The 72,089-nt window shown below is 44.6% G+C and overlaps 1 long non-coding RNA gene and 1 pseudogene across 1 annotated transcript; one reads left to right on the top strand and one right to left on the bottom strand.

Moving 5' to 3' along the window:
* Positions 1-39,206: 39,206 nt before the first annotated feature.
* LOC126528166 (uncharacterized) lies at positions 39,207-43,637 on the bottom strand. The gene is made up of 3 exons (XR_011891294.1): positions 43,558-43,637; positions 40,713-40,823; positions 39,207-39,429 (listed from the first exon to the last, which is right to left on the bottom strand). It is a non-coding gene; the product is annotated as an uncharacterized lncRNA (long non-coding RNA).
* Positions 43,638-46,561: 2,924 nt separating this feature from the next.
* LOC126528160 (uncharacterized) lies at positions 46,562-62,697 on the top strand (annotated as a pseudogene).
* Positions 62,698-72,089: the final 9,392 nt, after the last annotated feature.

Here is a 72,089-nt window from a genome sequence, read left to right as displayed (position 1 = left end):
CTTCGTGAAAATCTCACACTAAGCCAGCGTATAGCAACAACGACGCGTCATTGCCAGCAGCCCCTGCTTCTCTTAATACTATTAATACAATATATAAAATGGCAGAACGACAAGCGAATAGGCTTCAGAGTTTTGGACGAGTCTGTGTGCAAGCTTTTATTCGGGTTAACTGCCTAGTAGCCTCCCTTCTGACCATTCTTCTTAAATATATGTCCTCGAGGCTTTAGACACTATAGCTCACGCACTTTTGCTAGCCTACTGCGTGCAAAAATTAACACTAAGCCAGCGTATAGCAACAACGACGCGTCACCGCCAGGAGCCCTTGCTTCTCTTAATACCATTAATACAAAATATAATATGGCAGAACGAGCAGCGAATTGGTTTGAGAGTGTAGGACGAGTCTTCTGTGTGCAACCTTTTATTCGCGTTACCAGCCTAGAAGCCTCCCTTCTGGCCATTCTTCATAACTATATGTCCTCGAGGCATTAGGCACCATAGGTCACGAGCCCCTGCTAGTCTAATGCGTGCTAAAACTCAAACTAAGCCAGCGTATAGCAACAATGACGCGTAAACGCCAGGAGCACCTGCTTCTCCTAACACTAATAATACGATATGTTAAAGGGCAGAACGAGCAGCGACCTAGGCTTGAAAGTGTTGGACGTGTCTGTGTGGAACCTTTTATTCGCGTTAACCAGTCAAACTGACACATGCGCCCCGTGTCTTTGGCACTCGGTAAACAGGGACAGTTTATTACAATATCGCCGCGACGCTTTGTCAGCCTTGTTCTCGCTTCAGAACTGGTGTTATCGGCATTTTGTTTATTCACTCAGGCCCTCGCATGCGTTTTTACTGCGCCTCAGTGAGGTAAACCCAAACGCGCCAAGCGTCTCCACACGTTCGCTTGCGCGCGAGAAGTTTGCGTCATACGCACTGACCTACGAATTGGCTATCCACATGCCACCTACAGCTTCGCCGTGTGATCACCGCCCAAGCACTCAAAACAGATTGTTAACCGGTCAAGCTGACACGTGCGCCCATGTGTGTTTGCCACTCGGCAAACCAGGACAGTTTATTACAGTATCGCCGCGACGCTTTGTCAGCCTTGCTCTAGCTCCCAGAACTGGTGTTATCGGCGTTTTGTTATTTCACTCAAGCCCTCGCAAGCGTTTTAAGTGCGCCTCAGTGAGGTAAACCCAAACGCGCCAAGCGTCTCCACACGTTCGCTTGCGCGCGAGAAGTTTGCGTCATACGCACTGACCTACGAATTGGCTATCCACATGCCACCTACAGCTTCGCCGTGTGATCACCGCCCAAGCACTCAAAACAGATTGTTAACCGGTCAAGCTGACACGTGCGCCCATGTGTGTTTGCCACTCGGCAAACCAGGACAGTTTATTACAGTATCGCCGCGACGCTTTGTCAGCCTTGTTCTAGCTCCCAGAACTGGTGTTATCGGCGTTTTGTTATTTCACTCAAGCCCTCGCAAGCGTTTTAAGTGCGCCTCAGTGAGGCAAAATCAAACGCGCCAAGCGTCTCCACACGTTCGCTTGCGCGCGAGAAGTTTGCGTCATACGCACTGACCTACGAATTGGCTATCCACATGCCACATACAGCGTCGCTGTGCGATCACCGCCCAAGCACTCAAAACAGATTGTTAACCAGTCAAGCTGACACGTGCGCCGCATGTGTTTGCCACTAGGTAAACCAGGACAGTTTATTACAGTATCGTCGCGACGCTTTCTCAGCCTTGTTCTCGATCCCAGAACTGGTGTTATCGGCATTTTGTTTATTCACTCAGACCATCGCATGCGTTCTTACTGCGCCTCAGTGAGGTAAAATCAAACGCGCCAAACGTCTCCACACGCTCGCGTGCGCGCGAGACGTTTGCGTCAGACGGACTGACTGACGAATTGGCTATCCACATGCCACATACAGCGTCGCCGTGCGATCACCGCCCAAGCACTCAAAACAGATTGTTAACCAGTCAAGCTGACACGTGCGCCGCATGTGTTTGCCACTAGGTAAACCAGGACAGTTTATTACAGTATCGCCGCGACGCTTTCTCAGCCTTGTTCTCGATCCCAGAACTGGTGTTATCGGCATTTTGTTTATTCACTCAGACCCTCGCATGCGTTTTTACTGCGCCTCAGTGAGGTAAAATCAAACGCGCCCAACGTCTCCACACGCTCGCGTGCGCGCGAGACGTCTGCGTCAGACGGACTGACTGACGAATTGGCTATCCACATGCCACATACAGCGTCGCCGTGCGATCACCGCCCAAGCACTCAAAACAGATTGTTAACCAGTCAAGCTGACACGTGCGCCCCGTGTGTTTGCCACTCGGTAAACTAGGACAGTTTATTACAGTATCGCCGCGACGCTTTGTCAGCCTTGTTCTCGCACCCAGAACTGGTGTTATCGGCGCTTTCTTTATTCACTCAAGCCCTCGCAAGCGTTTTCAATGTGCCTCAGTGAGGCAAAATCAAACGTGCCAAGCGTCTCCACATGCTCGCTTGCGCGCGAGAAGTTTGCGTCAGATGGACTGACTGACGAATTGGCTATCCACATGCCACATACAGCTTCGCCGTGCGATCACCGCCCAAGCACTCCAAACAGATTGTTAACCCATTAGGGACCGGTTTCTTTTTTTTCTTGCTATCTTGAAATAAATCTCATATATTAACTTACCTTTATACTAATGATTCACATGCAAAAAATTATTACTCTTGCCTAATTAGTTTTTGAAGTATAGCCCGTGACCATATGGTCACGCTGGGCCCTTACGCCACAGTAAAATACGCGAAGTGAAAAACATTTATTTCAAGCCATGAAACGCCTCAAAAAACATACATAGCGAATAGTCGAGCACTTATTTAGTGTGATATGGTTTAAATCATGGAATACACATGCCGACGTCATATTTTGTGCGTTTTGGGTGCACCGCGTTGTTGCAATCATCTCATGCACACCTCCCCACCTCTTGCCATTAGGTATTGGCGCAACAAAGTGGGCTACTTGGTCATACCCTGTACCAGTCAGGACATCACCAGTCTTTGGGATTCTGCATTGACCAGGCCCTCTAGGCTTATTGTCCCATCGCATCAGGTGGCTTTGTGCAATTTGCCTGCGGAATTCCACGTGCGTGACGTTGAACCCTAGCTGTGCTACGAATTAGCGTCCAAGAGTTGCTGATAGATACATCACAAAGTCAAGTGAAAATCGGCCACCACCACTTTTTGCCACGGATTGCAAACCTGTAGGCACCTACATTTGCATCCATCTGGTCCGTACCTCCCATAAATCTTGTACTGAGCAACAGTGTTTGGACGGGCCTCCTTGATTCGATTCTTTTTAACACGAGAGTACCTGTCTGCAGATGACATTGACTCTACGCCTTTAATGGTGCTTGCGATCGTTACTGCAGAATTGTCCATCCTGCGGACAACAATTATCCCATTGTCGCTCAGCACGGGCTCTTCGTGCTTGCGAGGTTGGCGCTTGACGAGTTCTGGTCCAGCGATAGGGTATTCTTTCTGAACACGGTTCTGCTTCACTGTGCCCGTGCCTTCGTAGCCCTGTGCCTTGAGATGCCTGAGTAGCTGCATGCTTGTGAATAAATTATCAAAATAGAAAAAAAAGAAGGATGTGCGTCTCTGCTGCGAGTTCACCCCACATTTGAAGAAGTGGCGCCGCTGCTTTTCCGAAGTTCTTTTCATATCTTTAGATGTTCCGGGATCCCCTGCTCGCCTTGATACCCTTTGAGGTTTACAAGGTATCCGTTCTTGGCATTTAGCCGCCATACTATATGCCCGAAGCGGATAGGCTTTCCGCGTATGAGCTGTTTCCAGTCATGACGACCATGATACTCAATCATACTTTCGTCATAGCTCAGGTGACGCACAGGTTGAAAGTGCTCCAGAAATCTTGTTTTCAATAGTGCCATCAATAGGCGCAACTTTGCCGAATTGTCACTTAGTGTTAGGCTTGCATTTCGCTCCGTGCAGCAATCACATTATCTGTATGAAGCGATTTCTTCGCATAGCATTCTAAGTCATCGTGTTGCACATATTCTTGCCGCTGTCCCGATAGCACTTTTTCTCTGGCAAGCGGTTATAGCCGGAAAGAACAAGTACTCCAAGAAAACTTATCTTAATTTTTCTTTGGTAACCTTTGGATCAGGCATATTCAAAATAAAGTTTCTTGTTTGTTCGACTTACAGCTCCACGGCGGCTTCGTCCAAAAAGAGTTCGAACAACTCAACAGCTGAAAAGTCCCTTTAAGCAGCAAAGTTTGGGTCGGGAAATATGCCAAGGCTTTTCTAGAGATCACCCTTCGTGCACTCAGAAGCAGTGGATAATTTCGCAGGAATGGCCGCATGAACTGCAGCAGAGACACCTCTGAGGTTTCGTCACTTTGCCCGCCGGGGTCGTTGTGGTCAGACTCGCATCCACCAATGCTGCGTCCGTCGGAGAAAACAGCTTCAGCGCCGGCTCATAGCTGCCGCCGGCTTAGATTGTCAATGAGCCTGTCTTAGTCGTCATCGGCCGAGTGTTCATCCGAAGAGGTGCTAGCCTATATCGAGCTGCCAGATCTGGCAGCTCGATATAAATCACTGACACATCGTCATCTTCCTCTTCAAATATCTTCGCTATTTCTTCCAACATCTACCTATTCAGACAATAAAATAACAAATAAACACTGTGGGAACGCGCCAGCAGCCGTGCAAGATATGAGAATGCAGTTTGAAACAAAAACAAAAAGTTCGGTATCCTAAAGACCCAGCGTGACCATATGGCAACGCACAAGATAACGTACTCGTTCATGGATAAATCAAACATAATTCTTTCCCAAATGCTCATCGGAGGTCACATATTCAAAGAGCAATATGGAGGTAACGATATCCAACAAATGCTTAACACTTAACCTTTGGAGCGATGCATCGCGACGCTACTCGCATATCAACACTTATTCCCGCCTCTGCGAGGGGTTCCCACAAAAGGACTGACAGCTGCTGACACTTGGTATCCATAAAGGGGACTCTAATCTGTCAATCGGCATGCCAAAGGCGATTTTGGTGCCGTTTTGTTATTCTTAATTAATTGAAATCCGCAGTGCAGACTAACGTGACCATATGGTCACGCTGGTCCTTAATGGGTTAATGGCCTAGAAGCCTCTCTTCTGACCATTCTTCTTAAATGCATATCTCGAGGCATTAGACACCATAGCTCACGGGCCCCTGCTTGCCTACTGTGTGCAAAAATTAACACTAAGCCATCGTATATCAATAACGACGCGACACCACCAGGAGCCGCTGCTTCTCTTAATACTATCAATACAATATATAAAAGGGCAGAATGGAGCAGCGAATAGGCTTGAAAGTGTTGGACGAATCTGCGTGCAAGCTTTTATTCGCGTTAACTGCCTAGAAGCCTCCGTTCTGACCATTCTTCATAAATATATGTACTCGAGGCATTAGACACCATAGAGCAAGCGCTTTTGCTAGCCTACTGCGTGCACAAATTAACACTAAGCAAGCGTATAGCAACAACGACGTGTCAACGCCAGGGGCCCCTGCATCTCTTAATACTAATAATACAATATATAAAAGGGGAGAACGAGCAGCGACGTAGGCTTGAAAGTGTTGGACGAGTCTGTGTGCAACCTTTTATTCGCGTTAATTGCCTAGAAACCTCCCTTCTGACCATTCTTCTTAAATATATGTCCTCGAGGCATTAGACACTATATAGCAAGCGCTTTTGCTAGCCTACTGCGTGCAAAAATTAACACTAAGCAAGCTTATAGCAGCAAGGAAGCCTCAGTGCCAGGAGCCTCTGCATCTCTTAAAGGGAAGCTGAAGAGTCTATCGAATTCAATAAGACGCTCATATACGGATGCGGGAACCTTATAAACCATGTAGGTAAAATTTGGTTTTTTTTTCAATTAGGAGCGACGGAATCGTCGGTTGAAATTGCGCTGTAGCTCCGCCCCCCTTTGAGTGAGCGAGCGGAGCGGAGACCGGAAACCGCGGTGTTGTGACGTCAACTCTGCTTCGTTCCTTCGCAGCGTCCGCGACCGTGCCTGACCGCGCTTGTTTCTGCGTGCGTGCCATCGTAATCTGCTTCGATCGACCCTGCATTCCCTTGCTGGTGCGTCTTCGTGTATGTAGAGTGGTAGTCAACGTGCGTGGTAGTCAACGTGAGTGGTAACCATCGTGAGTGGTAGTCAACGTGAGTGGTAGTCAACAGATGAAGGTCACTACACGTACTGCATGAACCGGGAAGCTTTTCACGCGTTTAAACCGTCTTTGTAGTTTGCCGACAGCTTTGGACAGCGCACAAATGCCGACGATCGCATCCCCGCTTACGTTCCACGAGGAGGCATGCAGGAACACAATACTACAGTTGTTTGACCGGAAACTAGCTCACTAGATCGGCGAAAGATCGGCGAGATCACTAGATCGCTTTGCAAAAAACATACTCAACAAAGAGCATTTCCAACACGAGGAGATCCCAAGACTTTGTTTTCGTTCGCGTCGAAAGCACTGCTCGCACCAGCATCGTTTGCTTCTTCAAGAGGCGGGCTCTTCGCAATCGGCTAGTACATGTAGGGAATAACGCCGAACTCCTCAGAAAAACGCAGTCTCTCTAAATTTTCCATTACCGTCTCAGAAAAACAGCACCAAACTACCTGGCACCACGCTTCATGTGTAGCGGCAGCGGTCGGCAGCGGCAGAGTTGACGTCATGAGGCGCACCGACCAATCACAGGCGGAAACGAGACGCGCGAGCTGGGCGTGTCCGCTGCTGCACTTTTCGACCAAATAAAATATATTTGCGCTTTCTTTCGCTCAATTTCGATACGATATTCGAATTCGGAGGGTTGAAAACCATTATGTACAGATGTTCACTCATTTTTTCTGAAAAACCTTCCAGCTTCCCTTTAATACTAATAATACAATATGTTAAAGGGCAGAACGAGCAGCGAATAGGATTGAAAGTGTGGGACGAGTCTGTGTGGAACTTTTCATTCGCGTTCACTCCCTAGAAGCCTCCCTTCTGACCATTCTTCATAAATATATGTGCTCGTGGCATTAGACACAATAGCTCACGAGCCCCTGCTAGCCTACTGCGTCCTAAAACTTACACTAAGCTAGCGTATAGTAACAACGACGCGTCACCGCCAGGAGCCCCTGCTTCTCTTAATACTATTAATACAATATGTAATGGGTGCACTGAACAGTTCCGGTGGTAACGTCTCTTCGTAACCGAGGAGGCAGGTGACGCAGAGCAGGAACAGCTGGTAGCTCGAACGGCTCACACTCGTGCCAAGCACTGGCGATCCGGCTGGCCCACTGGTTGCACAGCAGGCATGGAAGAGACGATCTGGCTGGCCTTGTTCTTGTGCTCTTCTTCTTCATTAGAAATATACAAAATGGCAGAACGAGCAGCGAATAGGCTTCAGAGTGTTGGACGACTCTGTGTGCCACCTTTTATTCGCGGTACTTGCCTAGAAGCCTCCATTCTGACCATTCTTCTGAAATATATGTCCTCGAGGCATTAGACACCATAGCTCACGCGCTTTTGCTAGCCCACTGCGTGCAAAAATTAACACTAAGCCAGCGTATAGCAACAACGACGCGTCACCGCAAAGAGCCTCTGCTTCTCTTAATACTAATAATACAATATCTAAAATGGAAGGACGAGCAGCGAATAGGCTTGTGTGTGTTAGACGGGTCTGTGTGCAACCTTTTTGTCGCGTTAACTGCCTTGAAGCCTGCCTTCTGACCATTCTTCATAAATATATGTGCTCGAGGCATTAGACACCATACCTCACGCACTTTTGCTAGCCTACTGCGTGCAAAAACGAACACTAGGCCAGCGTATAGCAACAACGACGCGTCACCGCCAGGAGCCCCTGCTTGTCTTAATACTATTAATACAATATATAAAATGCCAGAATGGAGCAGCGAATAGGCTTGAAAGTGTTGGACGAGTCCGTGTGCAACCTTTTATTAGCGTTGACTGCATAGAAGCCTCCCTTCTGACCATTCTTCATAAATATATGTGCTCGAGGCATTAGACACCATACCTCACGCACTTTTGCTAGCCTACTGCGTGCAAAAACGAACACTAGGCCAGCGTATAGCAACGACGCGTCACCGCCAGGAGCACCTGCATCTCTTAATACTAATATTACATATATAAAACAGAAGAACGGAGCAGCGAGTAGGCTTGAAAGTGTTCGGTGAGTCTGTGTGCAACCTTTTATTCGCGTTAGCTGCGTAGAAGCGTCCCTTCTGACCATTCTTCATAAATATATGTCCTCGAGGCATTAGACACAATCGCTCACGCGCTTTTGCTAGCCTGCTGCATGTAATAAGTCACACTAAGCCAGCGTATAGCAACAGAGACGCGTCGCCACCAGCAACCCCTGCTTCTTGTAATACTATTATTACAATACATAAAAGGGCACAACGGAGCAGCGAAGAGGCTTGAAAGTGTTGGACGAGTCTGTGTGGAACATTTTATTCGCGTTAACTGCCTAGAAGCCTCCCTTCTGACTATTCTTCATAAATATACGTCGTCGAGGCATTAGACACCATAGCTCACGAGCCCCTGCTAGCCTACTGCGTGCACAAATTAACACTAAGCAAGCGTATAGCAACAACGACGTGTCAACGCCAGGGGCCTCTGCATCTCTTAATACTAATAATACAATATGTTAAAGGGCAGAATGGAGCAGCGAATAGGCTTGAAAGTGTTGGACGAGTCTGTGTGCAAGCTTTTATTCGCGTTAACTGCTTACAAGCCTTCCCTGTGACCATTCTTCATAAATATATATACTCGAGGCATTGGACACCATAGCTCACGAGCCCCTGCTTGCCTACTGCGTGCAAAAATTAACACTAAGCCATCGTATATCAACAACGACGTGACACCGCCAGGAGGCCCTGCATTTCTTAATACTAATAATATATTATAAAAGGGCAGAACGAGCAGCGAGTAGGCTTGAAAGTGTTGGATGAGTCTGTGTGCTCGCTTTCATTCGCGTTAACTGCCTAGAAACCTCCCTTCTGACCATTCTTCATAAATATGCGTCCTCGAGGCATTAGACACCATTGCTCACGCACCCCTGCTAGCCTACAGCGTGCAAAAACTCACACTAAGCCAGCGTATAGCAACATCGACGTGTCACCGCCAGGAGTACCTGCTTCTCTTAATACTAATAATACAATATATTAAAGGGCAGAATGGAGCAGCGAATAGGCTTTAAAGTGTTGGACGAGTCTATGTGCAAGCTTTTATTCGCGTTAACTGCCTAGAAGCCCGCCTTCTGACCATTCTTCATAAATATATGTCGTCGAGGCATTAGACACCATAGCTCACGAGCCCCTGCTAGCCTACTGCGGGCAAAAGTCACACTAAACCAGCGTATAGCAACAACGACGCGTCACCGCTAGGAGCCCCTGCATCCCTTATTACTAAATATACAAAAACCATTCTTCTTAAATAAATCTCCTCGAGGAATTAGACACCATAGCTCAGGCCCTTTTGCTAGCCTACTGAGTGCAAAAATTGACACTAAGCCAGCGTATAGCAACAACGACGCGTCACCGCCAGGAGCCCCTGCTTTTCTTAATACTATTAATACAATATATAATATGGCAGAACGAGCAGCGCATAGGCTTGAGAGTGAGGGACGAGTCTGTCTGCAACCCTTTATTCGCGTCAACTGCCTAGAAGCCTCCCTTCAGACCATTCTTCATAAATATATGTCCTCGAGGCCTTAGACACCATAGTTCACAAGCCCCTCTAGTCTAATGCGTGCAAAAACTCAAACCAGAGTCCTTCCATGTTTTTCTGGTCACGAAACTCCGCCGTCACGCTATGGGAGAGGTTCATATGCTGCCCAAAGTTGCCGCGACGCTCCGCCACTGTGCCACAGAGGGCATCTTTCGCGTAGCGAAATGCGTATGCAGTGCGAGGCGAGCTGACTGATCGGGAAGGTTCTGTGCATGTGCTGTGCTATTTTTCGAGTGTTGGGCTGTTTGGTTGAAGTGGTGGGGTGGGACAACGATGCCGAACACGTGTTGCGTGCCTGGGTGCCGTTCCGGCTACAAGGGCACGACCGAAAAGGTGTCGTTGTTCTGTTTACCTAATAACAAGGAGCAGCGCGAGAAATGGAAGCGGGCCATACCGCGGCAGGAAAGTGGCGGTTTTAATTTCGAATCGAAGTATACACGTGTGTGCGCGAAACACTTTGACGCCTCGGACATCGTCACAGCAAAGGGGCGAGCTTCATGTCCAGCAGGGGGTGGTAGGAAACCAACCAGTTGAAGCGGTACCAGTTAAAGGGACGCAGTAGGTATCACCATTGTCGTGTAAAGGTGACCACTTACAAAAAATTGCAATGCTGATGATGAAGGAGAATAAGGGTGTTGTGAGATCTGATAAGGGCATTGATGACAAAATACATTTGCTTTATGCTTTGTTGCAACCTCATCATCATCATCAGCCTGGTTACGCCCACTGCAGGGCAAACGCCTCTCCCATACTTCTCCAACAACCCTGGTCATGTACTAATTGTGGCCATGCCGTGCCTGCAAACTTCTTAATCTCATCCACCCACCTAACTTTCTGCCGCCCTCTGCTACACTTCGCTTCCCTTGGAATCGATTCTGTAACCCTTAATGACCATCGGTTATCTTCCCTCCTCAGTACATGTCCTGCCCATGCCCTCAATTGCAACCTCAATTGTGTTATACCAGGATAGAGTAGTTCACAGCAATAGCGCCCTTACCCCGACCATCTATGAAAGTTATAGCATTAGAATTCCATTAAATGCAAGTGTTAAAACAGCATAAAATGCATTGTTTTATTTTCCATTGTCCTTTAGTCTTGGCTATTGATGGGCTACAATTCTTCAATTGCACGTACTTTTAAGTCTATAAGCTGCTATGAGTAAGAAGGTTATTAGCACACTGTTAGCTACATTTGTATTGTGATTTGCTGAGCAAGTTTTGTGTGCATGTTTAAGTAACAGCTGAAGAAGTAGAAAGGTGGTATCTCTAACAAGCCATTTAAAATAAAATTGCTATATTTGTGATGTGGCTACTTGTGTTCGTGTGAGAGTTCTTTAGCCGTGTGTTATGAAATGCTTATGCTTTACACTTTCTTGTTTATAGAAACAATCGGCTATGCATTCTGCACTTATTGCCATTCCTTTGCTGGTGTTTGTTTCCTGCCTCCCAATGCATACCTCTCACGTTTGATCTTATTTCTTTATGCGTATTATGTCATGCTTTTAACAAACTTCTTGCATTGTGAATGGTGGACCATTTATGACCGGACGCCTCTGTGCTATCTGTATTTCGCTCCACTTATTTTACATGATAAATAAATGATCGTGCTTGTATTTTGTTTTTGCACCAACACGTTTTATTTCGTTTCTTAATCGAATTATAAAGTTATTTTTTTCATTTTTCGACCATGATAAGAATATCAGGACCGGTGCTTGCAACATTTTAACATATTGTAAATAGTTGCGAATTAAGAACCAAAACACCTAGTCTCGTCGTTTCTGCGTCGAAACCACGAGCAGCGTAAATAAGTGCTGGGCTTACTGACGCTTCTAAACGACTGCTTGCTAAGGCGATTGCCTAATTACAGCTAGTTTCAACTGTGCAGGTCCTAACACTTCAGGTTCGCCTTAATCCGTTGTTAAAAGCCGCACCGAAGACATTTAGTAGCGAAGTTCGTCTTGCATTAATTCTACTTAAATCTTATTCAGAAATGGCATTGCTTCGCAAGAAATCTTAAGCGCATGGAGCAGCTCAGTTCCCTTTTCTTTGTCATTAAGTATTCTACGGTAGCAGCTCTTTGCAATAGCAATTTCATTCTTTTGATCTCGTTATAAGATACTGCCCAAAGAGTCCTTCTCTGCCACAGTTTAACAGAAACTGAACAGCTGTGCTCGGCGAACAATCTGACGCTATGGGCAACGGAGAATTGGCGCTTACACTTCTGGTGATAAGTTGGACCACTGGCGTTTTGTTGCGAATGCGCGGTGTTTTTTTTAAGGCAAATATTAAAAAGCGGAGCCCACCGAACCGTTGAGGCGAACGGTGATGACGAAGAAATCCGGACCGAGACCGCCCGGCCGTGTACAGCGGACGCAATTCGACGGGGGCGAAATGCAAAACACCCGTTTATTTAAATTGAGGTACATTTTAAAGGATCCCAGGTGGTCAAAACAAATCTCGAGCCCCCCACTACGGCGTGCCTCATAAACGTATCGCGGTTCTGGCTCTTAAAATTCCAGATCTTTCTTTTTTTTCGGTCCGAGACCGCCGCAAGCTCCATGTTATGAGCGGCTTTTTTTTCGTCCCGTGCGCTCATATCATCGCAGAAGACACGCTCAGGCAGTAATTTAACTATATTCAATGTTAAAAATAGTTACGTGAGAGTAAAGCGATCGTTGAGGAAGTTGAGAAAGCTAGAATACCGAGGCAGCCCCACACACAACCACAGCGGTAGCGGCGTTCGCATGCCCTCTCATGCACGGTTGCGCCTCTAGCGGCGGGCGCTGGCACTATATGAAACTGAGGCGGCAGTTTCGTGACCAGAAAAAACATGGAAGGACTCTGCTCAAACTAAGGCAGCGTATAGCAACAACGACGTGTCAACGCCAGGGGCCCCTGCTTCTCCTAATACTAAAAATACAATATGTTAAAGGAAAGAACGAGCAGCGAATAGGCTTGAAAGTGTTGGACGAGTCTGTGTGGACCCTTTTATTCGCGTTAACTGCCTAGAAGCCTCCCTTCTGACAATTCTTCATAAATATATGTACTCCAGGCATTAGACACCACAGCCAACGAGCACCTGCTAGCCTACTGCTTGCAAAAACTCACACTAAGCCAGCGTATAGCAACAACGACGCATCACCGCCAGCAACCCCTGCTTCTCCTAATACTATTATTACAATATATAAAATGGCAGCAAGAGCAGCGACTAGGCTTGAGAGTGTTGGACGAGTCTGTGTGCAACCTTTTATTCGCGTTAACTGCGTAGAAGCCTCCCTTCTGACCATTCTTCATAAATATATGTCCTCGAGGCATTAGACACCATAGCTCACGCGCTTTTGCTAGCCCACTGCTTGCAATACCCCCCACTAAGCCAGCGTATAGCAACAGCGACGCGTCACAACCAGGAACCTCTGCTTCTCTTAATCCAATATTACAATGTATAAACTGGCAAAATTGAGCAGCGAATAGGCTTGAAAGTGTTGGACGAGTCTGTGTGCAAGCGTTTATTCGCGTTAAGTGCCTGGAAGCCTCCCTTCTGACCATTCTTTATAAATATATGTCCTCGAGGCATTAGACACCATAGTTCACGAGCCCCTGCTAGTCTAATGCGTGCAAAAACTCAAACTAAGCCAGCGTATAGCAACAATGACGCGTCAATGCCAGGAGCACCTGCTTCTCCTAACACTAATAATACGATGTGTTAAAGGGCAGAACGAGCAGCGACCTAGGCTTGAAAGTGTTGGACGTGTCTGTGTGCAACCTTTTATTCGCGTTAATCCATTAGGGACCGGTTTCTTTTTTTTTCTTGCTATCTTGAAATAAATCTCATATATTAACTTACTTTTATACTAATAATTCACATGCAAAAAATAATTACTCTTGCCTAATTAGTTTTTGAAATATAGCCCCTGACCATATGGTCACGCTGGGCCCTTACGCTACAGCAAAATACGCGAAGTGAAAAACATTTATTTCAAGCGATGAAACGCCTCAAAAAACATACATAGCGAATAGTCGAGCACTCATTTAGTGTGATATGGTTTAAAAAATGGAATACACATGCCGACGTCATACTTTGTGCGTTTTGGGTGCACCGCGTTGTTGCCATTATCTCATGCACACCTCCACCTCTTGCCATTAGGTATTGGCGCAACAAAGTGGGCCACTTGGTCATACCCTGTACCAGTCAGGACATCACCAGTCTTTGGGATTCTGCATTGACCAGGCCCTCTAGGCTTATTGTCCCATCGCATCAGGTAGCTTTGTGCAATTTGGCTGCGGAATTCCACGTGCGTGACGTTGAACCCTGTGCTACGAATTAGCGTCCAAGTGTTGCTGATCGATACATCACAAAGTCAAGCGATAATCGGCCACCACCACTTTTTGCCACGGATTGCAAACCTGTAGGCACCTACATTTGCATCCATCTGGTCCGTAGCTCCCATAAATCTTGTACTGAGCAACAGTGTTTGGACGGGCCTCCTTGATTCGATTCTTTTGAACACGAGAGTACCTGTCTGCAGATGACATTGACTTTAATGGTGCTTGCGATCGTTACTACAGAATTGTCCATCCAGCGGACAACAATTATCCCATTGTCGCTCAGCCCGGGCTCTTCGTGCTTGCGAGGTTGGCGCTTGACGAGTTCTGGTCCAGCGATAGGGTATTCTTTCTGAACACGGTTCTGCTTCACTGTGCCCGTGCCTTCGTAGCCCTGTGCCTTGAGATGCCTGAGTAGCTGCATGCTTGTGAATAAATTATCAAAATAGAAAAAAAAGGAAGGTTGTGCGTCTCTGCTGCGAGTTCACCCCGCATTTAAAGAAGTGGCGCCGGTGCTTTTCCGAAGTTCTTTTCATATCTTTAGATGTTCCGAGATCCCCTGCTTGCCTTGATACCCTTTGAGGTTTACAAGGTATCCATTCTTGGCATTTAGCCGCCATACTATATGCCCGAAGCGGATAGGCCTTCCGCGTATGAACTGTTTCCAGTCATGACGACCATAATACTCAATCATACTTTCGTCATAGCTCAGGTGACGCACAGGTTGAAAGTGCTCCAGAAATCTTGTTTTCAATAGTGCCATCAATGGGCGCAACTTTGCCAAATTGTCACTTAGTGTTAGGCTTGCATTTCGCTCCGTGAAGGAATCACATTATCTGTATGACGCGATTTCTTCGCATGGCATTCTAGGTCATCGTGTTGCACATATTCGTGCCGCTTTCCCGATAGCACTTTTTCTCTGGCAAGCGGTTGTAGCCGGAAAAAACAAGTACTCCAAGAAAACTTATCTTAATTTTCCTTTGGCAACCTTTGGATCAGGCATATTCAAAATAACGTTTCTTGTTTGTTCGACTAACAGCTCCACGACGGCTTCGTCAAAAAAGAGTTCGAACAACTCAACAGCTGAAAAGTCCCTTTAAGCAGCAAAGTTTGGGTCGGGAAATATGCCAAGGCTTTTCTGGAGATCACCCTTCGTCCACTTAGAAGCAGTGGATAATTTCGCAGGAATGGCCGCATGAACTGCAGCAGAGACACCTCTGATGTTTCGTCACTTTGCCCACCGGGGTCGTTGTGGTCAGACTCGCATCCACCAATGCTGCGTCCGTCGGAGAAAACAGCTTCAGCGCCGGCTCATAGCTGCCGCCGGCTTAGATTGTCAATGAGCCTGTCTGAGTCTTCATCGGCCGAGTGTTCATCCGAAGAGGTGCTAGCCTATATCGAGCTGCCAGATCTGGCAGCTCGATATAAATCACTGACCCATCGTCATCTTCCTCTTCGAGTATCTTCGCTATTTCTTCCAACATCTACCTATTCAGACAATAAAATAACAAATAAACACTGTGGGAACGCGCCAGCAGCCGTGCAAGAGATGAGAATGCAGTTTGAAACAAAAACAAAAAGTTCGGTATCCTAAAGGCCCAGCGTGACCATATGGCAACGCACAAGATAACGTACTCGTTCATGGATAAATCAAACATAATTCTTTCCGAAATGCTCATCGGAGGTCACATATTCAAAGAGCAATATGGAGGTAACGATATCCAACAATTGCTTAAGCAAATAGTGAAGAAAAAAAACACTTAACCTTTGGAGCGATGCATCGCGACGCTACTCGCATATCAACACTTATTCCCGCCTCTGCGAGGGGCTCCCGCAAAACGACTGACAGCTACTGACACTTGGTATCCATAAAGGGGATAAAGGGGATCTGTCAATCGGCATGCCAAAGGTGATTTTGGTGGAGTTTTGTTATTCCTAATTAACTGAAATCCACTGTGCAGACTAACGTGACCATATGGTCACGCTGGTCCTTAATGGGTTAACCAGTCAAGCTGACACATGCGCCCCGTGTCTTTGGCACTCGGTAAACAGGGACAGTTTATTACAATATCGCCGCGACGCTTTGTAAGCCTTGTTCTCGCTTCAGAACTGGTGTTATCGGCATTTTGTTTATTCACTCAGGCCCTCGCATGCGTTTTACGTGCGCCTCAGTGAGGCAAAATCAAACGTGCCAAGCGTCTCCACGCGCTCCCGTGCGCGTGAGACGTTTGCGTCAGACGGACTGACTGACGAATTGGCTATCCACATGAAACAAACAGCTTCGCCGTGCGATCACCGCCCAAGCTCTCCAACCAGATTGTTAACCAGTCAAGCTGACACGTGTGCCCCATGTGTTTGCCACTCGGTAAACCAGGACAGTTTATTAAGGTATCGCCGCGATGCTTTGTCAGCCTTGTTCGCGCTCCCAGAACTGGTGTTATCGGCGCTTTCTTTTGTCACTAAAGCCCTCGCAATCGTTTTAAGTGCGCCTCAGTGACGCAAAATCAAACGCGCCAAGCGTCTCCACACACTCGCTTGCGCGCGAGAAGTTTACATCAGACGGACTGACTGACGAATTGGCTACCCACATGCCACATACAGCTTCGCCGTGCGATCACCGCCCAAGCACTCAAAACAGATTGTTATAAAGTCAAGCTGACACGTGCGCCCCGCGTGGTTGCCAATCGGTAAACCAGGACAGTTTAATAAAATATCGCCGCGACGCTTTGTCAGCCTTGAACTCGCGCCTAGAACTGGTGTTATCGGCATTTTGTTTATTCACTCAGGCCCTCGCATTCGTTTTTACTGCGCCTCAGTGAGGTAAAATCAAACGCGCCAAACGTCTCCACACGCTCGCTTGCGCGCGAGAAGTTTGCCTCAGACGGACTGACTGGACTGACGAATTGGCTATCCACATGCAACATACAGCTTCGCCGGCCGATCACCGACAAGCACTCCAAATGGATTGTTAACCAGTCAAGCTGAAACGTGTGCCCTGTGTGGTTACCACTCGGTAAACCAGGACAGATTATTAAAATATCGCCGCGACACTTTGTCAGCCTTGTTCTAGCTCCCAGAGCTGGTGTTATCAGCGTTTTGTTCATTCACTCAGGCCCTCGCATGCGTTTAAAGTGCGCCTCGTTGAGGTAATATCAAACGCGCCCAGCGTCTCCACACGCTCGCTTGCGCGCGAGAAGTTTACGTCAGACGGACTGACTGACGAATTGGCTATCCACATGCCACATAGAGCTTCGCCGTGCGATCACCGCCCAAGCACCCCAAACAGGTTGTTAATGGCCTAGAAGCCTCCCTTCTGACCATTCTTCTTAAATACATATCTCGAGGCATTAGACACCATAGCTCATGAGCCCCTGCTTGCCTACTGCGTGCAAAAATAAACACTAAGCCATCGTATATCAACAACGCCCCGACACCGCCAGTAGCCCCTGCATTTCTTAATACTAATAATACAATATAAATGGGCTGAACGAGCAGCGACGTAGGCTTGAAACTCTTGGATGAGTCTGTGTGCAACCTTTTACTCGCGTTAATGGCCTAGAAGCCTCCCTTCTGACCATTCTTCATAAATATTTGTACTCGAGGCATTAAACACCATAGCTCACGCGCTTTTTCAAGCCTACTGCGTGCAAACATTAACACTAAGCAAGCGTACAGCAGCAAGGAAGCCTCAGTGCCAGGAGCCTCTGCATCTCCTAATACTAATAATACAATATGTTAAAGGACAGAACTAGCAGCGAATAAGCTTGAAAGTGTTGGACGAGTCTGTGTGGAACCTTTCATTCGCGTTAACTGCCTAGAAGCCTCCATTCTGACCATTCTTCTGAAATATATGTCCTCGAGGCATTAGACACCATAGCTCACGCGCTTTTGCTAGCCTACTGCGTGCAAAAATTAACACTAAGCCAGCGTATAGCAACAACGACGCGCCACCGCCAAGAGCCTCTGCTTATCTTAATACCATTAATACAATGTATAAAATGGCAGTACGAGCAGCGAATAGGCTTGAGAGTTTTGGACCAGTCTGTGTGCAACCTTTTATTCGCCTTAACTGCCTAGAAGCCTCCTTTCTGAAAATTCTTCATGAATATATGTACTCGAGGCATTAAACACCATATCTCACGCGCTTTTTCAAGCCTACTGCGTGCAAAAATTAACACTAAGCCAGCGTAATGCAAGAACGACGCGCCACCGCCAGGAGCCCCAGCTTCTCTTAATACTAATAATACAATATATAATATGGCAGAACGAGCAGCGAATAGGCTTGAGAGTGTTGGACGAGTCTGTCTGCAACCTTTTATTCGCGTTAACTGCTTAGAAGCCTTCCCGCTGACCATTCTTCATAAATATATATACTCGAGGCATTGGACACCATAGCTCACGAGCCCCTGCTTGCCTACTGCGTCCAAAAATTAACACTAAGCCATCGTATATCAATAACGACGTGACACCGCCAGGAGGCCCTGCATTTCTTAATACTAATAATATATTATAAAAGGGCAGAACGAGCAGCGAATAGGCTTGAGAGTGTTGGACGAGTCTGTGTGCCACCTTTTATTCGCGGTACTTGCCTAGAAGCCTCCATTCTGACCATTCTTCTGAAATATATGTCCTCGAGGCATTAAACACCATAGCTCACGCGCTTTTTCAAGCCTACTGCGTGCAAAAATTAACACTAAGCCAGCGTATAGCAACAACGACGCGTCACCGCCAGGAGCCCCTGCATCTGTTATTACTAATGATACAATATATAAAAGGGCAGAACGAGCACCGACGTAGGCTTGAAAGTGTTGGAAGAGTCTGTGTGCAACATTTATTCGCGTTAACAACCTAGATGCCTCCCTTCTGACCATTCTCCGTAAATATATGTCCTCGAGGCATTAGCCACCATAGCGCACGCGCTTTTGCTAGCCTACTGCGTGCAAAAATTAACACTAAGCCAGCGTATATTAACAACGACGCGTCACCGCCAGGAGCCCCTGCTTCTCTTAATAGTATTAATAGAACATATAATATGGAAGAACGAGCAGCGAATAGGCTTGAGAGTGTTGGACGAGTCTGTGTGCAACCTTTTTCTCGCGTTAACTGCCTAGAACCCTCCCTTCTGACCATTCTTCATAAATATACGTCCTCGAGGCATTAGACACCATAGCCCACGTTCTTTTGCTAGATTAGTGCGTGCAAAAACTAACACTAGGCCAGCGTGTAGCAACAACGACGCGTCACCGCCAGGAGCACCTGCATCTCCTAATACTAATATTACAATATATAAAAGGGCAGAACGAGCAGCGAATAGCCTTGAGAGTGTTGGACGACTCTGTGTGCAAACTTTTGTTCGCGTTAACTGCCTAGAAGCCTCCCTTCTGACCATTCATCATAAATATATGACATAGGGGCATTAGACAGCATTGCTCACGCGCTTTTGCTAGACTACTGCGTGCGAAAACTAACACTAAGCCAGCGTATAGAAACAACGACGCGTCACCGCCAGGAGCACCTTCATCTCTTAATACTAATAATACAATATAGAACAGGGCGGAACTAGCAGCGACGTAGGTTTGAAAGTGTTGGACAAGTCCGTGTGCAACCTTTTATTCGCGTTAACTACCTAGAAGCCTCCCTTCTGATCATTCTTCATAAACATACGTCCTCGAGGCATTAGACACCATAGCCCACCCGCTTTTGCTAGACTACTGTGTGCGAAAACTAACACTAAGCCAGCGTATACAAACAAGGATGCGTCCCCTCCAGGAGACACTGCTTCTCCTAATAATGTTAATATAATATATCAAATGGCAGAACGAGCAGCGAATAGGCATGAGAGAGTTGGACGAGTCTGTGTGCAACCTTTTATTCGCGTTAACCGCCTAGAAGCCTCCCTTCTGACCCTTCGTCATAAATATACGTCCTCGAGGCATTAAACACCATAGCTCACGCGCTTTTTCAAGCCTACTGCGTGCAAAAGTTAACACTAAGCCAGCGTATAGCAACAACGACGCGTTACAACCAGGAACCCCTACTTCTCCTATTACTAATAATACAATATGGTAAAGGACAGAACGAGCAGCGAATTGGCTTGAAAGTGTTGGACGAGTCTGTGTGGAACCTTGTATTCGCGTTAACTGTCTAGAAGCCTCCCTTCTGACCATTCTTCTTTAATATATGTCCTCCAGCAATTATACACCACAGCTCACGCGCTTTTGCTAGCCTAGTGCGGGCAAAAATAACGCTAAGCCAGCGTAATGCAACAACGACGCGCCACCGCCAGGAGCCCCTGCTTCTCTTAATACTAAGAATACAATATATAAGTTTGCAGAACGAGCAGCGAATAGGCTTGGGTGTGTTGGACGAGTCTGTCTGCAACCTCTTATTCGCGTTAACTGCTTAGAAGCCTTCCCTCTGACCATTCTTCATAAATATATATACTCGAGGGATTGGACACCATAGCTCACGAGCCCCTGCTTGCCTACTGCGTGCAAAAATTAACACTAAGCCATCGTATATCAACAACGACGTGACACCGCCAGGAGGCCCTGCATTTCTTAATACTAATAATATATTATAAAAGGGCAGAACGAGCAGCGAGTAGGTTTGAAAGTGTTGGAGGAGTCTTTGTGCAAGCTTTTATTCGCGGTACTTGCCTAGAAGCCTCCATTCTGACCATTCTTCATATATATGCGTCCTCGAGGCATTAGACACCATAGCTCCCGAGCCCCTGCTGGCCTACTGCGTGCAATAACTAACACTAAGCCAGCGTATAGCAACCACGACGCGTTACAACCAGGAACCCCTACTTTTCTTAATACTATTAATACAATATATAAACTGGCAGAATGGAGCAACGAATAGGCTTGAAAGTGTTGGACGAGTCTGTGTGCAAGCTTTTATTCGCGTTAACTGCCTAGAATGCTCCCTTCTGACAATTTTTCATAAATATATATACTCGAGGCATTGGACACCATAGCTCACGAGCCCCTGCTGGCCTACTGCGTGCAAAAACTCACACTAAGCCAGCGTATAGCAACCACGACGCGTCACCGCCAGGAGCCCCTGCTTCTCTTAATAGTATTAATACAATATATAATATGGAAGAACGAGCAGCGAATAGGCTTGAGAGTGTTGGACGAGTCTGTGTGCAACCTTTTATTCGCGTTAACTGCCTAGAAGCCTCCCTTCTGATCATTCTTCATAAATATACGTCCTCGAGGCATTAGACACCATAGCCCACCCGCTTTTGCTAAACTACTGCGTGCGAAAACTAACACTAAGCCAGCGTATACAAACAAGGATGCGTCACCTCCAGGAGACCCTGCTTCTCCGAATACTATTATTACAATATATCAAATGGCAGAACGAGCAGCGAATAGGCATGAGAGCGTTGGTCGAGTCTGTGTGCAACCTTTTATTCGCGTTAACTGCCTAGAAGGCTCCCTTCAGACCATTCTTCATAAATATATGTCCACGAGGCATTAACCACCATAGCTCACGAGCCCCTGCTAGCCTACTGCGTGCAAAAACTCACACTAAGCCAGCGTATAGCAACCACGACGCGTTACAACCAGGAACCCCTACTTTTCTTAATACTATTAATACAATATATAAAAGGGCAGAACGAGTAGCGAATAGCTTGAGTGTGTTGGACGGGTCTGTGTGGAACCTTTTATTCGCGTTAACTGCCTAGAAGCCTCCCTTATGATCATTCTTCATAAATATACGTCCTCGAGGACTTAGACACTATAGCCCACCTGCTTTTGCAAGACTACTGCGTGCGAAAACTAACACTAAGCCAGCGTATAGAAACAACGACGCGTCACCGCCAGGAGCACTTTCATCTCTTAATACTAATAATACAATATAGAACAGGGCAGAACTTGCAGCGACGTAAGTTTGAAAGTGTTGGACAAGTCCGTGTGCAAACTTTTATTCGCGTTAACTGCCTAGAAGCCTCCCTTCTGATCATTCTTCATAAATATACGTCCTCGAGGCATTAGACACCATAGCCCACCCGCTTTTGCTAGACTACTGCGTGCGAAAACTAACACTAAGCCAGCGTATACAAACAAGGACGCGTCACCTCCAGGAGACACTGCTTCTCCTAATACTAATAATACAATATATCAAATGGCAGAATGAGCAGCGAATAGGCATGAGAGAGTTGGACGAGTCTGTGTGCAACCTTTTATTCGCGTTAACTGCCTAGAAGCCTCCCTTCTGACCCTTCGTCATAAATATATGATCTCGAGGCATTAGACACCATTCAGGGGCGTAGCCAGGGGGGGGGGGGGGGGGGGGCTTATGGGGCTTCAGCCCCCCCCGAAATATTTTCGTGCTGTCCATACACCGCCGACCAAAGCAACCCCCGGCGCCGAAAATCGTTCTGGATTTTGTCTAGAATGTCTTTTTCACGCTCGAAAAGACATTTCACCGCTAACTTTGCGAACTCAGGTTGGATTTCGTGCCAAGGTCCATGTACCGGAAGTCACATAATTAATGGATATCGCGGTTATAGGCTTTTGTGTGCGCAACGGATGCCCAAGATTTTGAACCACCACCAGAAGGCGGAGCAGTTCGGCGCTGCCTTGACTCATCTGATACCGTAACACAATGAGGGTGACGACTTCTTGTCTGCAATTGTGATTGGGGACAAATCATGGTGCCACTACTACGAGCCTGAAACACAACGGCAAAATTTACAGTGGGAACATTCGAATTCACCACGCCCAAAGAAAGCAAAGGCCGTCATTTCCGCCGGAAAGGTGTTGTTGACTTATTTTTTTCGATCGTCAGGGACCATTACTGATAGAATTTGCTAAATCTTGAGAGGCTATCAAATGTTTCCGACATTGTGAAAGGCCGGAACGGCTGCGTGTCGCAATCAAGAACAAACGACGTGAAAAATTGACGAAGGAGGTCATCTTGCTCCTCGACAATGGCCGTCCCCACGTCGCTGACATGGTTAATACAAAACTGGCAAAGTTCAAGTGGGAAACGCTGTAGCATCCGCCATACAGCTCAGACCTGTCGCCTTGCGACTTCCACATAATGGCCCAACCGAAAAAAACAGCTAAAGGGAACCAAATTCGTGTCGGACGATGACGTGAAAGAGTCGCAAGCAGCAACCCAAGACGTTTTGTGAGACGGGAATCACGCGACTCGTTAGTCAATGGGACAATTGTCTAAATGCTCATGGAGACTACTTTTAAATGAAGTACCCCGCTTGTCATATATTCGAATTGGCTCACTTTCATTTGACTCGCCCTCGTTTATTTTGCAGAACTCCTGCTTTTTATACGTGCTCTCTGTTGCGACTATAATTTCGGTGCAATTACTCACGATACTCGACCGGTGACAGCTAATCCTGCGTAATACATTGGAAAAATGATAACGTCATTGAGATTTTTCACTGGTCGTTGCATATGTACAAGAACGTAAATACGCGGTTCTTGAACGACAGTTTCATTAACATATTTGTCCTCAACTTGTTCATTTCATGGCCTTTACATTTTTCATATCAGCTACATGCACTGCTTTGCTGGTTTCGAACTGATATAGTTCTAAAGTTCGTGTGATATTTTCTTTACTTAATAAATAGACAAAAAACATGGAAGCATTGACATCAGTTATCTTGGGCACAATTTTTGGCATATACGAGTATATTCTTTTATGAAAAAATACATATTTTACTTTTTTTTTTACATTGCGTAGCGTTCAAGAATTCGTTTGCAGCATCTTTGGCAATGGTAGTGCAGTTATTCATGTATTTGATCCCTTGACAAATTGTTTAAGAGGAAGCTTTAGCTCGGGCCCAACTCCGACGCGGCCTATTCAAATAAATGAAAAACGCAGAAACGCTTTTCTGAGATAATCCTTGGATCGCTTTTAATTAAATTTGTTGCATTTGAGAAGGTAAATTCTAGTGTCTCTTGGAAGCGGAATTTCGATTTAGCGCCTGAATATTGTTTAAAGTATGTTGAAAAAATCGAAAATTAAAAGAAATATAGAAGCACGACGTTTACAAACTAATAGCTCTGCATCAAGAACAGATATCGCGGCTCTGTAAACGGCGTATATTATAACAGTCAAAGCGGACAAACTTGGCGTGTAAATTTGTATCTTACATGAATTTGTTACGTTGTGTACAAGTGTTCTGCAAAAGCCGCATTTCCATATTACTTATCTTTTTTGAGATTCAAGTGTAACAAACCAATTTTGTCCGCTGTAGATGTACTATTAGGTGCTATTCACAAAATTGTGATATCATTTTTCATTGTTGAGTTAGAGTTTTAAACTTGGTAGTTTCGTTTGCGAAAAATGTGCGATTTTGGTCAATTTTCAATAAAGAATTGACAACCTAAATGAAAAATTCGAAACCAGCCGTCACTAGAACTAAAGTTTTCTTTTAAATGCAACAAACCTTGTCAAATTTGGTGCAGTGGTTGCCGAGAAAAAGGAATTCCCCTTTTATATGTATTTAGATATGAGCACCCGAGCTAAAGCTTTCTCTTAAGAGGAAGCTTTAGCTCGAGCCCAACTTTGACGCGGCGTATTCAAATACATAAATAACGCAAAAACGTTTTTCTGAAATAACCCCTGGACAGATTTTAATCAAATTTGTTGGATTTGAGAGAGAAAATTAAGTTGTAGCGACTGTTGTGAGCGGAATTTCGAGTTAGGGCCTGAATTTTGTTAAAAAGATATTTAAATATACGACCGTTTAAAAAAAACATAGAAGTACGAAGTTTACAAATTCCTAGCTTTGCATCAACAACAGATATCGCGGTTCTGTAAACGGCATCCATGAGATCATTCAAAGCGGACAAATTCGATATGTCATTTTGCATCTTACGTGAATTTCTTACGTTGGGTACAAGGGTTCTGCAAAAGCTGTATTGCCATATTATTGAATTTTTTTATATTCATGTGTAACATATCTATTTTGTATGCTTTAGATGTACTATAGATGAAATTTAGAGAATTGAATTAACCTTTTTCGTTGTTGAGTTAGAGAGTTGTAAACTTGATAGTTTCGTTTCTTGAAAATTTTCAATTTTGCAAATTTTTAATAAAAAATTGACGACCTAACTCGAAAATTCGAAACCAACAGTCACTAGATTTTAAGTTTTTCTTTTAAATTCAACAAATCTCGTCAAATTTGGTGCTGTGGTTGCCGAGAAAAACGAACTTTCCTTTTACATGTATTTAGGTTGGAGCACTCGAGCTAATGCTTCCTCATGAGGAGGAGGCCGAGCCGCAACTTGAGCCCCCCCCCCCCCCCCCCCCCCGAACGAAATTTCTGGCTACGCAACTGACACCATTGCACACGCGCTTTCGCTAGCCTACTGCGTGCAAAAACTAACACTAGGCCAGCGTATAGCAACAACGACGCGTCACCGCCAGGAGCACCTGCATCTCCTAATACTAATAATACAATATATATAAAAGGGCAGAACGAGCAGCGAATAGCCTTGAGAGTGTTGGACGACTCTGTGTGCAAACTTTTATTCGCGTTAACTGCCTAGAAGCCTCCCTTCTGACCATTTTTCATAAACATATGACCTAGAGGCATTAGACACCATTGCTCACCTGCTTTTGCTAGACTACTGCGTGCGAAAACTAACACTAAGCCAGCGTATAGAAACAACGACGCGTCACTGCCAGGAGCACCTGCATCTTAATGCTAATAATACAATATAGAAAAGGCCAGAACAAGCAGCGACCTAGGTTTGAAAGTGTTGGACGAGTCCGTGTGCAACCTTTTATTCGCGTTAAATGCCTGGAAGCCTCCCTTCTGACCATTCTTCTTAAATATACGTCCTCAAGGCATTAGACACCATAGCCCACGTGCGTTTGCTAGTCTACTGCGTGCGAAAACTAACACTAAGCCAGCGTATAGAAACAACGACGCGTCACCTCCAGGAGCACCTGTATCTCCTATTACTATAATACAATATATCAAATGGCAGAACGAGCAGCGACGTAGGTTTGAAAGTGTTGGACAACTCCGTGTGCAACCTTTTATTCGCGTTAACTGCCTAGAAGCCTCCATTCTGCTCATTCTTCATAAATATACGTCGTCGAGGCATTAAATACAATACCTCACGTGCATTTGCTAGCCTACTGCGTGCAAAAACTCACAATAAACTAGCGTATAGCAACAACTACGCGTCACCGCCAGGAGCCCCTGGATCTCCTAATAGTAATAATACAATATAAAAAAGGCCAGAACGAGCCGTGACGCAGGCTTGAAAGTGTTGGACGAGTCGGTGTGCAACCTTCTTTTGTTTATTTATTTATAATTTGTTTATTTCATAATACCCCTAAAGGCCCCCGAATGGGTATTACATACGGGGTACAGATACATGAAAAAAATGTGAGCTTTGCGCATTACGGAAAAAAACAACTGAAGTACACAAAAGTTATACAAATTTTTTACAAAAGAAAGCACAAAAGTTATACAAAAGTACGATATTTAGCAAAATACAAAAGTAAAATACAATACGAAATACATTAGGCAAGTGAAACTCAGAAAATACGAAACTGTCTGAGAAAATAATTAAGGGAATTAAATAGGTACAATGTAAAAGAAGTAAAACGGGGTGTTGCTCGAAACTGCGTCAGTAGTCATGTTAACAAATTAATGAGACATGAATTGACTTGTACAATGTGCACGCAGAATGGTAAGACAACTGATCAAAACAATATATACACTGAACAAAGTGTGAAGAAACGGTACATGATGGATATCTACACGTAACTTTTGCGTAAAAGTTCCTGAAAGGTTGCGAAATCGGTTTGAGTAGCAATGTGTGATAGTAGGTTATTCCATGCAACAATTGTTCGGGGAACAAAGGAGTTAGCATAGTTAGCTGAGCGACAACTGATGCGTTTTAACTTGAAGAAATGGTCCGTGCGTGGAAAGAAGGCTGTCGCTGGTTCGAAGATACGGTGAAGGTGCGGATGATGATAAAGTTTGTGCAGCAGTGAGAGGCGGGCAATTCTGCGGCGATGCGATAAGTCGTCAAATTGAGCGCGAGCTTTTAGTGCTGAAATGCTAGTATAGGTTGAATAATCAGAAAAAATGAAACGGACCGCGCGGTTTTGCAGTGATTCGATTTCTTGGGTGAAATATTTTAAGGCAGTTTTCCTAGTATCTAAAGCCGCTCGCGTTCACGCTGCTCCTCTGGCGCCCATTATTCCAAGAAATTATGCCTTCCAATCACTCAGAATCAGCAAAAATCGACTGTCGCGGACAACATCAGTCCCTTTCCGCATAAGTATGAGGCTCGGAACAGGAGCTATGGCACTTGAAAGTAACCGGTGGCTTGACGAACCAACCGGATGAGCTGCCTTTCCGGGCAACATTGAAGTTATAATTATATTCGAGTGCTGATTGCCGTGTTGTAGTTTAATAACGAAGCTTCCCCTCAAGTCTAAATATTTTAAGGCAGTATGTCGTGTGCGAGTCATGGACACGCATGCTTATATCGCCTTCCGTTTCCCTACCACGCTTGCGCTTTAAAACCACGGCGCTGCAATATTGCTTTCCTCTCCTTCCTCCTTCTCCGCCCATAAACTGGCTCTCTTAACTACGACACGCAGAGACAAAGCAACAGCGCGCGCATGCGATCCCATAGATGAGATGAATGCATATATATAGATATGCATCAGTCATCCCTATTGCAAAACCCAGTGCACTGGGACCCAGTGCGCCTGATTATGGGCCCAGTAAATGCTGGCACACTGGGACGCCGGCACACTGGGACGTTGGTGTGCTCAGCCATGGCATTTTAGCAAAGGCACATGGCTTGCACCCGCATCATGACAATGTGTGAGAAATGACATCAATATCTGAGGAAGTTACTTATATGAAAAAAAAAGATTAAAATAGGCCGCTTGAAGCCACAGTTTTTGCGCGCTGGCCTAGCCGAGCGCTCTCTGCAAACAGATCTCGGATGGCTTTCCGAGCTTGCGCCCGCCTCTTGCCTCCGGGGATGTCGCTGGGAGTTTCTACGATCAGCTTTTCCACTACATCTGAAAAATGTATGCACCAGATTACATTTAAAACACACATGACAATCAAGTAACTATATTGAAGTCTACATGCAAATAGCCTTTGTAAAAGGAATTATGCAATAGACCGTGTAACAAATTAAATGTCCCTATATAAGGCTACTTTCACCAAACCTTCACATTATGGATGCAAAGATGTTCGAACCCGTATTGTCGCTTATGCAATACCAGCAGTGAGCTCAACCATTAGACATAATTCACAAAATTTAGAGTCACGTAGCAGTTTGCAAATTCTGCAAGCTTCTGCAAAAAACACACTTTTGTAATACACTGTGCAAGCACACTCTTTGGCTGCGAAAGCATGGTTGCATTTGCTAATAAAACCATCATATAACCAGTATGCAAACCGTATATAACTGTTCCAGCTATTGTAAAGCACACGTTCATGGATACTGCAGACACTAAAAGGGGGCATGAATTTGTGCAGTGTTACTTACTCATTATGGCAGTCGCCTTATTAGGCGTCGCCTGCTGCTTTCCGGTGTCAGAATTTTTCCAGCTAGAATGGCCGGTCAACGAGCGAATCTTCAGCTCGCTGACCATCCAAAAAAAAAAAACGTGCCATTTCCCTGGCCACTTTTATCTCGTGGCCAGCCTTCATAATGAATGACAACTTGTTTTCAGGCATAGTTAAGCCTGGCCCAAAGTGTACCTACAAGCATGAAAAAGTATGAAAACAAAGCACATTGTAAAATTTTTCAGTCAGGCAATAACAAGGGAAAACACAGCAGGGTGATAATCTCTCATTGACAGACTTAATTATTTTTCCTTAATAGCAAAAGTTTAAGTTGTGGGCTTTTATTGTTCCAAAGCAACACTATCAGTGATGAGGGATGCTGCAGTGAGGGCCAAATGAATTCTTATCACCGGCGGTTCTCTTATATTAGCAAACGCTCATCTATTTGCATTTAGATATCTTCCTCAGAATGCAGCTGCCACTACTCAGGTACGGAACCTGCAGCCTCATGATGAAGAGCAGAACACCCCCATTAGCCATGAGCCACCGTGAAGGGTCCTAATAAAAAATGTTTTCTAAACACGTTTTCAGGTTGTCGCACTACTAATCATGATTTCTTTATGGTAGTTTTGATAAAGATATGGCAAGTTTGCTCTGCATAGTTTCTATATTAATTTCAAGTGCTAGAAAAAAATAAATATCAGCTGTGAGTTACTTTGTATCATGGACCATAAGAACTATGGCCAGTTACCGCAAATCGACATAAAAATAAGGGGAGGAAGAGGCAAGGTAAGCGCTAACTCTCAAGTGTTTATTGGGGACACAGGTACATTAAATGTATACCAAAAACCTACGAACATGCGTTTACAAGCACGCATTACAGCACCCACATAGTATTTTTTCAATAAACTGACTCTCCAAGAGAAAGAAAGTAACTGATGTGTTGCTGATACATGAAGCCCCAAGTTTCCTGATGTGAAAAGCTTCTGTTAATTCACCTACAGCTGCATCCTTACTTCTACCTATAATCCTGATCTGGTCTCGCCATGGCTCACACTGATGTGCTTGGCAGCGGGCAGGCAAATGCGTCCTGTCTAAATTTACTCTTCAAAGACAGCTCGTGTTCCCATGCAGGCTCGTTTACGCAGCGCCAGTCTGGCAAACGTTGCTCTTACCGCAGGTAGCGGTATTCTGTACATCAGGAGCTTGATGTCGGTGAGCTGGTGTAACATTTGAAGAAAAACAGCTCTAGAGAGATGAGGCCGAAAAGAACATGTATTCAGTTGCAAGTTTAGTGCCTGTCCATTGTACATGTTCTTCTTTTCGTCCTCATCTCTCTAGAGCTGTTTTTCTTCAAATGTTACACCAACTCACCCACATCAAGCTCCTGCTGTACAGAATACCGCTACCTTGCGGTAAGAGCAACGTCTGCCAGCCTTCAACACATACGAGCTATTCCGCATTATCTACGCATACTATTATCTACGCATACTCAAGCTGCACGCAGCTTGAGTATGCGAAGGCATGCAGACTCAAGCTTGCGTGCATTGTGTGGTTGGCAACTTCAGACATAAGTATAAGAAATTAGTCTTGCTTGGGTGCTGGTTATTGCACAGCACACATATCTAACCAATCAGCACACAAATTAGCCAATCAAAGCTGAAATTTAGGCAAGTTTGTGAGAATGCATATTTGACTTCAAGCGCAAAAAAAACAGGGCAGGGGGGAAGAAAGGAAGAACAGACGGGATGAGCACTTGTCCTATGTGGTTTTCCTTTCTTCTGTCCCTATTTATTTGCACTTGAAGTATGCACATACTTTAGACACACTTATAACAAACTGCAGGATGCACACAAATGTGGTCATTATATCGAATATTTAAATATTCTGAAAGATGTATGTCTTTGCTTATTGCAAATTGTCAACTATGCCAGTGGACTGTAAAGCAAAATGAGAAGAAGTGTGCTCACAGCATTGCATGCAGTGCAGCATTATATTTACTGTTAATACCACATTTCTATTGCAGTACTGTAAAATGTCCAATCTTATTAAATTTGAAAGGCAGTGCAACTTCCCAATGCAACTTAGGAGTACTTCAGCAGATCAGTTTACAGAAACATAATAAAAAGAACATTGCCTAAGCAACATACCCACAAAATAAATTATATATGTAAAAATTACCTTAATATGGCAACAGACTTGAACTTGTAGTACATTTTGATATTCCTCTTTTCAATACACTAGGTAAATGAATGCGGTAAATCAGTTATGGGGAAGCCTGCAAGTTTATAGAGCATGACTCTGCAGAAAGAATTTCCACTATCATGCAAATTCTTTTTGAGGGAACTGCAAGCGTCAACTCATTGTTAGGCCAGAGAAGGTTCTTGTCCAGCTGAATAACTCATTGACACGTGCTAGAAACTGTCAAATGGAACAAACATGGGCAAGTTATGGTTGCAGCATTTTATGTGCTTTAAATATATTTCAATGACGATTTGAGCAATGCACAGGGTCATCCATTCTTAGCACGCACACAGCGCAGCATGGCCGTTTGCCACCGAGCGCCAGCACGAACGGCTTGGCCGCCCACCGAAGCAAAGCGGCGAAGGTGCACATGGGCTTGGAGGTAGGGCTTCATGTCCTGTGTAGTATGCTAAAGCATGGTAAGCTCCCTTGCTTCAGCAGACGACGCAATGCCCCACCTCCAAGCCCCTGTGCGCCTGCTCCACTTAGTTTTGATGCGCGGCCAAGTGGTGCACGCTGAAGCTTTGCGCAGCACGGCCACGCTGCGCCGTGTTCATACCAAAAGTGGACGACCCTGTACATTTTGCAATGATTATAATTAGGGTTCTGTACATTTGGTGTAAGATGAAATGAAGAGAGAAGTATGGCATACTTTCTGGAGAACAAGAACTGAAAGCAAGGAATACTGATTATGGACAGTGTTGTGCTGGTTCTAGATAGTGTGAAATTTGTCAGCAGTCTCCAAAAAACAGTGTTTTGATTTAAAATGGCCTTCTTTCCTAGTCAGAGGTGCAAAAGGGCTAGTTGTATAACCCCAGTTCACAGCTGACAAACAAAAATATTGTGCAGCCCATTTAACATTTCATAAACAAAATGTACACACATATCCCATGGAATGAAACTTCACAAATACCATAAAAAGTGTGTAAAGACACACTCGTAATGAGTATTACAAGGGTTCACTTGCCTTCCACTGAACCCTCCGCCAACACTTCGTATGACTGCGGTGGACCACCTAAAACAAAAATATAGCAGTATGAGAAACATTCTACTGTACCTCGTGCGTGATTTTTATCTGGACGAAAAAGAACAAAACAAAGCAAATCCTGCAAAAAAAAGTCTTAAAGGCTTCTACTAGGGGTGCTTGAAGCATTACAAAGGATGCTGCCAGAGGAACTATCATCTGTAATTAACTTAATTAAGTAAATATTCACAAATCACTCTAACACCCTTGGAAGTCATCATTACATTAGTTATTTGCAGCAATGCACATATTTCTGTACAATCAGCCAAACAATTGACAACAAGCGAGTGCTGCCCGATGACAACTGCTTTGTTCCAAACTCACGTGGAGCTTTCGCATAGGCATGGAAAGGTTAAAAATTTTGTGCAAGTATATGAAATGCTGCAAATTCACTGACTGGCATGCAGCTCTCACCAAACATTTGTGGCAGTAGGCTAAAACTTTGCTAGTTGGTCCAGTGCTTTGTAATGGACAATGTAGAAAAAGCAAGGAGACGAATGACTATAGCCACAGGGGTATCATCCACTTCAGAGAACAGCCCAGCGGACAAATGTTGTGATGGCACCAATTAAGTGTGCGTGCACCTACACTAGATTTTTCTTTGCACTGCAGCAAAAAGCATGGATCATTAAAATGGCAAGCATTCACCCGTTGTTGTTATCTGACTGATCGTACTTAGTAAGTCCAGTAAAAAGATTCTGGCTCTCCCGTAACCCAGAGTAGATGTAAGCATGAACCAGCTACCGGCAAATCAGATGGGTTGGAGTAATTACGATGATTACTCACAGCCATCTGAGGCGTGCCGGTCCCTGTCAGCCTGGTCACTCAGCACGTTGCCAGCTCTTGCAGGAGGCGGCACAAAACCCGTGCCACGGAAATCATAGAACACTAGCCATGAAAAGAGCACAAGCAACCCTGTTTCAGCGCAAAGGATGACAATCAAGTGTATGGTGCACTGTATCTGCCTTCTTGAACATCGCTATTCGAAATGATAAATTAAACTTCAGCGTACAAGAAGTTACAGCTTGATAGAGTGGTATTGTGAGCAAACATTAGGAAGAAATCAGAAGCAATATTTTTAAAGGGCAGTAATTAGCATATGTAATGTGGTCCTGTACAAAGGGTTGGGGACCAGAGACCGTAAGTTTAGACTGGGGCGAAACTGAGTTTCGACTGAAGCGAATTCTGGCATTGTTTCGTTTCTCGAAACAGTGCGTTGGTTGTGCAGTTAACTCGACCCCATCATTGAATGCCAGTGAGCCATTGCAATGTTGTTGGCTCTTGAAAAGCGCGCCACTGTTCCAGCAGTTTATTTTCCTTTTGTTTTTTCCTCGCTGTGCGTGACACCACCTAGGGACAACGCAGAGAAACTAATAGTTACAAATTGTAGTATTCTGCAAGCAGATGACAAACGAGTGAAGTAGACTTCCGGGGAGTTCACCACTTGCAGATTGGCTGCTCTCTCCGCCCTGTTCTCGCAAATTCTGCATACTGCCACTTTGTGACGTTGCAGCGGCCAAACAGAATGCGTATTGAACAAAGGTCTTCGATCGCGCACCTTATGTTCTCGTTTCATTCTTGCCCCATTCTCGTCTCATTCTCATCTTGAGTGCCTGGATAACAGGTCGATTTTGGCTCAAGGTCTCTTGAAGGTCGCGGACAACGGGAGCTAACAACATTTTATGCTTTAAAAAAATGTCTACAAGGAAGCTGTTCCAAAGTGGTCAAGACAAACCACTCACACCTTTTCCAAGGCAATGTAATAACTAGGTGCACCTGTACATATCAACAATGAAGACAATATAGCAATTAATTCTAGGACCTGTGTGTTGCATGAATAAGATAAATACACTGCCAAGAACATGCAACATTTTGTTACATCTTGTGCGTATGTTAGACTAACATCTTCCCATGCGTCGAAGTTAAATAGTATGTCTCGCTGAATATCTGTTACATGAAGCCACACAGATGTAAATCACTTGCAATCAACTAAGAGGTCAAAAGGTTCCTGAAGTTATCATGCAAAAAAAAGTAAATTTTATGAAGTTTTTTAGGTTAAATAAAAAGCAAAATTTTTTAACATATTCTTAACAAATGCAGCTTAAAGGGCCCCTCACCAAGTCCAATCGATAATTTTCTTTGGGCACTGCAAGTAGCGGGCATCACCTAGGGAACAGCTCATTGCCAACGTAAGCACTCTCTCCTTCTGCTATGTCTGATGCCCACAGGTGACTTTTGCTACCTGCCAACTCCCTCACTGGAGCCAAGGGACCTTGTCCCATTCACGTCATAAGCACTGCCTCCATATTTTTCCCCTTCCAATTTTCGCTGTGTGGCATACTACCAGTAGCAGCATTGTGCTAGGCAAAATACCAGGGTCATAAGCCATAATTGGTGACGTTGCAGGCAGTGCATCTTACATAGAGGCATTTGTGCATGTAACCTTGACTCTGTGGCTGGAAGCAGAGCTCACGTGAAAAAAAGGGCATGCAAGCTTTTCTGTGACGTTTATGCTGTTACACCGTGTAGCTTTCAATATTTTGCAGACACAGTTTCCACAGAGTGATCTATGCGTCACACTTGTCTGTTCAAAATGCCTAAACCTGGTGAGGGGCCCTTTAAAGAATGCCACGTCTGGAGCAGGAAAACCAAGTCAGAGAGAACTGATGAGCAAACCTGGGGATACATCTGGCACCAAGATTTCATAAACAACCTCTTTTGCGATTGTGGCAGTCTTGGCAGTGGGAGCAATTTCTGCATGAAAAGCAATTACTGTTATAAAACAGCAGCTAAGAAAATAGCTATAAAAAACAAGGAAAAGCCAGACATTCTTTTGCAAATGGCTGCAAATAATGCACAACATGGTGCAGCAAAATCCTTATATGTGCTCGTGCCTGTGGACATAGCTGTGGCTAAGATGCATACGTGGCTCCTGTGCCACTCATGGTGCTTACAATAATGAAGAACAGAAGCTCCCACCTTCCAAAGCTGTATGCTCCGAACACAGATAATGAGCCCCGCAGTCATGCATTCAGTGTACACAGTATATTTTTGATAAGCCTTACATAACCTGCAATGCTGATTTAGCTGCTACATGCACATATACCACAATATTGCAAGAAGTGAGGTAATATTTGGCCAGGAACTAACAGCATGTCAGGTATAAATGATCTGCCATGAACTCAGTTTGGAAAATCAGGTGCACACTATGAGCCTACCACAACTTAAAAGAGTACTGGTACAATACTTTTGCATCCTGTTTACCATGCTTCATTAGATAACTGCTGAACTGAGAAACATAGTAGGGTAAAAGAATTCCCTAAATGCACAAAGAATTTCTAATTATATCCTCTTGCAATGCTACGATCAGTTGGCCTAAGGTTTTTTTACAAGGGTTTCTCTACATGCAAGAAAACTTAAGGAGATCCGAGGCATCCAGCACGCGATATACGCCGACGACGTCACAATCTGGGTCACCCAAGGATCCCTCGGAGAGAAGCAAGAAAAACTGCAGGAAGCGGCGACCTGCGTGGAAAACTACACCAGAGAAAGGGGACTGCGATGCTCCATGGAGAAGTCGGAGCTCCTCAGGGTCGGCAAGCACCCAACGCAAGCGACACTGGAGGTGACCCTCGAGGGACACAACATCCCGGAGAAGAACATGATTAGCATCCTGGGCATGTGGCTACAAGGCAGCCGGAAGTGCAGCCACACCATTAGCCTGCTGAGCAAGGCGGCGGAACAGGTGGGCCGCATGATCAATAGGGTATCCCGAAAGAGATACGGAATGAAAGAAGAAGACACTCTGAAGCTAGTCAACAGCCTAATTGTCAGCCGAGTCACGTACTCCCTGCCGTACCACGTCACGACCAAGGCAGAAATAGAGCAAGCAGACACCATCCTCAGGAAGGCGTACAAGACGGCTCTGTGTCTACCGAGAAACACGTCGAACGAGAAGTTGCTCCAGCTGGGCATCAGCAACACCTTCAGCGAGCTTGCCGAGGCTCTGCTGGGTACGCAAACCGCGAGACTCAGAGGCAACCCTACGGGACGAGCGCTCCTGAGGAGGTTGGGTTGGGATACGAGTGGACTGACAGACAGATACGCGGACGTACCGGACCACCTCAGAAAAACCATTCATGTGGGACCACTGCCAAAAAATATGGATCCCAAGTTACACGAAAACAGGCGAAAAGATAGGGCCGAATATGTTGAGAGAACGCTAGCCCAGCTAGACAATACAGTATACACGGACGCCGCCGTATATCCACACGGAAGAGAACGCGTGGCCGCGACGGTAGTGGTTAATAGGGAAGGAAACCCGATCACGTATGCCACAGCAAAGGTCGCTGGCACAGCGGAGGCCGAGGAGATTGCCGTAGCGCTGGCGGCAGCGGAAGGTTATAGAACAGGCCTATCTCTCAACACACTCACAGACTCAAAAGAGGTGTGCAGGAACTACACGAGAGGCAGAATCAGCAAAACTGCCCTCAGAATACTCAGCGGAGCCACCTCCGCCGAGAAGGAAAAGCCCCGGCACAAACTAATCTGGATCCCGGGTCACGTAGGCATAGTGGGAAACTAAAGGGCAGACAGCCTAGCTCGAGGTGAAGCGTTCCGAGCTGGGTGGTCCAATGTCCCGGAGACCCACCTACAGGCTTGCGAGGGGGGATACGCAGAGACCCTGAACTTACATAGAGGAACTAGAATTAGATATCCGCCACCACACAAAGACCTTTCAAAGGAGGAAGCGACCAGCTGACGCAGACTACAGACAAACTCATTCCCCAACTTACGCGTGCTCAATAAGATGTTTCCGACACAATACAGGGCCACCTGCCCTTGGTGCGGTGCCAAACCTACACTTTACCACATCACCTGGGAGTGCGAACGCAACAAAGCATTCCACAAACACGAACACCCGAGTGCGGAGCAATGGGAGAGTCGGCTCACCAGCAGCGAGCTCACGGCCCAAAGGGCCCTAGTGCAGCACGCGAGCGATGCAGCGCAACTCAGTGGAGCCTTGGAATAGGGGCCCACCCTTGCTGAAGACAAGTCTCAAGTCGCCAGCGCCAAGAAGATGAAGACGACGGAGACCTCGTAACCGCGAAACTCTCGAAAGACTCAAAAGTTTTCCCTCCCTCCCCTCCCTCTACATGTCACGCATATCAGAGGCAATGCTCACATGGTATCACAAGCAGCTGACATACAAATGAGCCTGATGATACAGTGTTCACAAGCCACAAAATAACCGTGTTGCCGCAAGCTGGAAGCGCACCATGTGGCCTATTCTTTCCACTTGTTCACATTCAACATGTAATAATGAAAGCTTGGCCCTCTACTGTCTCTTAGAATGTGCAGTGCCCTTTGCCCTCCTCCCCTTCGGTAACTTATTCCTCGTCATCTAAAGCTTCCTCGCCTTGAAAAGCTTTCACAACTCTATAACATTGTGCTTTTACCACTGCACCAAACCACTCATCAGTGATAACACATGCACATAACCACAATTTGCACATGTAGTGAAGCTAGGAGGAATGAAAGAATTGGAAGAGAGCACCATAGGATAAAATTGCAGCCAAAAAAAGTTGACTCAACAAGTGATCTTGTCAAGACAGTTTTTACTGTCTTTCACTGCCGCACTAACTGCACTCTTCTGAAAATAAAATGAGTGTGACAGTAACTGCACTGTTGCACAATGGCTATTAAATGTACAAGCCAGCATAAGCTACCCAAGTTGCATAAGCATGTTGCAAAGAAGTAATCACACGGCAGTTACCAAAGCCCCCAAACACATGTACAGGCACCGACAAAAGTGGTAAACTCCACACAACGGGAGCCGCAGCAACGGCAAACTGCATCGCAACGCCATCTACAGGCAGCACCTGGGATCGAGACAGCCAATCGGTGCCCTTTATTATCTGCAGGCATGTCGCTTGACTCGTTTCAATGTTTCGTGCTTCAGCTCGCCAAGATACCGAGCGATGCCGCTGCAGTATACCACTTTTATAGGCGCCTGTATGTTGATTAGAACCTACCACGAGCCAAGCTTACAATGCCAAGTCTGCTGAGCGCAGGGTCATGCGGTAGGCCAAGCGAAAGAAAGTGAAGGGTATGGATCCAAGAATTATTGGTTTACAAAGGCCAGCTATGCAATGTGACATTTCCTCCTAGTTTATTTCCTTTCTCTGTGTAGAGGAGCCCTTGCAAACGAATGGTATGCAAGTAAGCTGTACTCTATATGGTACCAATCTAAATTCATTGCATTAAAAGGTGGTATAATTCATGATTTATTGCATGTTTGAGAAACTGAGGCCTTATTATAGAGTTGGCAGCTTTAAGAATAGATTTTTAATAATTGTGTCAGTGCACCTTTAAGACAAAACATAGAAGCTTTTGTATTATACTTGGCTCATAGATATGCACCCATTTATTGATTACATGACACTCTACAGTGCATGCCTATGTAGCTGCACGTATGTTTCTTACTTGGTTTGTGTCTATTCACTCTCCTTTTGATCCCCAGGTTTTCCTGCTTTCATTGAATACTGAAACATGTTATCGCTGTTGGGTGCCACAAGTTAGGCATTCTCAGCTTCTGTCTTAAAAAAATAATGAATTTAAGGAGCTCACTTCAAAAAGTCCTGCTACACCAACATGAGTTAGAATTGTATAAGCGCACTGAAATTGAGGACTATCAATTGCACAGACAAGCACTAAATTCAACATTTAAGGCTTTATTGGCTGGCTGCAGCAGGCATAATAAAATGCACTTTGTAAACTAGAGATCGTGTTGTGCATCATACTGCACTTTCATGCGGAATGTTCTAGGTAGGCCATATGGAACACTGCCTAAAAGACAAACAGAGAAACCACAGCAACAACCTAAGAAAGCATGCGGTGGTTGGTTGGCTCTGTTGCAAGACATGTAGCAGTGAGCCGTTGTTTAACAAAGGCTTTGATGTGCCGAGACACAGAGATGGACTCACTAGGCTGGTCATTGAAGTAGCCCGAACAGCAAGCCTAATTATAAATGCGTGAGCATGCCTTCGCTTGCTTTGTCAAGAACTGTTTTTTCTCAACGCGATTTTGTGTGGGCATTGCATTTTTGTTTGCAAGTGAGCATGCTTTGCAAGCCTGTATGTGCATCTGTTTCCAATAAAGTGACTCTTGAAGTCTGTGTTTGTGTGTCCACTAATTTGTTCTCGGTCATTTCACATACCAGCAAACGTCAACACTCATCACAAACACGAGCTTGCAACTTACCAATCTTGTTGAGGAGGGCATCCGTCAGCCTTCTTGACCTCTCTCGCTCCTCTTCCAACAGCCGAGCAAGCTCCTCTTTCTCAGCTTCTATATTTTGTAGTTCTTTTTCAAGGTCCTCAATTCTTGCTTCCATCTTCTTCCACTCAATTTCATGTGAAGCTCCTTTATCTTTCTTGCTTTTAGTGTGATTTTCAACAGATTCTTTGCTCTCATCTTCAAAGTCTTGAAACTGCAATAATGCATGACACCATGAACCTTGGGAGAATGACGAGACTTCTCAAGAGCAAACTATGAATGATACTTGAACTGCTCTATGAACTATAAAATAACGATACGAACTATAAAGAAGTCACTTAGTTGCATGCGTATGCAAGCCAATAATTTACTACCAGAAATCAGAACCAGACATCACCAAGTTATCTCTGATTAGCAGTGTTAACCAGAATCAAAGGAAATATGTGATCCAATAAAAATCTATAAATGTGTATCAGCCAATCGACAGTGCACTTCTGGCAAATCAGGCAACACCTGTGCTGGTATTAAATGAGACAGGCCAACATGAGCCAGCCATAAAGGTGCGTAAAATCTCACCCATCCACATGTTGTGGCATTACTTTTCAAAAAATGAAGCGTCAACGGTAACGGCACACTAATAAGGAACAAAAAGACAGGAAGCGCCTTGTCCTGTCTTTCCGTTCCTTCTTAGTGTGCCGTTACCGTTGGTGCTTCATTTTTTATAGCTATGCACCAACTAGCCTCACAACTTGTTTTACTGCAATTACTTTTCAATGCAGTGTGTCACTTCTGAGGCCACAAAGGAAGTCACACACTAAAAATACCAGTATATACCAGTCAGGTAAAATAATGGTAATAATGACATCTTGCAATGGCAGGTTGTCTTGATTATGATAATGCAAGTTTTCTATGCATGACCACCTATAAAGCACCAAGTAGGATTTTGTACTAGCCAAGGAAATCAAGGCAACAGTTTATCTTATGAAGCACCATTTGTGCATTGCAAGTGATCCATATTTTTATTCTTATTTTCCCACAAAGGTTTTGCCATTACCTCTGCACACCACATACAATTCTTTATTTGCACATGCTAATGCAAGTGGCATTTAGTGAATATTTCTAGTTTTAACAATCCCTTGTATGGTTTAGTGATGAAGAGGTGAAAGTAACATTAAATATTGCATACTACTCTTCTTTTTATGTGTGCAGTCTCGTGTATGCTAGTCGTGTCCAGTTGAAAATAGTGTTATGTTGTGCTGCCAGAAGGCCAAATTACACAGACCTGTATATTGAATGAAAATGTGCAGAAAGAAAATACTACTAATAACACAGTAAAAGGCACAATCACAGCCCCCTCATCACATCACAGACATGATAATGAAGCAGCAAGGTAAACTGCTACTTTAAGCTTTAACCAAAATATTGTTTCAGCATCGCCATCAGGTTTGAATGTTGACAGCAATAATGCGTAGCTGGGCTCAAATAAATATTGCTTACCAGTTCCGAGTTCTCCGACTGCTTGAATGCCTTAAGTATGTTGCCAAGTTCCTTCCTGGCAGCTTCTCGCTTCCTTTTCCTCTCTTCTCTCTTGGAGAGCCCTTCATCAGCCTTAACCATAAAAAAGGCATGCAAGATAAAACTCAACACATCTCCTCAAGAACATTTATGCAGGTATCGGAATCTATTTCTTATCTTCATATATGCAGGGACTCTCCCAGTGACCAACACTGACCACTGAAACAAAAGTGTGTGTGGTTGAATGAGAGGAAACAGGGGAACTGACTTTTTTTAGCAGCCCCATAGAGATAGTAAAGCTGAAAAAATCACGAGGGAAATTAACTGCGCTTTTAGGTGGATAAATAAATAAGAAAATGGCACATGTAGTGCAATAAGGTTTTCAGTGTGGCACTAATCATAGCTGGCGAGCTTTTATTTCCTCTTCCCCTTTTGTTATGTTTGGGTTTGACTTAAACATTGCCCTGACCAGGCTAGATGTCACTTAACTTTTGATTTCATCCAGGCCTCTTTCTATGCATTGCAAAAGCACTTGCCATCATTGAGGTAGCAGCTGCACATTTTATAACAGTTCTACTGCTACACTCTACAAGGTCAATAAAGCACCACATCATGGCCTCCAAAGCCATGTTTTTGTAATTACGTATCATACAATTATGCAGTAAATCAGTGATTTGGGCTTGTTGGTAAGACATCGTGAGGCATATAGCGCGTTAAAAAGCACCTGTGTGTGTCACGTCTAACTTTTGTCCTTGTCTTTTTAACGCGCTATATGCCTCACAATTATGCAGCATTTTTACAAATGTATAAGATCTGGGGCCTTATAATCAGGGCGTTATCACCAACAGCATTGCAACACTTATGAAAAATAAATAAGAACAAATTAATAGCACAAGTAGACAACTGCACAAGCCACTGAATGCACAAAAGGAAGCTAGAACCCCCTATGAACATACTATCATCAAATGAAACGCAAACAGTGAAGCGCGTGACCAAAGCATTATTGAAGGTATAATGTGTACCATCCAGTCAGCACCAGTGACACGCACACACATCCAGTTTGACCGCACTGCACAATGATGCTCCACCTATGATGCAATATTTATGTTTCTGTTCTGGTTCTCTTTCATTTGAAAGCAAGAAAAGATGACGCTGCTGTTCACATTTCAATTGACACCGATAGGACATACAGTTTCGTCGCACTGTGATAATGCTCGCCCTATACTGCAATATTTCAGCTTCCATTGCTTTTTATTTTTGTTTTCTTGCATTCAAGTAAAAGAGAACCAGAACACAAACGAAAATATTGCAGCACAGGGAGAGCATCCTTGTGCAGTGCTGCCAACAGGATCTGCACTCCTGTCAATGGTGATGACTGGATGGTGCGCACTACACCTTCCATTATGGTTTGGCCATGCGCTCCAATCTTCACCTCTTATTTGACGCCAAGAGTACATCACAATAAATACTCAAGTTTCACCAAGAAGGCTAAAGCGATGGCTTGATGCAAATGGTATGCTTAAAGTAAGCAGTAATGGTCTGCCAAGCTGCACTTCTGCTCTCAATTTTGCAGCTAATTGTGGATGCTAATAGTAATAATTATTATTATAACAGCAATAATAATAATAATAATAATAATAATAATAATAATCATGAACAATAATATGCGCAGGTGAACACCTAACTAGCAAAATATTTGTGGTCCAAAGCAGTGCTTTTGAACGTTTTCAGTGTATAATTATACTAGCAGGCCACAGCACGATACACCAATCTTTCATCCCTTGAAAAGTTCTCCTGAACAACACAAAGTACCACAAGATGGTGCTGCAGTGCAGTATTTATTTTACTGCTGAACTGAACTTTGATAACTCAGCAATAAACTACAGCAGCTGCACCTGTTTTGCTATGTAAGCTTTAACTGAGGAGCAAAGTAACGCTCGTAAGAAACCCAGTAGGTTGATGATATAGAAAACTAAGGGCCTATTTCATTCCCATATGGTCCCCAAAGTATGTGTGAAAAAAAAACAAGACTACAACTGTGCCAATCATGCAAAGAGAGTGGGTGCACAGCATATCTTCAGTGAAACACTGAAGCTCAGGTGGTCACTTGGTCACTGTCAACCTCACAAGAGCAGATACGGTGACCCATCAACCCCATTATGCAACATGTGCGACCTGACAGACCAAGACCAGGCAGCCAGCCAACCAGGAAGAAAGACTAGTAGGATGTAGTTACCAGGAATTTCGCACAAATGACATAGAAGCCGTTAAGGTATACGCAGCTCGAATAAGATAGGAGGAGTACAATGTGTGCACATTCTTCGGTGCCTCAACCTGATAAGTGCAATATTCATGTGTAACCAAACTTTGAAGAGAAAGAAACAAAGACCTTTCTGCCACACAATACATGTGCATGTGTGGTAGAGAGGTCTCATGCACATTCCCAAGGAGCCAGGTAGCAGCCAAAATCATAGCCTTGTTACTAAACTGTATGTGCAAAGACAAAGACAGGCCAGCAAGCATGACCTCAGCAATCACTATCTGCAACTATGCACTGTGACTGTACCACACTGCAGTGCAGGGGCATTTGTTTTACCACAGCATTCACATCTGCGACGATGCAAACCATGCAATAGTGAGGATGGTACAATGAACCACACATGAATCAAATATAGCTAAAAACCGAAAAACCTTAATGTGCAAGATGCACTCAAGTCATATATATATATATTCCATTAGGTGTTGTTTTACCACTGGCGTAACGAACCAAAACTAATGTACGCGTTCACACAGCAGGTTGTAAAATATAATTGAAAAAAAATCTTACCAAGTTGCCTTTGTGCAGCTTTCCCAATATCACTCTGGGAAATGAGTGTCGCGAGTTCTTCAATTTGCACAGAAGGTCCTCAAGTGTGTCTGACAATGATTAAAACAGAACTCAAATGAAAGAAGGCAAACTATAAGAACAGCATGGTGGGCCACGTGTTTAGACCCCTACTCTAGGCGCAAATGGCCTGCGGCGGCGACGCGTCGGCTTACACGCGAGTGCAGTGACGTTGGCCGGGTAAAAGTTCTCGCCTCTTCCATCTTCGTCCGCCCAATACGCCATGACAACGTCGTGCTTTTTGAAGTCAGTTGTGCTTTGTCGCTCGAAATCTCTTATAAGAGCCACAGGCAGCGCTGCCCGCTCCTTATCTTCTGTGTACTGTACACATGCAAACATTGTCTCGTACCAATTGGCACCGATCGTCGTGCAGGCGGAGTTTCGAGACATACGAGGAACGCTCGTTCACGACCGACAAACTATCAGCACCAACAATGGTTCCCGCGGATATAATTATCGTTTACTATAAATATAATATAGATATGATAAAACAGCTACTTGTAAAATCACAGATCACCTATGCAAAATGTCTCCCTACAGCGTCTATTACAAAGCCCTACCATACACACAGACCTAGTCTAAAGGACACGGCCGCCCATGGGGGTAGATAAGTTTAGATGGCGCCAGTAACGAGTTTTTTTTCCCCGATGGTAATGATTTTGTTCTTTACGATGGTAAGGTGGGTGTTGCAGATGTTTATTTCTCGTATAAAGTGACAAGCGTAGCCACCGAAATTTCAGTTTTTTTTTTTTGTTCATCGGTTTTATTCTCGTGCTTCGTCCACGACCGATGAGTACACCACACGGGGACGAAAGTGCGTCTGTATGCTGCGGTAAAAATAAACGGCTTGTTTATATCATTATATATACTCGTTTACAAAAGGCTTAAGCAGGTGTCATTAATTTACATCTAAGAAAACGTTTTTCAGTGCCCGGCCTAATCGTTAAAGCGACTGACAACTAATTTTCATGGTAACCACTTTTTTAGTGCAATATGGAAAGCTTACCGGCTCTAATCATGAAGTAGTAGCATAGAATAAAGGTAGTAATGATGTGGAAAACGCCGTGGAAAAGTTTGTTATCATAATTTTTCGATTTGCAGTGACGATGAAGTCGGTCACCGGAAGCATGCTGAAGACTGCGATAGGCGAGCGCGATAGCGCGTATAGGGCGGCACTAGTTGGAGGCAGACAAGTGCAGCCGTAGATGTGAGAACGTATTCATCTCTCAAAGATCTGAGCGAGCTGGAACAGAGGATCTTAGCTCGCATGCGTGCTCACAATTTACATCCTTACGAAGTAGCACCCAAACGTCATATTTCGATGCACGAAAGCTGCAACGGAAACGAGGAATCCGACTTGCACGAAAGACCACTGTCCCCGCCGTTTCCGTAACGCAGTTTTCACTCTAATTCAACCCAGGTCAGATCACAGCTCATAATATTCTTACACCATGGTCAGATCTAAGAGGGTTGTCACCTCTTGTACATTATGTTGCCCTTTGCCTTCAACCGTTTTTGAATTTCAATCAGACGCGATTGCGTAAAATATTTACCGCGTGTATCAATTATGTGCCAGCGGAAATGTATGAACGTTGGGTATTCGTAGTCTTGTCATCTGCGTTCGACAAAATAAACATTAATTTCATCTATACCGACGTGTCGCTATATATGTATATATATGACAAAAGCAAGAGAACCGGATGCTGCGTCAATTCAACATATATACCAGGGATAGAGTGTCTCCGTACCACACGCGTTTATGTCAGCATAGGTAAAGCGGTATACCGGTCCGCTTCACATTATGCTGACATAATCAGCATCGGCATTTGTTGTAGAATGTATATTCCACAACAAGAAACACGGCTTTGTCCACGCAGTACAATTGTACTACGTGGACAAAGCCGTGTTGCAGAGAGCATGCAGCTTGTCCTTAAGGACAAGCTGCATGCTCTCGGCAATAAATCGTATATGTATATACATAACCCTCAAGACAACCTGTTTGGTGTACTTTAATAGTGATATTTTCACATTTATTAGAAACACGTACGATCGAATATACAGGCCTAGCTGTAGTCGAACGCCTTTTTAATGAAGTGCATGCGGTCACCTCGTGGCACCATGCAGCTCACAATTGAACCGCGGAACAGAATTATTCCTTCGTTATATAACTGTCGATATATCATTATATTGGCAAACTGGAAGCGCAGAATCGTTTACAGACGCTATCTCTTTACCGAATGCGTACGTACAGTAAACGCCACTGCACGCGGTCGCGGCGATGGAGTCTCCCGAACCGGCTTCTTGCGTGAAGGTAGGCAGTCGCAGAGCGCAAGCTATGTGAAATATGTTCATATAGCGGACTGTCGTATAAACAAATGGCGCATAACAGAATGAAGTCTCAATGCAGCGATCGCACTGTATATGTGTATTGGTATTCTCATGCAGCGGGCAATTTCCCGCTGCTTCTCTTTCGTAATCCAGTGCGTTAATTCATAAAACAAACATGACCATATACGCCTTTTTGTAAATATGCTTCTGAGCTATCCTATTCCATTCAAAAAAAAATTAAATGGTGTGTTTTACGTGCCAAAACCACTTTTACGAGGCACGCCGTAGTGGAGGCGCGACTCCGGAAATTTCGACCACATAGGGATCTTGGGATCGTTAACGTGCACCTAAATCTGTGTGTATATATATATATATACACACACGCCGGGCAGCAATTGCGGGCGAGGGTCTCAGTGCGCGTTTTCTTCTACTCACCGAATATCGCAGACCCGGCGCCGTAGCAGAAATCTTCGTTGGGTCTGTCCTTGCTGCATACCCGAGTTGTAGCCGATGGCTGTCTGCCCGTTCTAAGTTTCGCGGGCCAAGCTTCACGCAGCTTCTTGTCCTGCGGCTACGTGTAAATAAGGCTGGCACCGGGCGCCGTTGCGTACGTCCGGCAATGCGGCTACGAGCAGTAGCCTACCATACTGCACGCTTCCAAAGGTATAGCCACTACCGATTATAGTAATTTCAGATGTTGTCAAGCAGACACCCAAGGCGGGAAAGCCTCCCCACTTAATCAGAACTGCAGCGCAAGGGGGACTTAAACTTTCGTTTTCAGGTCCCTTTGGCGCTTCCAAAGCAGCCGACGCGGCCGCCGTGTCCACGTGATCCTTCATGTCACGTCATGCCGACGGTGGCGCCAGCTTTTCCAGTGGTGGAGCTCGCCCCCAATATACAGGATTAAGCCGATGGGGTTCATCCGAAGGCCTTGTACTGTGGTTGGTGCATTCAGTGATAGCTGCGGCCACGACCAGCGACTGATCTTGACCTCCTGTTTTGCGACTCTAATTAGGCGCTGCCGAATTGAGGGTTGATGGAGTCTTCGATTAGTGGTTAGTAGCTTGTTCACTGTTCGATTAATTATTAGTTAATTATTCTATGTAGCAGCAGTTTTGCACACATTACGTGTGTTTTATCGCTCAGATTGAGCCGATGGCCGACGTTCCGTCGAAAAGGGCGCGCAAGAGCTACTTGGAGCATAGCATGGAACTCGGCGTGCCGAAAACGACTTTTTACAGACGTTGGAAAGAAGGCGAGGAGAACGCGGATTGTTCCAGCGCACCGAGCAGCGCAGAGCCGTCTACGTGCGGGGATGACGCTTCGCCTTCCTGCACCGGCGACGATCTGTCCCGCGAACCCTCACCCACGGGTCTGAAGGAAGCTGCATGTTTCGCGAGGAAGCAGAAGACTGCGACGACTCAGTTGAGAGTAGATCGCCGCCGCCTCTTATCGAAGGGAAATATTGGCCACTACATTTGCTGCACTCAGCTCGGAAACGCTGCCAAACCTTGGTACGTCCAAGGCAGGAGCTGCTGCTATGGCCATGTCATATGCAGTTACGCATGGCTTGACGTGGACAGAGTTGGGTGATCTGGCTGCGCTGGTGAACAGCATCGCAGGAGCTGACGTGTTGCCACGCAACAAGTACGCATTTAGAAAGCTGTGGTCAACAAAGAAAAGCGGCTTAGTTACCTATTGGTACCTTTGTGATCTTTGTCAGGCTGTGTTGACAGTGGAAAACGGCAACGCACTATGCACTGTGTGTGGCAACAAAGAAAATGTCACCAATGTGCATGCAAAAGGGTCATTTTTTGTGACTTTGGACACAGCAAGTCAGCTTTGCCTTCTCATTGACAGGACAAAGGAAAGCCTGGAAGAAGGGCTCTTGAAGAGAATCCAGCGATGTGATGCTGTCACTGACATAACAAGTGCTGCTTGCTTTCATGAGCTTAGCAAAGCTGAGAACTTGACTTATCATGACTTGACTCTGACCATCAACAGAGATGGAAGTCCAGTTTTCAATTCCTCCAAGACATCAGTGTGGCCTCTGCAAATTGTGGTGAATGAGCTACCACCTGCCAAACGACTTCAAAATCCTGTTCTGACAGCACTATGGTTTGGGAGAACCCACCCAAATATGCAGACATTTCTTGCAAAGTTTGTTGAGCAGGTAAAAAGTATGAAGCCCATATCATGGAAGACTGCATCATCTGTACACCAATCTAGAGTATTTGTGCTGTGCTGTGCTGTGGATGCACCTACACGTGCTGCCGTTCTGAACATGATTCAGTTCAACGGTCTGCATGGCTGCCCTCGGTGCCTCACGATGGCAACGCATAGAGAAGGTAAGAAATGTGCTGATATCTCCAAACAGTTTTTATAATTGCAGTATTATATAGTGTAATTATTGTAATTGAGTGGTGTCTCTTGTATGCACGGAACAGTCTTCTTATTTTAATATTTTCAGTCTAGAATACTGGTGTAGAAGATGTAGCTGCACACAAGAATGCCAACTATCAAGACAGATATTGCTCCTCATATCACCCAAAGACTTGGGAAGCAAGGGCAACTTTCAACACACAGCATGCTCTATGTGGGATCTTGAGAATATTTGTGCAAGTAATTAAGTTCGAAAATATTCACTGGGAAGTCTGTTATGTGCAAAAACCTGGCTTAGCTTGACTGTGGATGAAGTGATAGACATGCTACGTTTCTTAAAACGTGTGGCAAAACATGCCACATGAGTGTGCATGCAGTAACACATGCAAGGCGCTTGCCATTAAGGCAAAAGTACAGCAGTAGATATACTGTGACTTTCCAGTTTTCTGTGCCATGTGTTACTTTAACTGACCACGTCTCTGAAGAAAATTTGGAAAGCCAGTGTCAAAAATAAACATACCTCGACAAAACTCATTTCTGTCGAGCTCACTGTAAATGTGCTCATAGGTTCATTAGCTAATTTTGTGCATATGAGGACAAGCATCTGTCGTCCCTGTTACCACATTTTGCAGTTTTTTTATCCATGCAGGTAACAAGATCATACCAATCTAATTTTTAACAGGAAAAGAAAAAAGACAACAGTACTGCTTTCTTTTTTCTTTTCACATTACGTACATACTGTTATGAGCTTGTTAGAGGTGGTGGTTTCTTGTTATGGTAGAAGCAAGGACTCTGTAGCCAACCGTCCTGAATTCAGCGAGACAGCCTCTATTTCTGAGTAAATGTCCGAAGTTGTGACTTGATCCAGTTTCAATAACCAAATGTCCCAACTTTGATTTTTTCTGCTTAATAACAGAATGGCGCTCCCCTTCCATTCAAACTTTGTCCACTCATCGACAGTTGGCAACCCTATATGAACAAGTTTGCAACAAATAAATATGGACAGCTGCCAAGAGTCTTTGTGATAATGTTTGTGTTCACACACCTGCATTACATAAGCAGCTTACATAAGCCTTACGATGCTGCGGCTTCATGTAGCCGCTAAAGGCAAATTGCATTATGTTGTTGCTGAAAGCAATTGCACTCTGGTGCATCTTGATGTACTGTGACTGTATTGGTGGCAAGCACACCAGCATGCTTTGCAAAGACTCGTAATCAGGTGTCACTTGGTTGAGGCTGCCGCCATAGCTGGCACAGTCGCCAATGTTACGATTGTAGAAAACAAGAAAACACGGGGTGCTGAAGAAAACCCACAGCAGCAGGCTCATAAAAATCAAGAAGTAGAAAAACAACGAAGTGATTCTTTTTAACATTTTACTAAAAACAAATACTATTGTATGGTTTAAAATTAACAAATGTCATCATTCCCTACTGTTAAGTCACAGTCACTTAAATTAGTAGTAATGCCCGGCCCTCTCTAACTTCTGAACTCTACAGCATAACAGTTTCTGTGATAAACTGTGTGCATGTACGTACAACTTCCTTTAAATTTGTAGTTTGCACCACATAACGTAGCAATGTCAGGTACATTTTCATAATTGGAATGTGTTGTGTCTCTCTGCAACTACATTTTGGATTGTGGATGCATAGCCTGCAGGCACAGTGTGGTTTTGTGGGCAAAACTTATTAATATTTTGGTTGTCACCATATATAGTTTATTTAGTGTAGTGCCTTTGTAAAAGTGTACAAGCAAGCTTTCCATTTCATTATTTTCAGGTGGCATGCGCTACATTGACCAGCCGGCTGAGGAAAGGACACATAGTCAAGTAATCAGAGACATGCATATTGCATACATCACAGAAAACACAGTGAATGGTTTCAAGAGCCCATCGGCTTTAATGAGCATTAAAGGTAAGCATGCAGCGGCATTCTTTTATGCTTTTATGTGGTGGTGTGTTAAACAACCAGCTGTAACAGTCTTAAGAAGGAAGAGAAACCAGCTTATGAAGCCTTAAAGAGCCCATAAACGTCTAACATTTTTTTTACACTTTTCAAACAAACATGCTCGTCGCTTGGAGAATGCTGTGACCATAATCACCAGCGAATGCTGCAGCCCTATGTGCTGCAGGAAACGCCACTAATTCAAAAAAGAATCCTGTACTGCTCTCCTGCCCTATCCGCTGATGCCTTTGTGCATCCCCACCACGCATCAACAGGGTGCTCCAGGTGGTGTCAGCAGGGCTAAAAACTCTTGATTTGTCAGTAGTCGAGGAAAGACAGTGCCAACTTGGCAAGAGCTGACTGTGTATTCTGAGAATGGAGGGATGTTTGCCCACTGTGCTCAACCGAACCTTTATGAAGCTTCTACTCAGTAAGTTTCACGCTGATGATGATTAGAGGTGGACAATGGAGTACCCTTTTTTCCTGGCCTGCATGCGAGATGTAGCTTTCACTAGACTGCGTAGTGTTGGTGAGTATGTGACAAGGAGCAGATAATGCAAATGGGGAGAGTAGCAAAAGAGAGCGAGAAACAGTAGCAGTTGCGTTTTCATTGTTCAAACGCCTGTATCTTTGCTATTACTGCACCACTTTAAAAATATTCTTGCCGCCACGTGTTCATATTCCAGCAACAGTGGAGATCAATTGCAACAAATGATTGAGGACCTTAGCTGAGCAAGTGCAAGAGTGTGGTTAAAGTTTTGTATGCAGAAGAAAAATGCAGTGTTTAATAGCCTGGCAAGAAAACAAGAATTCATGATCACTCGTCAGCCTCTAGAGTTTGTACGGGAGTACGTTTACCTAGGTCAATTACTCACAGGAGACTCTTACCATGAGAACGAAGCTTACAGAAGAATAAAAATGGGTCAGAGTGCTTACGACAGGTATTACCAAATCCTGACTAGGAGCTTAACACTGTTGTTGAAAAGAAAAGGGTACAATCATAGCATTCGACCGGTGCTAACATATGGGGCAGAAACTTGTAGGTCGACCAAGAAGCTCGAGAACAAGTTACCGTCTGCACAAAGAGCAATGGAACAATAAATGTTGGGCGAAATGTTAAGAGACAGGGAGAGAGCGGTGTGGATCAGAGAGCAAAGGGGGTTTCCGATGTCATAGCTAACATTAAGAGAAAAATATGGAGTTGGGCAGACCAAGTAATGCGTAATGTAGATCACCAGTGAACACTAGAGTTACAGAATGGGTGCTAAGGGAAGGGAAGCGCTGTCAAGGATGGCAGAAAATGAGGTGATATGATGAAATAAAAAAAAATTTGCAGGTGCAAGTTTGAATCAGCTAGCGCGAGACAGGGGTAATTGGAATCCTTCGTCTTGCAGTGGACAAAAAAAATAGGCTGATGATGTTCATAATGGACTAGTGCTCATCAGCCACTATGTAACTCAATTTTCGAGCTCATGGTTGTTTAGGAGCTCTTTAAGCAGGTAGCTCTTCCCTGCTCCATATTTATCATAGCGCAGGCGGCAGGGAGGTAGTACTCTGTATACAGCCAAACACCTGATATCAGGCTGAGGCCTATGGTGCAGGGCACTTGCCTGGTTTCTTTCTGGTAGGAGCATTATCGTCGGGTGACTTCAATCAGTAAGTATGTGTGTTATGAATGTAATTTTTCAGGTTTCAACCTTGTCAAGGGAGTCAGCGTCGAATACATGCACTGTGTTCTGCTAGGAGTCACAAGGCAGATAAGCGAGGCCTTGTTCAGTACAACTAACTGTTCTGAACGGTATTACGTCGGTATGTATATTTCAAACTTTGTTTCATGCTTCTTATACTTGCAATATTCAAGCAAGGCTTCAGCTCTAGCAAACACTTACAGAAGATGCTTCTGTGAGGCAAGGAGTTTGATAGAGGACATGTTGAATGATTAAACAAACCAAAGCAGTATGCAGCAGGTTTAATCAACCAACTATAGAAATGAGATGTATGAATGGTGAACAGAGAAGCAACGTTATCAAGACAGGCAGAAAACAATTGAGTACGATGGTAGAAAAGTGAATAAAAGATTGTATTTTGCGAAAAGAGTGCCATTTGTAAACAAATGTGTTCTGTGGCATTCTTAAGTGATAATGTAGCATAGAATGATTAATGACGATAAGCAGTTACTTCTGCAGTAATATAGCTTGTGCTTTTACACATTATGGTTTTTAATACTGAATTACGTAACTGCAGCATACAAATTGTTCTTATCCCGTAGGGAAGTTTCTAGGGACTTGTAATGGGGGTGGGGGGGAGGTCATGTTCAAGTGTACACAGATTATGAAGATTGTAGATGTGCTGATTTCAGTGACTTTGCTCTGTATACTTTTCATCTATCTCTATTCATCTTGCTTGAATGGCTTGATGATGCCACTTAAGTGTGTATATTAATTGCTTCTCGCATAGCAGCATCTGCAACAACTGCAATGTAGCAGTGCAGATATGCAACAATAGCATATTGTGATGCTTAGTTATCATTTTTGCAAGCAAAAAAACAAAGAAAAAACAAAACATAGAAGGCTATAACACAGACATTTGCTCAAATCATCAGCATGCACATGGCTAAGAACTAGGACCAAGCATCAGCTGGTATTTGCACATTTGTGGAGGTGTGCGCTTTGGAGGGAAGGTCAAGACCTGTTGAAGGATATGGACAGAGGGGAGGGAGTGATAAATAAAGCAACAGAGGCTGAAAGTAGTTACTGGTGGCTGATGGACTATCCTGTGTTAGTTGTAAGGAACAATTACGAGACTAGGTTTTGTAGAAACTAATTTGGTACAGCAGCGTCTTGTGCAGCAAGAAAGGTATAACCGTTACATGTTCCTGCTGCACTGTGGCTTGCCTGTGCCTCAAACGCAAAGGTTGATCAGTTGCGAACTATTTGTGCAGGAGGTACAGGCTGGGAGCTATCCCCCATAAAGGCACACAAGCGCCATAGCTGATCTTTACGAGAGACTTCCGACATGTCAGCAATTACAAAAAGTGTTAATTGTGTGCCATAAGCAAGAGATAATTCAACACACATGTTAAAATGGACTAGAAGTAGAGAACGCTTGCAAAGCTATGTTATACAGTGCCAATAGGTTACAAGACAGAAATGCCCTACTAACACAGTGGCTATGACACTCAGCTGCTCAACAGGCAGTCATAGGTTCAATAGTAGCCATGGTAACCATGTTTCAATGGTGCTGTGCTTTGGAAAAACCAAAGTACATGCTACAGAACCTCAGGTAGTCTAAATTCTGAGCTCTCCACAACACTAACCCTCGCAGCACGTGTGCAGCTTTATGATGTTAACGACACAATCTTAGGCTGAATGTAAACACAAGTGTGGAATAGGTTTTGAGGATGAAGGCTGTAGCTTTCGTGGAGAGTAATCTTTAAAGGTATAGACTGAGGGGTTAGTTGGTATCGCATCGTGTACAGTCTAGTGGAAAGGGGGCACACACTGTACCATATTCCAGTCTTTTCTCTCGCCATGTGTTTGCACTACAGCGTACATGTTGAATCTATAATTGCTTGTACCTCTCTTGGTGCTGTGTGTTACAAAATTTTTGAGGTTGCTTTAAAAGGTGTGACCACCGTATAAATTACTTGGTTATGACAAAAATAATTTCAGCGACCCTTTTAACTATTGCTGTATTATGGCACATAGAAGAATAGTATTAGGTGAGTAGCATGTGTGAAATGACTGGAAAAGCCCAGGGAGAGTAGCACGAGGTCGTTTATTAATTTTTGGCATCATCACAGTACACTGTATGCAATCTGCATGCTTATTTAAAATATGTAAAAAAAATGTGATGAGGTGGCTGTAAAACATATGAGGAGGAAGCATTGCTATGCTCTTAGTTCTTCATGCCACGTTAAGTGCGTACAGATTATTTTAAATGTATTGATAAGAAAGTGCTGCCTGATACGCTGCAATGTTTCGTATAGTTGACGCACAAATACAACAATGAAGAGCTCTGCTCACCAGTGCACACACCTTCACAAATCAGACCAAAACCAATGTAATTGAGTCTAGATATGGCTGGAAGTAATTCTTTTTTGCCATTTTCAGTAACTTGCATGCTTTAAGCATATGTTACTCTGACTGACGTGCCATGGATAAGGTGATTTCATTCTTCGGGTTTAATTTTACTGTATTGGAGAGACATCTTGGTCACTTGAAATGCTCTGCATAATTATTCATTGTGCCGTTTTTATGTCTGCAGGCAGCCCATCATCTGTGAGAGAAGTTAATAACCGCTTGTTAAGCATTCAACCTCCTCACTGCATCACACGTCTACCCCGTCGCATCGATGACAGGGCTCATTGGAAGGCTTCAGAATGGAAGCACTGGCTTCTTTTCTACGCCCTGCCATGCCTTGATGGCCTGATTCCCCATGAGTACTGGCGTCACCTCGTAAAGCTGTCGGAGGCAGTACATATTCTGCTTAGAGAAGAGATATCTACTCAGCAGATAGACTATGCAGGTAAAGTACTGCACAAATTTAGGCTAAGTATCCACGTCATAGCTCGCTATAATTGCTTGTAATCTTTGTTCAGAAATTATGTGTTGGGAGTGGCACAGTAAGTATTGGTTGTTTGTTGATTTATCAGTCATATTCAATAACTAATAACTAGAAATTGCGGAAGTACTCAGGTTAACTAGAAAACAAGGCTCACCTCCGTAAACATCTGTTCTTTTCACTCGTACTGCAAATCCTGTTGAAATGTACTTAAAATGTGGGATTTTGGCAACAAGTACATATACGTGTGAATCTGTTACCCAAGATAACATTATAGACAAAAATCTGAAGTTCACTCTTGAAAGCAACTGGCTTCGCTCACCTTTGTTTTGGGTATTATTTATTGCACTCTAAAATGTATGTTCTTCACCTCCACACTGCAATTTGTAAAATCATGTAAGCCCCCTCTCCTAAATTTTATTACTGGGGAAAGCTAGTCTACTTCAACAGTTACTGATAAAGGATTAGTGACACAGTATGATAAACATGGACTGAAAGGGGTGTGCATAGATGCAACTATGTGCACTTCAAAACCAAGCTTTGTCCACGCACAGATTAGAGCTTATGTGATCATATGTGTCTGTATGTCTTTACTTTGCAATTACTTATGCATCTTTAGTAAATTGCATTATTTGGCCCACCAAATGTGAAAGTTTCTTGGTGTAAAACGGCTTATGTGCATTCAACTTGGGTGCATTAAGATTGAGTTTTGTCTTGGCAAAATTTTCAATAAGCAGGTTGTAATAATGAGTGATGAAACAAAAAATGTTAGGCATAACATTAAGAGACAGGAAGGCAGTGTGTAGATTAAAGAGCAAGCAGCGGTAGCCAATATTTTAGTTTACATTAAGAGGAAAAAATGGAGCGGGACAAACCATTCATGTAGGGCAGATAACTGGTGGTCTAGTAGAGTCACAGAATGGATGCCAAGGAAATGGAAGCGCAATTGAGGACGGCGGAGTATTGCGTGTGGTATGATGACATCACAAAATTCACATGCACAACTTGGTAATTGGAGATTACTTTGGGGAGGCCTCCATCCTGCAGTAAACATAAAAGCAGGCCGCTGCTGCTGCTGATAAGCAGGATTTAAAATGATTCGAAAATGAAAATAGTGCACCAAAAAGTAAAAATAAATGTTCATGCTCTACGACCGTATTTATTGTGATGCCGTGCAATGCAGTAGGGGTGTATTGAGAGGTCCACAAGATTGAATACCTGCCATGCTCTACCTGCTTTCTTTTTCTATTCTACCCACTTTGCGGTTTGTGTGTTTCTATCTGGCTGTGTACATGGCCTTGACATATGCCTAAGAGTGAATAATATATAAAATTACACATCTGATGGATAGTTTAAACCTAGTTCCCCCAACACAGAAGCCTGATGCTCTAACCTTTTAGCCTCGGATGCATACCTGAAAAGACATAACAAAACACCCTTAAGAATTTCCCTTGTGTAAACCAGATAGAACTTATGGGACACATTCTTTACCAAAATTAGCTGCACTTATCACATAGTGGTGCATTTCTACAAGGTGAAGCATGTTTCATCTTGCAATTTAACATGTTTTAATGCCGTATAAAACTTCTGCTTGCTCTGCAAGGTCGGCCATGGTGGCTGAGGGATGCATTCATCACTGAAATCTGCAGTGTGTCTCATCATCATAATATGGCATTTTCCCTTGCTGGCTCTTGAAAGCTTCGCTTCCGAATTTTCTTTGTGTGTGGAGTGTGCATATATGTTTTTCCTTGCATGTGTTTCTTCTAGCTGAGCTGGAAGGAAAATGTGCCTTCCCCCTGGAGGTCACAAAAAGAAAGTGTTGCCTGGATAACTGTAAAGGGGTAATAGCATGAGGGAAAGATCAAAAACATTCTCAAGGGGGCACAACTTGTAATCACAGTTTTATATGGACATGCACCTAGAGGACAGAGGCTTCTATTCTGGAAGCCACAAGACTTCCCGACATCTATTTTGCCAGCTATAGAAAATTCTTGTTGCGTGCAAACATTTTCACCATTTTTTGAGCCAAGCACATATATTAGAAAGATTGCAACACTCCTATGTGCCCTCACATTTAATTTAACTGGTGTCAGTGCACTTAAAGGTCTGTGGTGTCAGTTTTTGCTCTACATTTCATTGAAACGTAGCTCTAGGGGACTATTAGGTTGGGCATCTCAAACATTCTTTTATTCTTGCCATGCTCTTGTGCTTTTTTTTTTGCTCTAAAGGATGAGGCTAATTTTTCCTGTTTGTGCCACATGTTTTTCCATGTTTTGTTGTGGGCCATGCTCATACCTAAAACTAACAAGCACTCGTACTTTTTCTGCAATTATGCATCATTATGCAGTTTCTCTGGAGCACCTCTCCACACAACTTCTAGAAAATGTAAAAGGCATAATTTAGTATTTTGGTAGTAGTGATAAACAGACACTAAAGATAAAATATATAAATTATGGGATTTAACGTGCCAAAATCATGATCTGATTACAAGGCATGCCGTAATGAGGGACTCGAATAAATTGGACAACTTTAATGTGCACCTAAATGTAAGTGCGTGGGTGTTCTTGTATTGAAATGCGGCAGCCGTGGCTGGGATTCGATCCCTTGATTTGATTCTTATCAACCCGACACCATAGCCACTATGCAACCACGGGGGTAGCGGACACTAAAGAGGAAAGTAAGTTAAGCTGTGTTAGCAAATAACCCTTATTTGTATAACACGAAAAGCCATTCTTACCATAGGAGGAAACTTGGTAATCTAGCATGATGCAAAAGGAAAGACATGGCAACGCCACCTTAAGTTCTCACTTCAGCTTGCCGTGATGTCTGATTTTCAGTGTCTGTTCAGGCCTAGTTTATTGGGCTACATTGTATTGCAACAGAGGCAAAGACTGAAATTTGCAAGTTTCGAGAACTTTTAGTGTGATACAATGGACAGTAGAAAACACTTTGAGATCTGTTACATCACACTGATGTTCTGGTGCTTGGGGTTCAATGTGAAGTTTAAAAAAAAGGTTTGGCCTTATTTTTCTTGTTTAATCAACTTTTAGTGTGCAATTAACGAAAATAGTTTGAAAGCGTGCTTTGTCGGTCTACACGGATTTAGTGTTCATCTTTAGGGTCCATTTAACATCATCAGATTTTGTATATCAACCATGTAGCCGCATCTGATGCAATGTTAAAATGTTAAAGCAATATGCTAGAAGAGAGTAAGGAAAGTCAAAGTTGTGACAGAGAAAGAGCATGATGATTACACACTACTAAACCATTTGTGATAAGTAGCGTATATTAATGAATGCTTCATTTTGGCAGGCCATGTGGTCCTTAGGATGCCTCAAAGTAGGTCTCTGCACAACAGTGACTGTGTCAGCACAAATATAGAAACACAAGTGCATGTGTTGTAACACATAGTAATTTTTGCATTTACACATTTCTTCACTTGAAAAAAAAAAGAAAGGCTGATGACACTGCCCAATACTCTTGTGCTGAGGTCTCTGCTGAGGCATTAGTGGTACACTTTCCTTGCAGTGGCACAGGACCTTGTTGCTTATGGGGAAGTGGAGAGGAGGTGCAACAAAAATCCAAGGACACCTAAGCGCTGGTTACAAGTTGCGAATGCAAAATAATTAATGTCACAACTTGTACCAACTGCAGTCATTCGAGCTTCGTGCTGCGAGCAATTTTTTTATTTTTTCTGCGAGGTATTTATTATTGAGTTTTCAATTTAGTTGGTGCGGGTTACTTTCTTTTTTTTCTACAGTTTCTACGTTAGCATGTTGGCTGTAGACCGGAGTCATTTGGACGATATTGCTGAGAAAGGAAGTGCATTTATTTATTTATTATTTGCTATGTACGTGGTGGAAGCGACAAGAAACTGAGGCAGTAGCAAAGGCCACCAAAGCTGGCAGATACGCACAGCAGCTAATCCCAGTGGGGTTGAGAGAGAGAGAGAGAGATACAAACTGTGTGCCGGCTTACAAAGCCATAATCCTCGCACAACACCTGGCACGCTAACACAGCAGCAGGTAACCGTTTCAGCTGCTCGTGATGTCGCGTTGCAGCCAGTGGCAACTTAAGTGATGTTTCGCTGCTACAGGCGCTGCTTTTTTCGATCATTGGGCCATTTGATGCTTTCACATCAAAAATGACACCATAGTAAATGACTTCCCTGGCCCCTTAACTAAGTTTTATTTTAAATGCTCGCTAAGGTGCTGCCTTTTGGAGATGCTTGGAATTCCACTCAAAATATAAGCTCAACTGCACCAAATGTGATTAGACCCTCAAGCTTTTATACATTACAAAATTTCACTTTTCTGATTGCTCCATTTTATTCTTTTCAGAGCGCCTTCTGTCATTGTTTGCAGCACGCTGTGAGGCACTATATGGTGTGACAGCAGCGGCGTTTAATGTGCACCAGCTCTACCACCTTGCAGAGAGTGTTCGACATTTGGGGCCATTGTGGGCCCATTCTGCCTTTTCATTTGAGAGTGGGAATGGGCATCTTGTAAAGTCGGTGACCGCTGCTCATGGCCTGCCCCATCAGATAGTTGAGCGCGTGGTTATGGGGCAATATCTAGAGCACTTCATCGCCACTGCAAATATCTCGGAAAAGGACAGGGCAGTTTGTGATAGTTTCCTTGGACACCCACATATCCAGAATGCAGTTGAAGAAGGTGGTGCAAGGTTTCTTGGCCTGAACAAGCATGCTACACTCAGTGCTTCCAAAATGCAAGCACTCAATGATACTGGCTATGGTGGCAGTAGTATTGAGTGATACGAGAGGCTTGTATTTAAGAAACAGATGTACCACAGCACACTGTACAAAAGGCCAACTAAAAGCGACAGCACATTTGTGCAAACATCAGAAGGCTTCTTCCGCATAGAGAAAACGGTTCGTGTGTTGTTGAGGGCAGGTCACACTTGCTTGCTGCTGTGCCGAGAAGTCCTTTTCCTGGATGACCAACGCTTTCCGCAGCACATCCGGCCATGTTTCCTGTCAGCAAAGGCTCCACCAAAAGTTCTCAGGCCATCAGACATTTTAAAAAGCTGTGTGTACCTAGAATTCAGCAACACACGCAAACAATTTTTGTGCCCTATGCCTAACATGATTGAGAGAGACTGAAGAATAGAGTGATGCGCCAGACATATTACTGTTTTCTGGATTATTGAACTGCATTCTGGAGACGTGTGTGCCACTTTATTTATTAATGGAATATAATGGGACATGAAAAAGAAAAAAATGATTTCACTTTCATTAGTAAATTACCCTTATACGATACCAAAAATGCCACCCTTACTGCAAGAGGCTTGGCAAGTGGTAAAAGGCACAAAAAGGAAAAGTGAGTAGCACTGCCGCCTTAAAGTTCTCACACCAGCTCAGTGTGATGTCATAGATTCGGACGGCGTCTGCTAGGGTGTAGTTAATTATTTATGGGTAAAAATTAACTACAATGTGTTCTAAAGGAGCCAGAATGAATATGGCAAGTTTCAGGAACTTTCACTGAGCCTACTTGGCCTAAATGTTAAAGAATGCCATGAACTTGAAAACAATGGAACTCTGAGCTTCATTTTGTGTTCTAGTCACCACAAAATTTAGGAAGAAAGAGGGCTAAAAACATATTGTATTATTCGAAATTGTTCATGTTTATCTTTAGTGTCCCTATAACACCCCAAGGTTATCGAATGCTCAGGTTGGCTATTTCTTCTCTGTTCTTTATCACCAAATGACTGAGCTCTCATGACGACTTCGGCTTTTGGTAGAGCTTGTCATGGTCAAAGCTTATGGACACCTGTATCGCTCCTGTAGTGGTGAAATAAGTCACAGCAAACAATGCAAGTGCTGTTACCTGTAATGTACAGCTGAGAATGTATTCGACCGCCACGAGCCGGTAATTTGTGTGCCTGTCATTGCCGCTGTTCACATCACAGTAATGATCAGCTTGAGCAGTGGCCAGACTCCCAATGCCAAAGCAAAGTTCAGCTCATGCGTAGTCAGCAAGTCGGAGCCCCTGCTTTTCCATGAGGCTGGCTGTAGAGTCATGTGGTAGCAGTAGGAAGTCCTTGCAGAGCACACAAATTTAGAGTGCTTTGAAATGCACTCTGGCATCGTACATGTTATGCAGCCACAATTTTACTTACGGACACTCTCTTGGCGATTAGCTTGTAGCTGCCTAAATAGTAAATAGTGAAACCTTGCTTTCCCTTTTAGTAAAGTTGGCAGAACAGTTCAGCATGAAGGTCCTTCTGCTGCAATTGCCGAACAGAACAAAAGGGCCATTTACTTTGCCCTTCTGCCCAAGCTTATGCTGTTTGAAGCAACATGTGGATTGCTCCCCCAAGTTTCTGCCACTTGCGACAGTTATTGGATGGTTGACTTGGGAGGTGCAACATCATTATCTCAAGGAAGTCGCACCAGTTGATTGTTCTAGTCACAGATGCCTGTGATACGTTAGGTTGAGTACTTGGAGCCCTCGAGCCACTTTTCCTGCAGTCCCACTGCTTTATTCTTGAGCACTTGTGGCAGTGCTCGTTACTCTGTAGTACTTTCTTTTTCTTATTCAACGGTAACAGGAGTCTCATAGTTAAGAGCAAGAGCCCTCGCTGCCGTGCGACAGGTGCATGGGGTTTCATGGTTCACTACTCTTTAACACTGATGCAGTACTTTAGCACTTCTTGCATAAAATTCTCCGAAATCGCGATGCTTCTGTTGGACATCTGTGCTTGGTGTTTAGTGGTGTGCTAGTTGGACTTTCCCTGGTTTCTAGCATTGCCTGCAAAATTTCAAGAACTCGAGAAGGTAATCTGCATATCCAGATGTGGTTATCTTTCTGAAGTACTGAAGGCAGAGCTTGCTTGATATCTTCGTGTGAAGCAGTAGTAGCGTGTCGTAAGTGCTTGGCAACACTCCCAATGGTTCTAGACTTCAGGCTCCCGCTTTACTTATTGTAAACTTATTGTACTTATTGTAACGTGGTTTGCACCCGCCGGCCGGCAGATCTCGGAATTACCAGCCCGTAGTTAAATATGCGCTCGGGACTCTTGTATAAGTGGAAAGGAAACATACCGCACCTGGTGATTATCGGATATCAATTCTTTACGGTAGCGCGATTCGGCCGATGGTCGAGCGTAAGCTTTGTAATATATACACTTCTTCTGCGAACAGAACACTATGTCAGTGGCAGGCACAAGATCCGCGAAGATTCACAATATCTGCTTTCGTGCACAGGCTACGCTATAGCCTCGAAAATGTCATTTCTGCGCATCGTACGAGCGTGTTTAGGGTGAGCGCGTACGCGCATCAAGTCGAGTTGGCGTGGTGATTACGGCAGCTCGATCAAAACGGATCGATCAACCGTGCTTTGACAATGCAGCTGCTTTTATACGGAACGCGGTTCGATATATACATTAATGGTTCTGCGATAATGTAGCAACAAACTAGATTCGCCCGTAGAGCTAGAGCTCCGATTTCCGATAGCAACTGCTGTATCGTCGAAGGAACTTTCAACGTGAGGTTATCCATCTTTTTCTCACCGTACATTTATTCGCGCACAGGTATACACGCTTACAAAGTCGTCCTCCGTGCACAACACATCACAATCGCGAAGCATTCCATGTCGCCAGGCCTCGCAGCCGTTGCAGCTCCCAGCGCTGAAGTGCGGCCCAGTGCGCCACCTTCCCAGCGTCCAACAACCAGTGCATGCCTCTCCAGCGGACTGGCCCCAGCGCCCCAGCGCACAGCGTGCCAGTGTACCAGTGACTGCAGACCTTTTTCGGTGCCCCCAGCGCATTTCGCAATGGCTCCAGCGCCCAGCGTCCCAGCGTGCCGCCTACAACTTGTGTATCCAGTGCGCTGCGCACTGGCACCAGTGAAATACAGCGATGCCAGCGTTGGCCCAGCACAGACCCAGTGCAAATCAGCACTCCCAGCGTCACAGCGTGTGCCACCCAGTGAAATATTGTCGCTTCCAGCGCATTTGCAGCGTTCCCAGTGCAGAAAACGCACTGGAAAGGCACAGGGAGGCGCTGGTTTCTGCAATAGGGATAGCTCTCGTAGTATAGCCTTCTGAGCCGTTTCCTTTTTTCCTGTTTTAATTTTCTTTGAAAGAAGTCCTATTAGGGTTATTATAATTACACGAAGGTATTTTGCCCTCGCCAGCAGCAGTACTTGAGATAGCTATTCTAGCGGCTAGCTTCCGACGCTATGCGTGCCGCCCTCGCACCTGTTTAAGCTTTTCCTAGACGCTAGAGCTATACTATTCCCGCGCAACCTTGAGCGATCGGAAAGCGCGTTTTCCATTCTTGGCCGTCGGAGAGGGGAGGCTTCGTTCCGGCCGCGAAGCTCTCCACATCTCTGTAAGGTGCCTGGTGGTGGTCTCGTGCTGACGATGCCCTCTCGGTGAGCGCATACTTCCCCCCTCAGCTTTTAAGAGGTTCAATACATACAAGCATTTGTCTCGCAAACCAGATTTATTTCAAGGGAATTTTCCACGTCTCAATAATTTCTCTCGTCGCATTCGAGTGCTGATTGCCGTGTTATAGTTTGTTAACGAAGCTTTCCCTCAAGTCTAAATAATTTAATGCAGTTTGTCGAATGCGGATCATGGACACGCATGCTTATATCGCCTTCCGTTTCCCTACCACGGTTGCGCTTTAAAACCACGGCGCTGCAATATTGCTTTCCTCTTCTTCCTCCTTCTCCGCCCTTAAACTGGCTCTCTTAACTACTACGCGCAGAGACAAAGCAATAGCGCGTGCATGCGATCCAATAGATGAGATGAATACATATATATATATGTATCAGTCATAGCTCTCGTAGTATAGCCTTCTGAGCCATTTCCTTTTTTTCTGTTTTTTTTTCTTTGAAAGAAGTCCTATTAGGGTAATTATAATTACACGAAGGTATTTTGCCCTCGCCAGCAGCAGTACTTGAGATAGCTATTCTGGCGGCTAGCTTCCCACGCTATGCGTGCCGCCCTCGCACCTGTTTAAGCTTTTCCTAGACGCTAGAGCTATACTATTCCCGCGCAACCTTAAGTGATCGGAAAGCGCGTTTTACATTCTTGGCCTGCGGAGAGGGGACGCTTTGTTCCGGCCGCGAAGTTCTCCACATCTCTGTAAGGTGCCTGGTGGTGGTCTCGCTGTCGATGCCTTCTCGGTGAGCGCATACTTCCCCCCTCATCTTTTAAGAAGTTCAATACATACTAGCATTTGTCTCGCAAACCAGATTTATTTCAAGGGAATTTTCCACGTCTCAATAATTTCTCTCGTCGTATTCTAGTGCTGATTGCCGTGTTATAGTTTGTTAACGAAGCTTTCCCTCAAGTCTAAATATTTTAAGGCAGTTTGTCGTGTGCGTATCATGGCCACGCACGCTTATATCACCTTCCGTTTCTCTACCACGGTTGCGCTTTAAAACCACGGCGCTGCAAGTTTGCTTCAGAGACTTTCCTTCCCACTTCTCCGCCCTTAAACTGGCTCTCTTATCTACTGCACGCAGAGACAAAGGAACAGCGTGCGCATTAGATTAGACGAATATTTACATATATTATTAGGGTTATAATTATATTCGAGTGCTGATTGCCGTGTTATAGTTTGTTAACGAAGCTTCCCCCCAAGGTAAATATTTTAAGGCAGTTTTCTAGTCTCTAAAGCCGCTTGCGTTCACGCTACTCCTCAGGTGGCCATTTTTCCAAGAAATTATGCCTTCCAACCACTCAGAATCAGCAAAAATCGACTGTCGCGGACAACATCAGTCCCTTTCCTCATAAGTATGAGGCTCGGAGCAGGAGCTATGGCGCTTGACAATACCCGGTGGCTTGACGAACCAACCGACTGAGCTACCTTTCCGGGCAACATTGAAGTTATAATGATATTCGAGTGCTGATTGCCGTGTTATAGTTTATTAATGAAGCTTCCCCTCAAGTCTAAATATTTTAAGGCAGTTTGTCGTGTGCGTATCATTGACACGCATGCTTATATCTCCTTCCGTTTCCCTACCACGGTTGCGCTTTAAAACCACGGCGCTGCAATATTGCTTTCCTCTCCTTCCTCCTTCTCCGCCCTTAAACTGGCTCTCTTAACAACTACACGCAGAGACAAAGCAACAGCGCGCGCATGTGATTCCATAGATGAGATGAATACATATATATAGATATGTATCAGTCATAGCTCTCGTAGTATAGCCTTCTGAGCAGTTTCCTTTTTTTCTGTTTTTTTTTTTTCTTTGAAAGAAGTCTTATTAGGGTTATTATATTTACACGAAGGTATTTTGCCCTCGCCAGCAGCAGTACTTGAGATAGCTATTCTGGCGGCTAGCTTTCCACGCTATGCGTGCCGCCCTCGCACCTATTTAAGCTTTTCCTAGATGCTAGAGCTATACTATTGCCGCGCAACCTTGAGCGATCGGAAAGCGCGTTTTCCATTCTTGGCCGGCGGAGAGGGGAGGCTTCGTTCCGGCCGCGAAGCTCTCCACATCTCTGTAAGGTGCCTGGTGGTGGTGTCGTGCTGACGATGCCCTCTCGGTGAGCGCATACTTCCCCCCTCATCTTTTAAGAGGTTCAATACATACAAGCATTTGTCTCGCAAACCAGATTTATTTCAGGGGAATTTTCCACGTCTCAATAATTTCTCTCGTCGTATTCGAGTGCTGAATGACATGTTGTTAACAAAGCTTTCCCTCAAGTCTAAATATTTTAAGGCGGTTTGTCGTGTGCGTATCATGGCCAGGCACGCTTATATCGCCTTCCGTTTCTCTACCACGGTTGCGCTTTAAAACCGCGGCGCTACAAGTTTGCTTCAGAGACTTTCCTTCCCACTTCTCCGCCCTTAAACTGGCTCTCTTAACTACTACACGCAGAGACAAAGCAACAGCGCGCGCATTAGATGAGATGAATATTTACAATTATTATTAGGGTAATAATTACATTCGAATGTTGATTGCCGTGTTATAGTTTGTTAACGAAGCTTCCCCTCAAGTCTAAATATTTTAAGGCAGTTTTCCTAGTCTCTAAAGCCCTCGCGTTCACGATGCTCCTCTGGCGGCCATTTTTCCAAGAAATTATGCCTTCCAACCACTCAGAATCAGCAAAATCGACTGTCGCTGACAACATCAGTCGCTTTCCACATAAGTATGAGGTTCGGAGCAGGAGCTATGGCGCTTGAAAGTAACCTGTGGCTAGACGAACTAACCGACTGAGTTAACTTTCCGGGCAACATTGAAGTTATAATTATATTGGAGTGCTGATTGCCGTGTTATAGATTATTAACGAAGCTTCCCCTCAAGTCTTAATATTTTAAGGCAGTTTGTCGTGTGCGTATCATGGACACGCATGCTTATACCGCCTTCCGTTTCCCTACCACGGTTGCGCTTTAAAACCATGGCGCTGCAATATTGCTTTCCTCTCCTTCCTCCTTCGGCGCCCTTAATCTGGCTCTCTTAAATACTACACGCAGAGACAAAGCAACAGCGCGCGCATGCGATTCCATAGATCAGATGAATTCATATATATAGATATGTATCAGTCATAGCTCTCGTAGTATAGCCTTCTGAGCCGTTTCCTTTTTTTTCTGTTTTTTTTTCTTTAAAAGAAGTGCAATTAGGGTTATTATAATTACACGAAGGTATTTTGCCCTCGCCAGCAGCAGTACTTGAGATAGCTATTCTAGCGGCTAGCTTCCGACGCTATGCATGCCGCCCTCGCACCTATTTAAGCTTATCCTAGACGCTAGAGCTATACTGTTGCCGCGCAACCTTGAGCGATCGGAAAGCGGGTTTTCCATTCTTGGCCGGCGGAGAGGGGAGGCTTCGTTCCGGCCGCGAAGCTCTCCACATCTCTGTAAGGTGCCTGGTGGTGGTCTCGTGCTGACGATGCCCTCTCGGTGAGCGCATACTTCCCCCCTCATCTTTTAAGAGGTTCAATACATACAAGCATTTGTCTCTCAAACCAGATTTATTTCAAGGGAATTTTCCACGTCTCAATAATTTCTCTCGCCGTATTAGGGTGCTGATTGCCGTGTTATAGTTTGTTAACGAAGCTTTCCCTCATGTCTAAATATTTTAAGGCAGTTTGTCGTGTGCGTATCATGGCCACGCACGCTTATATTGCCTTGCGTTTCTCTACCACGGTTGCGCTTTAAAACCACGGCGCTGCAAGTTTGCTTCAGAGACTTTCCTTTCCTTCCCACTTCTCCGCCCTTAAACTGGCTCTCTTAACTACTACACGTAGAGACAAAGCAACAGCGCGCGCATTAGATGAGATGAATATTTACAATTATTTTTAGGGTTATAATTATATTCGACTGCTGATTGCCGTGTTATAGTTTGTTAACGAAGCTTCCTCTCAAGTCTAAATATTTTAAGGCAGTTTTCCTAGTCTCTAAAGCCGCTCGCGTTCACGCTGCTCCTCTGGCGGCCATTTTTCCAAGAAATTATGCCTTCCAACCATAAGAATCAGCAAAATCGACTGTCGCTGACAACATCAGTCGCTTTCCACATAAGTATGAGGCTCGGAGCAGGAGCTATGGCGCTTGAAAGTAACCGGAGTCTTGACGAACCAACCGACTGAGCTACCTTTCCGGGCAACATTGAAGTTATAATTATATTCGAGTGTTGATTGCCGTGTTATAGTTTATTAACGAAGCTTCCCCTCAAGTCTAAATATTTTCAGGCAGTTTGTCGTGTGCGTATCATGGACACGCATGCTTAGATCGCCTTCCGTTTTCCTACCACGGTTGCGCTTTAAAACAACGGCGCTGCAATGTTGCTTTCCTCTGCTTAAACTACTACACGCAGAGACAAAACAACAGCGCGCGCATGCGATCCCATAGATGAGATGAATACATATATGTAGATATGTATCAGTCATAGCTCTCGTAGTATAACCTTCTGAGCCGTTTCCTTTTTTTCCTTTTTTTTTTCTTTGAAAGAAGTCCTATTAGGGTTATTATAACTACACGAAGGTTTTTTGCCCTCGCCAGCAGCAGTACTTGAGATAGCTATTCTGGCGGCTAGCTTCCAACGCCATGCGTGTCGCCCTCGCACCTGTTTAAGCTTTTCCTAGACGCTAGAGATATACTATTGCCGCGCAACCTTGAGCGATCGGAAAGGGCGTTTTCCACTCTTGGCCGGTGGAGAGGGGTGGCTTCGTTCCGGCCGCGAAGCTCTCCACATCTCTGTAAGGTGCCTGGTGGTGGTCTCGTGCGGACGATGCCCTCTCGGTGAGCGCATACTTCCCCCCTCATCTTTTAAGAGGTTCAATACATTCAAGCATTTGTCTCGCAAACCAGATTTATATCAAGGGAATTTTCCACGTCTGAATAATTTCTCTCGTCGTATTCGAGTGCTGATTGCCGTGTTATAGTTTGCTAACGAAGCTTTCCCTCAAGTCAAAATATTTTAAGGCAGTTTTCCTAGTCTCTAAAGCCGCTCGAGTTCACGCTACTCCTTTGGCGGCCTTGTTTCCAAGAAATTATGCCTTCCAACCACTCAGAATCAACAAAAATTGACTGTCGCGGACAACATCAGTCCCTTACCACAAAAGTATGAGGCTCGGAGCAGGAGCTATGGCGCTTGAATGTAACCGGTGGCTTGACGAACCAACCGACTGAGCTACCTTTCCGGGGAACATTGAAGTTATAATTATATTCGAGTGCTGATTGCCGTGTTATAGTTTATTAACGAAGCTTCTCCTCAAGTCTAAATATTTTAAGGCAGTGTGTCGGGTGCGTATCATGGACACGCATGCTTAAATCGCCTTCCGTTTCCCTGCCATGGTTGCGCTTTAAAACCTCGGCGCTGAAATATTGCTTTCCTCTCCTTCAACAACTACACGCAGAGACAAAACAACAGCGCGCGCATGCGATCCCATAGATGAGATGAATACATATATATAGATATGTATCAGTCATAGCTCTCGTAGTATAGCCTCCTGAGCCGCTTCCTTTTTTTTTCTTTTTTTCTTTGAAAGAAGTGCTATTAGGGTTATTATAATTACACGAAGGTATTTTGCCCTTGCCAGCAGCAGTACTTGAGACAGCTATTCTGGCGGCTAGCTTTGCACGCTATGCGTGCCGCCCTCGCACCTGTTTAGGCTTTTCCTAGACGCTAGAGCTATACTATTGCCGCGTAACCTTGAGCGATCGGAAAGCGCGTTTTCCATTCTTGGCCGGCGGAGAGGGGAGGCTTCGTTCCGGCCGCGAAGCTCTCCACAACTCTGTAAGGTGCCTGGTGGTGGTCTCGTGCTGACAATGCCCTCTCGGTGAGCGCATACTTCCCCCCTCATCTTTTAAGAGGTTCTATACATACAAGCATTTGTCTCTCAAACCAGATTTATTTCAAGGGAATTTTCCACGTCTCAGTAATTTCTCTCGCCGTATCCGGGTGCTGATTGCCGTGTTATAGTTTGTTAACGAAGCTTTCCCTCAAGTCTAAATATTTTAAGGCAGTTTGTCGTGTGCGTATCATGGCCACGCACGCTTATATCTCCTTCCGTTTCTCTACCACGGTCGCGCTTTAAAACCACGGCGCTACAAGTTTGCTTCAGAGACTTTCCTTTCCTTCCCACTTCTCCGCCCTTAAACTGGCTCTCTTAACTACTACACGCAGAGACAAAGCAACAGCGCGCGCATTAGATGAGAGGAATATTTACAATTATTATTAGGGTAATAATTACATTCGAATGTTGATTGCCGTGTTATAGTTTGTTAACGAAGCTTCCCCTCAAGTCTAAATATTTTAAGGCAGTTTTCCTAGTCTCTAAAGCCCTCGCGTTCACGCTGCTCCTCTGGCGGCCATTTTTCCAAGAAATTATGCCTTCCAACCACTCAGAATCAGCAAAATCGACTGTCGCTGACAACATCAGTCGCTTTCCACATAAGTATGAGGTTCGGAGCAGGAGCTATGGCGCTTGAAAGTAACCTGTGGCTAGACGAACTAACCGACTGAGTTAACTTTCCGGGCAACATTGAAGTTATAATTATATTGGAGTGCTGATTGCCGTGTTATAGATTATTAACGAAGCTTCCCCTCAAGTCTTAATATTTTAAGGCAGTTTGTCGTGTGCGTATCATGGACACGCATGCTTATACCGCCTTCCGTTTCCCTACCACGGTTGCGCTTTAAAACCATGGCGCTGCAATATTGCTTTCCTCTCCTTCCTCCTTCGGCGCCCTTAATCTGGCTCTCTTAAATACTACACGCAGAGACAAAGCAACAGCGCGCGCATGCGATTCCATAGATCAGATGAATTCATATATATAGATATGTATCAGTCATAGCTCTCGTAGTATAGCCTTCTGAGCCGCTTCCTTTTTTTTCTTTTTTTCTTTGAAAGAAGTGCTATTAGGGTTATTATAATTACACGAAGGTATTTTGCCCTTGCCAGCAGCAGTACTTGAGACAGCTATTCTGGCGGCTAGCTTTGCACGCTATGCGTGCCGCCCTCGCACCTGTTTAGGCTTTTCCTAGACGCTAGAGCTATACTATTGCCGCGTAACCTTGAGCGATCGGAAAGTGCGTTTTCCACTCTTGGCCGTCCGAGAGGGAACGCTTCGTTCCGGCCGCGAAGCTCTCCACATCTCTGTAAGGTGCCTGGTGGTGGTCTCGTGCTGACGATGCCCTCTCGGTGAGCGCATACTTCCCCCCTCATCTTTTAAGAGGTTCAATACATTCAAGCATTTGTCTCGCAAACCAGATTTATATCAAGGGAATTTTCCACGTCTCAATAATTTCTCTCGTCGTATTCGAGTGCTGATTGCCGTGTTATAGTTTGCTAACGAAGCTTTCCCTCAAGTCAAAATATTTTAAGGCAGTTTTCCTAGTCTCTAAAGCCGCTCGAGTTCACGCTACTCCTTTGGCGGCCTTGTTTCCAAGAAATTATGCCTTCCAACCACTCAGAATCAACAAAAATCGACGGTCGCGGACAACATCGGTCCCTTTCCACATAAGTATGAGGCTCGGAGCAGGAGCTATGGCGCTTGAATGTAACCGGTGGCTTGACGAACCAACCGACTGAGCTACCTTTCCGGGCAACATTAAAGTTATAATTATATTCGAGTGCTGATTGCTGTGTTATAGTTTATTAACGAAGCTTCCCCTCAAGTCTAAATATTTTAAGGCCGTTTTTCGTGTGCGTATCATGGACACGCATGCTTATATCGCCTTCCATTTCCCTACCACGGTTGCGCTTCAAAACCACGGCGCTGAAATATTGCTTTCCTCTCCTTCAACTACTACACGCAGAGACAAAACAACAGCGCGCGCATGCGATCCCATAGATGAAATGAATACATATATATAGATATGTATCAGTCATAGCTCTCGTAACATAGCCTTCTGAGCCGTTTCTTTTTTTCTTTTTTTTTTAAAGAAGTCCTATTAGGGTTATTGTAATTACACGAAGGTATTTGCCCTCGCCAGCAGCAGTACTTGAGATAGCTATTCTGGCGGCTAGCTTTCCACGCTATGCGTGCCGCCCTCGCACCTGTTTAAGCTTTTCCTAGACACTAGAGCTCTACTATTGCCGCGCAACCTTGAGCGATCGGAAAGCGCGTTTTCCATTCTTGGCCGGCGGAGAGGGGAGGCTTCGTTCCGGCCGCGAAGCTCTCCACATCTCTGTAAGGTGCCTGGTGGTGGTCTCGTGCTGACAATGCCCTCTCGGTGAGCGCATACTTCCCCCCTCATCTTTTAAGAGGTTCTATACATACAAGCATTTGTCTCAAACCAGATTTATTTCAAGGGAATTTTCCACGTCTCAGTAATTTCTCTCGCCGTATCCGGGTGCTGATTGCCGTGTTATAGTTTGTTAACGAAGCTTTCCCTCAAGTCTAAATATTTTAAGGCAGTTTGTCGTGTGCGTATCATGGCCACGCACGCTTATATCTCCTTCCGTTTCTCTACCACGGTCGCGCTTTAAAACCACGGCGCTGCAAGTTTGCTTCAGAGACTTTCCTTTCCTTCCCACTTCTCCGCCCTTAAACTGGCTCTCTTAACTACTACACGCAGAGACAAAGCAACAGCGAGCGCATTAGATGAGATGAATATTTACAATAATATTAGAGTTATAATTATATTCGAGTGCTGATTGCTGTGGTATAGTTTGTTAACGAAGCTTCCCCTCAAATTCTAAATATGTTAAGGCAGTTTTCCTAGTCTCTAAAGCCGCTCGCCTTCACGCTGCTCCTCTGGCGGCCATTTTTCCAAGAAATTATGCCAACCAACCACTCAGAATCAGCAACAATCGACTGTCGCGGACAGTATCAGTCCC

This window comes from Dermacentor andersoni, unplaced genomic scaffold, assembly GCF_023375885.2.
Source record: "Dermacentor andersoni unplaced genomic scaffold, qqDerAnde1_hic_scaffold ctg00000039.1, whole genome shotgun sequence".
NCBI lineage: Eukaryota > Metazoa > Arthropoda > Arachnida > Ixodida > Ixodidae > Dermacentor > Dermacentor andersoni.
The sequence above is the reverse complement of the archived record's forward strand: the minus strand, read 5'-3'. Positions and strand labels throughout refer to the sequence as shown.